Below are 72,089 nucleotides of genomic sequence, written 5' to 3'. Positions count from 1 at the left end.
TCCTCAACTGTACCAGCCCCATATCTTTCAACTTCTTCAATAGGAAAGAGTATGTCACAGGCGGCCTGTCAAAATGCCGATCACTCATTCTCCTCCTGACTGGATATTCTACCCTCTGAGACCTTTGCTGGAATGGCTGACGCTGCTGTTGCTGCTGTGTAGGCTGATTGCCAGCAGGAATAGTTACCGCAGCGGTGTGCTGGTAGTAACGACCCCTACCGTGTCCTCTCTGGGCGTACCCAGCACTCGATCCACCCTCATCCTTGCACTGGTCATTACCAAAGAATTTCTTCGGTCCAGACAACGAAGCGTTTCCTTGCATGTTCCCCATCTTCAGCTAGTCTTCAATCCTCCTCACCTTTTCGGCAATTACTTTCTGCTCTAAGGCGAACTCTTGCATGACACTGATCAGTTCTCCCATCCTCTCTTTCAGCTCGAGAATATCTGCACTGGGAAGTTCCATGAGTCTGGGCGTATTGCGTCTGGTGTAATATCTGTGAGGTCGGGTTGAGTGCAAAGGTACAGTTCTACGAGCGCGAGCAATGATTCCTGCAAAACAGCAAACAGGTTAATATGCATGAATGCAACGTCTATCCATATGAGGAAGATTTTGTCTTTTGATTCTGGTTTCATCGAGACAGATAATATTTCACCAATAACGTTTTGACATTCAGATGTCTCTCAACCAGATTCTCAATCCATCATACTCCCCATATGGCTAGACGTAGATTTGGTGCAGATGAATGCAAAATGAGAATGATGCAGATGTATGCAATGCACTGGGCCATCCTCCAAGTCATCTAATCATCTGTTGCTCTGAATCACAGCCCTGATTTCTGAACTGATCATAACCATCTGAGGAGTGTACAATCATCAATCAGACCCACGGGTTCCGAAATAAACGGAAGAAAGATACATCATCATCATCATCATCAGTCTCTGAGCAGACACTCACAACCATCTGAATCGGCCCGGGGAATCCTGAAATAAACGGATCCCCACTGATAAATATCTCGGCCCGGGGAATCCTGAAATAAACGGATTCCCACTGATAAATGCCACGGACAACACTCCGGCGTCTCAAAAATAAACGGCCATAAATCCGACTTATAAATATGACTCGGATCCACGGAACAAAAATTCACCATCTGAGTCACCATCAATCACCAACAGTCACCATCTGTACCTGTTAAAATGATCATTCCCTCCCCACTCACGGGTGTCATCTAGGCCAGGGTAAAGTCGAAAGAAACGCAGCATAAATAACCTTTCGCAGAATACCATCATATACACACCCGAAGTATGTAACGATAATATCCCACCAGGGTCTGAACTGCTCGTGATATCAATGTTCCGCTAAGTGGCGCCATACCACCCGCTTCCCATGAATCACTCTATTCCTAAGTTTCCTAGATTTCACTCATAGCCTGGGTATTGGGCCTTTTACCTCGAGTAACTCCCACCCCAAAACAGAGGAACCACCTGTACAGAGGACGGCAACAATATGATAGTATGATGCATGCAGACATTAATGCAAATATATACATTGTCAGAATAATAAATGCAATAAATAAAACACAATAAGCAACCCAAACCAATCCTAGAACGCTAGGAAGGACTCGCTTAGGGACGATGGACCAGCATAGGTCTACATATGATCCCCAGCAGAGTCGCCAGCTGTCGCATCCTGCGAAAATCAACCGGCGAGCTAAAAATAAAAACACACAGAGCCGCCACTGTGCGTTATTTATCCCAAGATAGGGAAAGGAAACGCTCAGAGAAACCTGGAAAGAACATGGTCTTGCGACCAAGAGAATGGGTTCGGGAGTCGGTTACGCAAGGGGAAGGTATTAGCACCCCTCACGTCCGTCGTACTCGACGGGATCCACGTCCTAGAATAAAGAAAAGGTTGCTAAAACATCACACACACACACACACAGGGAACGCAGGTGGGGTTAAGAGAAGGGAGCTCGATAAGGTATCGCACCTTATGCCTACATATCTTGTCTGGAACAAGAATCAGAGCCACTGTAGTTCGGCTTACGCACGCCAAACAATCCAAAACAACACAAACAAGCAAGGGTGGCAAACATTGAGCCCGACAACCACTGGATGGAATTACGTCGGCATCCGAACCAAAACACACTCAAAAGGGCAAACGTGGAGCCCGACAGCCAATTACTGGGCTTACGTCGGCATCCGAACCAAACACACAGTCAGATAACAAGTAAACGCACGCAAAAAAGAAAAAGGTTGCCCGGAGTGGTCTCGCACGACCACCTGCCTACATACCTCTTCTGGCACGAGGATCAGGGCGATGTAGTTCCCCTGAAAGGGACTAAATTGCTAACCAGAAACCGAGGGGAAAACACGACACTAGGGAGCTGAGACTCGAGCCTAATGTTGTCATGCAAAGTCACCCTAAGTTCAGGTTTCTACTTACTCGCATCAGTGCGATCTAATCCTAACCAGGAACGAAGAAAGCATACAAGCATACATCATATATCAAATGAGAACAGGCATCTTAAACAAGCATGTCAATCAGAGATTCACAGAGCACACGCTATAACCAAACAAGAGGCTCAATCAAAGGGGTTTGACCGCCGAAGCGAGTCGTCTGTACATGGTTTTGATTTGCTCTTAACCTTGCCATTACGAGGCTAAGGTGAAGCAGATGAAGAGGTGAAGTGAGGATCAGACCTCACAGCTCATATCCCTAACCAGGGAGAGCATCTGACAAATGAGCATGGGTCCAGAATAGGGGAACCCTTCTATACTCAGAGACTCTGACTCAATGTGCACTGCACGGGATCTTGGGTTAGGATCTCAATGCTTCAACCATGTAATGGGAGCAAGGAGAAGACTCAACTGAAGAGTGGGGGGTAGACTGCATACCCCTACCTTCCACCAATTGCCTTATTTAAAGGACTTTCACCTGCTTGGGCTTAAAAATAAACAACCACAATCATTGCCTCTTAAGGAGGACTTCAGACATTTATTTGCCCGGCCCGGTAACAGCCGGGTCTCCAGACTACATGAAGTCAAGAGGACTTACCTCAATGCGAGTTGCTTAAGCAACGCAAAGCAAAAGTTCACAAGGAACTGAGCAACTAAAGTACCTGGAAACAATCAAACACAGTTAGTACTCAGACAGACAAAACCAAACAGCAAGTGTTCAATCAATCAAACTATACAAAGCAATGCACAATAAAGCAAGCTCAAAGCTCACTCCCAAACTTCACAACCTACAAAACAATGTTATGTTAGTGTACAAACATCAAACAACATCAATTAAATTTAACTTGATTCATTCTCCATGTGCATTATGCTTTTGATCCTGAAAAATCAAGCAAATATTAGCAACAAGACCACTAGGCTAAGCCTAGGGTCCAAAGGCAAGAAAAATTCCTAAACAGCAAGGTATTTACCAACCAATCTCAAATTAAAGTCAAACAAGAGCAAACATCCTTGGTCTCATGTTTATATCATTCATTATGCTCATGCTATGCACAAAACAAGGCAAACTAGTTCAAGTGAAGCACCAAACATGCAAACAGAACTATTGCATTCAAATCCACACCAAAACACTTCCAAAAATTCTCAAATAAATTACACCTAAACAAGGCCTAATCCAGGTATGGCACACCAAATTTCAGCTTAATTGGGCAAATGGAACCATGTCAATGAAAATCAACAAAAACAGACACAATTATATGCTCCAAATCACATCATCAATACATACATCCACTTCAAAAATTCATAACTCAATGAAAACAGTAAAGAAATGGATGAGACCAAAACAAGGATGTCACATCATGTGTCTATTACAAACATATCAAATTTCATGACAATCCAATACCATATGAGCATTTCTCATTCAATCTACCAACCTATGTCAAACAAGCTTGCACAATTGACCAACAGAAATGAAAAATCACAATCAAATTGAAAATGCAATTTAAAATTCCACAAAAATTCATACAGCATCCTAACATGTTAATCCACCATCATGCAAAATTTCAATCAATTCTAACAAGTTTAGCTCATGCAAATAATTCCAACAAGTTGACATAAAGAGGTGTGACACAAATTGTCACACCTAAGTTCTAAAATTCATAACTCCATGGCCAGGTATCAAAAACTCATGAAATTTACATGGAAATAATCAGCATCCAGTCAACAATCATCACAAAAATTGGCAAGAATTTATTTAACATTATGTGCATTTCATGAATCAAATGGTACAAGGTATCAAAAAATCATACATGTGAAACAAACCTAGGTCAAATGATATTTTTACCATGCACAACTTTGACCAATAGGTCAAAAATATTCTACAGTCAACTAGGAAGTCATAGAAAAAAACTCCATCTTTTTCTGAATTTTCTACTATTTTTTATGCATTTTTTAAGGTCATGGTAATTTTTGAATAATTAAATGAATTAATTAAAATGACAAATGGCATTTTCGTAAATATGTAATGGCGCCAGCGGGAAACACAACTTTCAAATTTTCAAACTGTTTTTCGGATCAAACACGCTTGCTTCACCATCTCCAACTCAGAAATCACCAGCAACATCAAGAACACGAGTTTTTCAAACTATCACCAAAATGGACGAGTAGATAACCAAACGAACCGTATGAATCTCCACAATCCAAATATGAAATCAATTTAACCTAACAGTTTCTAAATCGAACGGATCGAATCACTTAGGGTTTTGCTACAAAACTTCAACTCCAGATTTCACAGGCTATGGTCCATCATTTGCTAAACTAACTATATCACAATGATCTACAATCACCACACTACAAAACGCATACATCCATTTGCAAAACCGTGATGTTCGAAAAACTTACATACCTGGAATGGCAGACTTGAAACCGATGCTTTTAGAGCTCAATTCTTTAAAACAGCAACAGTAGAGGGATAGAGAAGGTGATTAGAGGTGCTAGCTTCAATTGCCATGGCTTCTATTGCTCGAATTCACCATTTCACCATGGATGCTCCTTATGCTACAGTCGCGATTCAAGGATCTTCACAGTCCAATGACCAAAAACAGCTGGTGATATTGATGAGAGAAGATGAATGCAAAAGGAAATTCGTGTTTTGGTTCAAGATTGAGGAAGAATTGTGAAGTTGAAGGTGTTGAGTTCTTGATGAAATTTTGAGAGAATGAGAGGTTTTGAGATCCAACTTTGGTAACTGTGATTTCTGTTATGATTATGAAGATGATTAAGTTTATATATCATCCTTAAACCATGCTTAAGTGTGTGATTAACCAAAATGCATTGCTAAGTGAAAAATGGTAATTTGTAAGAAAGGGCAAAAATGTAATTCCACTATGACAGCTCATGCCACCTGTTTTGACAGCACATACACCTTCCAATTATCATATGTGAGCTGTAGAAACTTGCCTCATGCTCATTGGTTGTGTAAATCTCAAAATCACCATGTGGATGCATTTGTCCATTTTTAACCATTGCATTTTTCAAGCCAAATCTCAATTTACAAGGCCTATGCAAGAAATGATGATTCCAACACACTCTAAATTCCATTTATGAGGTGTAGAAAAAAGTCCCATCTCCAAATTCCAATTATTTTAAGAGTTGGACAATTTTGCCCCTGGTCCAATTCAACTGTCCAGTTGAAAAGTGACTTTTTGCCTTGGCCACTTTTGGGAAAATCCAATTATGCACCCTCAAAGTACATGTTAAATGGAGTTTGTGCATATAAAGAACTTGCAATTTGGACAAAGCATGTGGAAATTATGGCCTCCTGATTACAGGTAATTTCTGAATTTCACTGAGCCCTAATTTTCAAACCATACATTGGATTTTCAAGTTCTTGGACTTTTTGGAAAGGTGAGAACAAGATCTACAACTTTCATGTTGAACAAATTTTCATTTGAAGCTTTCTTGGACACGTGGCTTTGAGGTCAAAAACTTTCCATTTTTGGAAACTTCAATTACAAGTCACTTTCTATTTTTGGCAGTTTGTGTCCTGACTTGATTTTCTTCATTTTTAAGCTTTGAGATGTCATTTAACACTTGTTCCAACATAAATGAAGTGTATCCAACTCATTTCCACCTCTAAATCCATCAGATCATGTACAGTTGACCATAGTTGACTTTTCATCTGATAGATAAATCTGGCAATGCATAGATCAATCTGAGCTCCAATCTCCAACTGAAATAGCTCAAGGGTGAAACCCTAGCCTCAATTAACACAATATAATCATATAATGAACCCCATATCCATCATAAACCTCATCTCCTGATTATGCCCTGACTGGCCCAATGCAACTGATTAGGGTTGACCAGTGGTCAAAACCCTAATCTCAAGGAATCTTCTTCAATCTCCAGATGACATCCAACCATGATGATGATGATGTATCATTGCAATCAAGATGAAGACCAACATCCATTGAGAATCATAAAACCCTAATTTGAACTGCCCCATCCTCAGATGGCCAATGATCAATCAATAAACCCTAGGCTTGCACTTGACTTTCTCATCTTCTGATCAAGACTTGAGAGGATAGCTTGCACAATGTAACCACATGATATGCAATATGCAATGCCTAATGCCCTAAAATGATATGCAAATATGTTAATGCTAGTCCCAAGAAAGGAGGGCAAATTTTGAGGTGTTACAAAGACCACCCAGTTCTGTCTATCTGGTACAAAGACACAGTAGAGATCAAACTTAACACTTACTTCTGCTGGACCAGCACAGTTCTCAGCATGATGTCTCAACACAGATTTGAACATCCCCTGTTACAGTATTACAGTTGTTGTACTGTTACAGATCAACCAGGCTATACTTCAGTATCAGCTGACAGAGATAACTATCATAACTTCCAATTAGACATTTAGACAATGGGCCATATGTCAGGTCTGTTATGCTCCTGAAAAACAGACTGAGATAAATACTGAACTTTTACATTGCAGCACTTGGGCCTTGTACTTGTATTAGCTAAAATTAAGGTTAAGCAAGTTAACCTAATTTCCACATTTTAGGGTGCTAACAAATAGGCTATTGGTTAGGTTCATAAATTGTAGCTCAGTTGTTAGTTTCCTGGATTTTAGCTCAGCCGTTGGACTCCTGAAGAATAGCCTGAGAAAAATACTGAAACAGAAAAACTAACCATCCTACACTTTAGCATATGCTGTCAGGAATGAATGTCACAACATTCAGTTTGACGACCAGAACATATACCATATGCTAAGTCTGTTATTTTTCTTAAAACAGACTGTGCTAAATACTGTACTGTAAAAGACCAACCAATCTATTATTCAGTATATGCTGTCAATGATGAATGTCAAAACATTCTGTTTGACATTCAGACAATATGCCTTATGCCAGGTCTGTTATTCCCTTGATAAACAGACTGAGATACAAGCTGAGTTATAACAGAAGGATTATAATGTGCAGAAGGTAAAAACACAAGTAATTGTTAACCCAGTTCGGTGCAACATCACCTACTCTGGGGGCATACCAAGCCAGGAAGAAGATCCACTATCAGCAGTATTAATTTAGAGTTAAACTTCCCCATTTACAACTCTTCACTTAATCCCTACCCAATGCAATCTATACCTAGGAACTCCTAGATAGAAACCACCAGTTTCCATTCCTATCACTACAATTTCAAAGTAATGCTAAACAACTTGAACTTGCTTCACAGGTTCGTTTAAGACCATAACTACTCTTGCCTACAGGCTTTGAGTTACAAATAATCTCATGCTTTGAGCACTGAGAAACACATGGTAACCTTCCCACAGGTTGGGAGGTTTACCTCATACACACCCCTAATTTCTACATTGTTTGAGGCTTTTTTAAACCTAGGTTACAATATGCTATTTATAACCTAAACACCCAACTGGATTTGGGCCTTCAGAAATCGCAGCAAGCTTCTCCTTTGCTGTTACAAACCCAGCAGAAAACTTCTGCTACAATCAAGGTCTTCAACCTTTTAGTTCCTAAAATATCTCCATATTTAGAAGCTATATATTCACCAAATATTCTGATTGAGTCTTCAAGACCTCCACAAATAACGCCACATAGGATTCTAACTAATCCCAAAATATTGAATCAGTTAACATATAACAGAATTAACTAATTCAGTTTTATACACAGGCGCGATGTCATAGTCACGATGTTATGACATCCTACATGACATGTTGGTCCAGATGTTGAACTTCTTCAACCCAACATATTAAAACAACAAAGGTGATTATATTATTTGTTTTACAAAATTAATGCCAATCGTAAGGTACTAACACTACTTTTTTCACCACATCCATGTAGATCACAACTTTCAACCTCTTCATGTTTGTTATAAAACCACCACAACACCATTCCTCCATATTCTTCTTTCATACGTTGTCGCTACCTCTCCCCCTCACCTACAAAAATCCAACAACCGAACAACTACCACATTCTATTATCACCGCACCACTTGTATCCAACTCCTCTGTCTCACAACTCTGGTAACGACCATAACAATTTCATCTTGTTAACCACCATCTACTTACAACCTTAAACAACCTTGTAAACCACCAAACTCACCTTCTACCATATAAAGCTGCAACTCCACTCATAAAACAAAACCTCCATTAACATGCTCCCTTTTACCCATCACACCAATCCAGCCGACACCTTCAATCTTCTAACCAACCCAGCAACACCATAACCAAACTCTGCTCACCGCCACAAATTCAACAACAACATTGCTTAACCCATTCCCTCTATTTCAAACCGTGGACTCATTCCACCGTCAACTTCCTGTTTCATCTCAAACAAAACTCACTGTCGTGCTCCTCAATATTCCACAGTGAGAGAAACAATAACCGAACACCCTTGTTATCTTCCTCCTTCCGCTGTCTCCTTCTGGTTTTTTTGTCATCTTTTGTATTTAAGTGTTATTTCCTTTTTTATTCATGTGTTTTTACATTGAAAGAGGCATTTGAAATTTTCTAAATATACATAAGCATTAGAGGAACGCGAGAGAGAGTTGTGTTGGTTTTCTTTTTGTTTTTTATTATCACATGGCCACATGTCAAGCAAAAATGGGTTTTCTAATTTTGAAAAAAAAGAAGTTAAAACCATGATTTTGTTTTAAAAATTTCAAGTTAATTTTTATTATATTTACTTTACTCTTATTTATTATATGTTATTATTATTATTATTATTATTATTATTATTATTATTATTATTATTATTATTATTATTATTATTATTATTATTATGATTTTTGAATTGACATTAAGTGTTTCTTTTATGGCATAATTTTAGGTCCATTGACATTTGCACACCTCCATATTATTTGCACCCTCTCTTGTGATTAATATTTCATTTTTTTATATTAATTTATCTATATTAGTAATTAATTGTTTGTTAATTTATTAGTCATTTGTAGTTTAATTACTTAATTGTTTTTTTTCTAAGTAGATTATTAAGTTAATTGTTGCATCGATTTCATTGCGTTGCACTTTCAGAAGTTTTAATTCAATTTAGCTTTTGAATATGCTTAGATGCGTAGATTTTACTAGATTTCTGATAAGAGCAAATTTTGACTATTTTTGTACATAATAACTTAGCATTTATCAGCTCTAAATTGCGATTTCATTGATTAATTCTCCCTATTTTTTATAAAATGTTATATGTTTTGAATTTGACTTTGGTATTCTTGATATGTGTGCTAAGTGTGCAGGAAACTAAATAATAAAGGCGCAAAACCAAAAATCAAGGGGCAAAGCAATTTGTTGAAAATAAAGCATGCTCGCCAGGCGAGCTCGCTCAGCAAGCTCTGGCGAACAAGAAGCGAGGCCTTCCAGACTTTGGGCAAGGTCAAAACTGTGTCATGGCTGCCCGAAGAGAGCTTGTGATTTTGAGTTTGCCGAGTGAGGTCACGTTCGCCGAGCGAGAGAAGGTATTTTTGCCTATGACGGTTTGATGCCTTTGAGTTCTAGATGGGCAATAATGTGAATTTCGCCGGGCGAGACCTAGTTCGCCGGGCGAGACAGGAAAATCTCAATTTTGTATAAATAGGACCAAATCATACTTTTAGGTTATGGTTTTGGGAACTTTTAACCCCAATTCCATCAACACCATTTTTTTGTAGTTAGGAGAGTTAGAGTAGCTTAGAATCAACATTAAGGGTTGCTTCTTGAAGATCCGGAGTTGGGTTCACATCAATCGTTGGGAAATCGCGGTTGATGTTTGTTTGTTTTCTTGTAATCTCTTTCTTGTTGGGATTGTATATAAGTTCACTTTTATAGTATGCATTTTTATTAATCATGGTGTTATGTATAATCTATTCACGAATCTATATCAATATTATCCTTGTTTACTCGTTTATCTATTGATTTGAATTGTTATTGAGAAATATTCTTCGAATCTAGATCTAGGATAATCATCTATTAGATGCTAAACTCCAGACATAGATTTAGGTTTAATATTCGCGTGAGTATCGAGTCTTAATGTTCCGTATTATTTGATATGTTAAGAGATCGTCGATTAAACAATACGGTAGAACTCTTGACGGAAGTTGTAGACATGAACCCTGTTGTGAGCAATACGTTATGATATTGATAAATATTTAGATTATGCATAACTGCTTGGTAAATTATATGTTCATATGGTGTATGAAATTCAATCACATAAAACTCTCATATCTCTCTGAAGCTTTATTTATTTATTCATTCACTTTACATAGTTTAGCTTTAAATTCAAATTTACAAACCCAAACTTAAAATCGTAGAGACTGTTGAACGATATTGATATCACAATAATCCCTATCGAGACGATAAGAATCAAAGTACTTACTTTTGCTTGCTGCTTTACCACTTCAACAAAATGCCACTGTTGTCGGGGATTGATATTTAGATATTGAAAGCATCACAATAGTTTCTATCTTTTTTAAGCTTTGTACATTTGTGTATAGTGTATAGATACTTGTATATAAACTTGTTTATATTGTATAGATACTTGCTTTGTACTTCTTTGCCATACTTGTTTATATTATATATATTCTTGTTTTTTTCATAACATTTGTTCAAGTAGATAGTTTTAAAATTTTCTGTGTTTGTTCTCAAAGTTTGTTTTTGAATGGCTTGAAAAAACATTGAGTGATCATTCTAAGTTTAAATGTTTCAACTTGCATTTGTATGGTAATGATATGAGTTGAAAATTTGATACATTGTCAAGGTACATGTTTAATGTTTTCTATATCATAACATGAATATGAAACTTAGGCTTTGTACAAATGTTATGTCATTCATTCTTTTGCAATACATGTTCATATTTGAATCACTTTAGATCATAACCAAAGGTGAGGAAACTTCTATTGTTTACTAAATTGCACAGGAGACCAACAATCCTTGTTTTAACTCGGTTTTATTATGTTTAATATTTCATATGTGTTGATTTGTATGAAAACATGAAAATAATCAAGGCATTTTATTTGATTTTGAGCACAACCACTTGACCAAAAAGTAACCTACCTTGTGAGTGAGTGATAATTTGCTTACCCCCTTTGAGCCTTGTGTCAGGATCCATTTTAATGTTAGCTTTTGGAACTTGTACATAACTAATTAGTTCATTGTTGATTTTAGATTAGATTCTTATATTTTTTCTTGAACCCTCAATCATAAATTATGGTTTGAATTTTTACCCTTTCCTTAGAAAGTTTGGGAGCATTCACATTGTAATGTTGATTGTATTCAAGTTGGGGAGAAAAAATTGGTTGCTATGAGGTTGAGAAAGAAAAAAAAATGAAAAAAAAGAGAAAGAAAAGATAAAAAGAAAAGAAAATTAAAAATCATTAAAAAAAATAGCAAATAAATTGTGCTAATAAGTTGTGTGCAATAATGTAACAATTGGAAAAAAGGAAAAAAGGTGAATAAAGTTGTGAATGCTTGAGATTGTGAGAAATAATCACTCTCATTTGATTAAACAAGTTTTTGTTTCAATTAACTATAGATATGACATTTCTTTGTTACCCAAGCCACATTACAACCCTTGAAGTCCTTGTGATTTGTGTTTTATGCTTTCAATATGAATTGTTTTGGGATAAATGCATAATTTGATCTAGATCTTAGAAAAATTATTGGGTGTGAGTTAAGCCCCTCATGTTTTTTCTTCATCCATCGATGAAGTTGTGTGTTAGGTGTGATTCATTTTTGAAATTGTGTTGCATTAGAATTTTGACATGTGTTTTGTGCTTAGAATGTGTTTCAGGATCATGGTGTCGTTGTAGTATAGTGGTAAACATCACTTTGTTTTCACTTTTTGAAAATTTAAATCATAAATTTGTTTTCATTTCTAAAATTTTGTTGATCATGATTTCTTGATAGTTGCTCTTATTTATTTAGGTTTTATTGACCATTGTTTGAGGACAAAATAAAGTTTTAAGTTAGGGAGAGTTTGATAAGTGCAAATTTTGACTATTTTTGTACATAACATCTTAGTATTTATCATCTCTAAATTGCGATTTCATTGATTAATTTCCCCGATTTTTTATAGAATGTTATATATTTTGAATTTGGTTTTGATATCATTGATGTGTGTGCTAAGTGTGTAGGAAAACAAATAATAAAGGCACAAAACCAAGAATCAAGGGGCAAATCAATTTGTTGAAAATAAAGCATGCTCGTCGGGCGAGCAACAGCGAGCAAGAAGTGAGCTTGCCCAACAAGCTCTGGCGAACAAGAAGCGAGGCCTTCCAGACCTTTGGCATGGGAAAAAATGCGTCATGGTCGCCCGACGAGGGCTTGTGATTTTGAGTTCGTCGGACGAGGTCAAGTTCACCGGGAGAGAGAGAGAAGATATTTTTGCCTATGACGGTTTGATGCGCTCTGAGTGCCAGATGGGCAATAAAGTGAATTTTGTCGGGCGAGACCTAGTTTGCTGGGCGAAACAGGAAAAATCTCAGTTTTGTATAAATAGGACCAAATCAGATTTTTAGGTTATGTTTTTGGGAACTTTTAAACCCCAATTCCATCAACACCATTTTTTGTAGTTAGGAGAGTTAGAGTATCTTAGAAACAAAATTAAGTTGTTGCTTCTTGAAGATCCGGAATTGGGTTCACATCAATCGTTGGGAAATCGCGGTGGATGGTTGTTCGTCTTCATTATTCTCCTTGTAATCTCTTTCTTATTGGGATTGTATGTAAGTTAACTTTTATAGTATGTATTTTTATTAATCATGACGTTATATATAATCTATTCACGAATCTATATCGATATTATCCTTGCTTACTCGTTTATCTATTGATTTAAATTGTAAGTGAGAAATACTCTCTGAATCTAGATCTAGGATAATTATCTGTTAAATGCTAAACTCTAGACATAAACTTAGGTTTAACATTCACATGAGTATCGAGTCTTAATGATACATATTGTTTGATATGCTGAGAGATCGTCGATTAAACAATACGATAGAACTCTTGACGGAAGTTGTAGACATGAACCTTGTTTTGAGCGATACGTGATGATATTAATGAATGTCTAGATTGTGCATAAATGGTTGGTAAATTATATGTTTGTATGGTGTATGAAATTCAATCCTGTAAAGCTCTCAGATCTCTTCGAATCTTTATTTATTTATTCATTTGTTTTATATAGCTTAACTTTAAATTCAAATTTTACAAACCCAAGCTTAAAATCGTAGAGACTGTTGAACGACATTGATATCACACTAATCCCCGTAGAGGCGATAAAAATCAAAATAATTATTTTTGCTTGCTGCTTTATCGCTTCAACAACTTATTATAGAGTGATTCCTATATAAATATACTATAAGTTAGCTTAGAGCTAAACTCAGTTGTTTTTTATTTTAGTATTTTCAGTCCCGTGACTTACTCTTGGACCTTCTTACAATGAGATATTTTCTTTTCGCGTGTTTGTATTCACTTGTTTGATGGCCTGTATGTTTATCGTTCTATCTTATTCCCCATTCAAAAAAATGTACCCCCATCCCTTGTTTATAATTTCTATTCATTTTCTTGCTTTTATTTCCTTTAGATAGATCGTTAATCAAAAAAAATCTATCTTTCAAAAAATGAAAACACTTGGTTAACGCCAAATTCCATTTTCAAAAACCTTAGTAAACACCAAGTCTTCACCTTTCATTTCAAACAACTTCTCAAACTTTCAACCATAAATCATTTTCACCCTAAATCCAATTTCAAATCATTTTCAAAACCATAAACCATTTTTATAATTTCGTAACCATAAATAAACTTCGATCAACATCGAGTGTATTTTCTCAATAAAAACTTCAAAACATCTAAAAATGTCAAACTCTTTTCACAAAATAAGATGAAAAAGGAACGTGGCGGATATCACGAGCTCCAGAGGGTAGGATTCGAGATGGATATATCGTCTGTCTAAACTCTCGTCATTATTCAAAACATCGAACCAATCAAACTCTTTTCTCGCTGCCGCACGATTGATACTCAAACCCTTTTCATCGACGAAAGATATTTTGTCTTGCGACGATGCAAAAACAATGTTTCGTCCACTTGAACGTGTGAGTAAGCTAGCGACGCTTCCCACGAATGTTGATTTGTAAATCCATTAAGCCGTGATGCAAACGTTCCATTCTCCACTTGTTTTGGGTAGCAAGCAATGTTTTTTCCGCCGATTAACACAAAATAGTTATTGCTAATATCGACCAACAAACAAACATTTTTTTACCTAGAACTACGTAAGCCTTGAGTTCTCCATCGCACCCAGAGATACGTAGGAGCAAGATTCAAAATCTCGCTAGACACCCTAATAAAAAATAAACCTTTTTGTCCTTTTCCTTTTAACAACTCGAGAAACCTAACATTTCTAAGCTAACACTAACGCACACAACTAATCAAATGGTTCCCGTTGAGTACAACGGACATGAGATGTGCTAAAACCTTCCTCTTGCGTAATCGACTCCCGAACCCTGATTTGGTTGCGCCGACCAGTATCATTGTCATTCTTTTAGGGATTTTATCAATATTTTCCCTTTTCCTCTTTAGGAATAAATAAAGTTTGGTGGCGACTCTATTAGTACATCCCGCGAGCATGCAGTTGCGTTTAGCGAGGCCGTGTTCTTATTTTTCAAGGTGCAACAATATCAAACTATTATAACTAATTTAATAATATTATTAAAAGATTGTACTTAATTTCTATCATAACATGATATGTTAAAATTTTGTAGGACTTTTTAATTTTTTCTCTCAATGTCACATTAATTCTTATATTCTATTATTTAATAAACAATGTATCACCATAAAATCAAAACTAACCTTAAACATATTTTTAGCAAACAATAATTCTTATATAAGTTATTTACTTTTCTTTTTTTAAATATTATAGTTTATTTTATTTTTAATTTTTGATAAATGCTTAATATTAATTGGTGTTAAATCTAATCCATTTTAAATAAAAAAATATATTTTATTATTATAATCATACATGAAATATATATTTAAAACTAAAAAATTAGTTGACATTAATATTTTTTAATATTGTTCATATAAAAATAAAAATAAGAGTATCTATAATAAATTAATTATAATTTTGGCACATTATTTTTTTTAAATGAGTCACCAAAAAATCGTTGAAACATTAAAAAATGCACGTGAGTATTGGTCGATAACTAATTATTTAAAATTAATATTTTTGTAATGTTGTTAACAAAAAATAATAATTATTATATTATACTAATTATAATTTTTTAAAGTTATTTTCAAAATCAATTAAGAATTCGATGAAATTTAAATTCAATATTTTTTAATAACTTTTAAATTAAAATAAGAATAGTTATAATATATCAATTATGTTTTAAAGAATACTAACTATTATATGTTTTTTTATGAAGTATACAGAAAAATTACAATTTAATTAAAATTAATATTTTTTATAATATCCTCAAAATAAAATATAATTTACAAACTAATTTTTTCATACTTTTGTTTTATCACATTTTTCGGAAAATAAGTCACTTAATTATTTAGTTAAATTTAATATTTTTTAAAGAAAAATGAGAATAGTTTTAGTATTTGAATTATAATCTCTTGTAAAAATCATACACGAGACATTGATGTAATTTATAACTTTAAAAGGACATTGACATATGTTCCGGCATCGAGTTAGACTATACTCGTGACCTAAAAATACATGTATATCAGAAATCATTATATCATGTGTAGTTCAATAACGCACGATCCAATAACGAACCATTAAAACCAAGAGGTTGTTCAACTTAACACACCATTATGATGTAAGACCATTGAGTTAAGGTAAAAGATGTCATACCTTCCGCTCTAAACTTATATACTCAATGAAGGTTTTAGGACCTCAGGGAATAAGTATATCATATGGAATAAGCATAGATATATCATATGGAACGACCAGATAAAATGATTAAAGGAGGATCTCAAATGAAAGAACTAATTATACTCTAATAACTTTTTATTTATAGAATGATCTTACATTGGAACATTCTATGTCTCAAAAAATCCTAGAAAACTCTTATAGTAGAAATTTACTTATAATACATACATATATCTTATACATATAATATCTCTAACCTCCGATAAAAATTTATTTGGACGTCAAAATATTTGCATGTACCACCCTATCAAAGCGATATACCACGGATATTCGTCAAACTTGCTTGTATCTCACCAATTTGTCATTGATAAGTATAACAATAACACGAGACAAACAATATTTGTAAGATAGATATTTGTAATTGAATAATATTTTTAAAAAATATATGACAACAAATTTATCATCGATAAATATTTAAAAACAAAGGGAAAAATTGCTAATACATTAGAAAAAATGAAGATCCTAGTCCAAATATGAAACTAATACTCCTTTCCTACAAATTTATAAGTCAAAAAACTAATATTTCATATTTATTAAGAAATTTTAAGTTTTTGTGTCTTTTTTAAATCCTTTTTATAGAAAAATGTAAAAATAAATTTGATTGATTGTTATTTATAAAAAAGATGAGATAGAAACCAAATTAAATGCAATTTGTATTTTATCTTAAAAAATATATTTTTGTTTTAGAAAAAAATAGTTAAATAAAATAAAATAGATATTTTTTTTTATAATTTGTGATAAGAAAAATAAATATGTTTGTGTTTATAAATTGATATGGAGGGAGTATTTGAATAGAAAATCAATTTCATTTCAAATTTGTAAAAGTTAATTTTAATTAAATAATCAAATTATAATAGTTATAATTATTTAATTCAATTACGTTTAAAGTGTTTAATCATTTTATAAATAATAAATATTATTTATGTTGTTTATCTTAACTCTGCTAAATAATTTTTATATTAGATATTTTAATCAATCAAAAAATATATAATGATATTATTTATCACACGGATATTTGCTAGTTTTTTTTTAATAATAATGTATGTAGCCATCGTAATATATGTTTGTATATGTCAAAGTGGATACAACAATGACCATATAAACTTTACTTGAAAGTTTTGGGTTTTTTTTTAAGGAAATGGTGGTAAGCAATGATCGTACACTTTTCTATTCTTAAAATGATCAAAATCCCCTTCAACAAACAGTCTAGGCGACAACATGTTGGTTGGATATTACTATGTATATATAGTGGTGCAATATTATTGGTAGTTTAAACAAATGTGCACTTTTTTCTTGTTAAGTTAAGTTTGTATTTGGTTTTGGTATGTTTGGTTGATTGCTATTGTTTATTAGTGGATTCGGTTATGTAAGAATTGTCTTATGCATTCACTTTCTTGTGTCCCACATATCTTCGGTTGGTGACCTTCAATATGGTTATTTTCACCTACCAAATTACTTAACTACTATGGTTGGGAGATTGTGACATATAAGCCAGTTGTCTGCAGCCACATAACTGTTTAAGACTCAGTCTCTCACCTGCATTTAAAGACACTCATCATAAGGTTGATATTGTTATGTTAGTTAAGTTAGTTAGACTTAAGTTCCTATTATTATATTGAAATAAGTCATCAATGATTAACCTTCGAGATCATCACTACTATGAAAAAACAAGTTCAATATTAGCTTCATTTACCATATTTGCATTGCATTATATTTGGTCATTTGGTTAAATACTTGTCGTATGTTATAATCGATCATTCCAACCATTATAATGGGAAATAGATTCTCTTATGCCTTTATCTTCAGCCATCTCTCATACTTTATCTAATGGTTGAGAATTGATAAAAGTTAATTAGATAAAAGGATGTTGTTTTGAAAAGTGAGAAAGAAGATAAATGAATGACTAAGATGATGGTTAAATGGGCAACAACATATAAATTTTATATTGTAAAGGATCCAAATCCATTATAATGATTAGCTATTGTCATTATGTTTAAATTCATTTCGAATCACTTATAAATATCTTTTACGGAACATTAAAATTTATTAATGACCAATTTCTCTGAAGTTTTATAATACAAAAGAAAAAGTGATCTTTGATTTTTTTAGAGATTTAAACTAAATTATTTTTACGAAATTTTTATGTAGAAATATGTCTTAAAATTTTAAGTGATAAAGAGAAGAAAAACATGTTTTGAGATTTTTCAAAAACAAGAATGTCATAAATTCAATTGGAAAGTTGTCTCGTGGAGATCGATCGTGGTGCACAGTGGCTTTGGAACCACGAAGGCAACAATCGTAAATAGAGGGGTTTAAACCACGAAGGCAATGATATGATGATTGACAGCGGACACAACGATGGTCCATAGTGGTGCATCGTCATCGAGTCGAAGTTCGACAATGGAGGTGGTGGTCGCCAGTCCTCAGAATAGTGGATTCAATCCAGGCAGTTCACATGTATTAGACTTGGTCGTTTCTATTTGTATATTCGTTAGTTAATGGATTGTGTTTTTGGCCACTTATTATTATTAGAAGGACTTGAAGAATGATATAGGGAAGAAGTGGTAATTGTAAGATCCTAATTTCCAACTCACAAATAATACAATGATTCAAAGTATATTTTTACGCAAAGGTGTCACACGTTCTCAAAATAAAACTTATGTTATTAAATTAAACAACTCGCAGTGGAAATATAAAACATTAAACAACACCTTCACATGGTATCATAAATAAAATTACTCAATTAAAACATCAGTTGTGAAAAATAACTCAACGACCATCCAAAGAAAAGAAACAACATCTCATCCCCTATGTTACAATACCAAAGTGACACAAAGGGTACTAAACAAAATGAAAAATAGTAAAGAAGACAATGACGACCATTCTCCAACACAATAGAACTACATGTTACATGTATTTGCAACATGGGCATAAAAGTTACACACAAACAAAAGAAAGAGGGTGAGAATAATCCTTACAAATGTTAGCGGTGAAAGTAAACAAAATGACAGTTATACAAATACATAGACCATTCTCACACGGAAATAACAATAATATAATTTATAATGCAAATGCGAAATGCACTAACTTCTCCTCTAATATACGTGTGATACAAGGTTTTTGGGCATCAGAGGTATGTTACTGATTTATCCATGTCTATGGTTCCTCTTTAAACTGTGTACCTCTCTGGTCATGAGACCGTCATGCTTCCTCTCTGAACCTGTCCTTATTGGACCGAAGAACTACCTAACTCCAATATATATGTATGCATGATTATGGTAGAAAACAACAATACAACTCAAACAATCACCAAAATCATTCTCAAAATTTTCATACTCAAATACATTCCACTCTTGAACCATAAGTTCAACAATTATCATACATCAATGTAATTCCTCTAAATTACTCAACTCAAAATATAATTAATTTTACTAATTATATTATAACTTCTAAATTATCAACAATTGAGTAAAGTTGTATTATTACTTATCAGCTCAAAAATTCACAAACATGCTCAAAACATCTCAATAGAGTATTTATAAATTTATTATATACTCATAGCTCATCAAAGTTATAATAATTCATATAACTCAATAGAGTTCACAAAGAACTTTAAATACTTTTACAATAATTCATAACTCTAAAAAATGACTCTAGAGTACTTGAGTACTCTAAAGTGCTAAGAAGTGGTTGATCTAATAAGAAACAAAACAGGAAAAATAAATGGTGGCCAATCCACTTGGTTATATTTTTAAATACACATTTGGCGTTATTTTTGTATAATTAGCTTTCTCTGATGTAGATTAATTTCTGATTATTAATAAAATGTTGAAGGTTTTATAATATTTTATTTATTTGCGACCGTGTAAGGTAACATAGAGTCTCGGGTACGACTGAAGGGATCGAGGCCCCAAAGCAAAGACTCATGGGTCCCGTTACAAGCACCACGACATGAAACCTTAGTAATCAAAACCCCACAACACGAAGCACACACACACACATAATGAAAGTGGAAAACAACTAAAATGACAATAACATTCCACCCCTCTTGAAACTAGCCACTCTAGAGGCCGTAGTGGGTTGGCCATCCTTCGAACTCGAACCGGGTTTTCATCTAGGCGGGGGAAGTGGAACCGAGCTTTGGCTGAAAACGGCCCCAGAGACGTTCAATATACTTCGAGGGAAGACCTTGTAAGTTTGCACAAAATTTGAAACTCCGCATTCGGGATCAAACACACATACCTCAAACAAGTAAAAACAAATCATATTTATTTCTTCATTACAAATATACTATACACGCAAGACGTGACAAAAAAACAGAAGGAAGGCTAGCCCAACAGTGAAACAGCCTTCTCATATTTGAGCATCTGATCTGGTCGAACATGTTCCCTCAAAATATGTAGAGGATGGTGAAAATTCTCCACTTGATGTAAGGCGTTCTTAAAAGAATTCAAAATGGACACAAGGCTAGTAGTATAACACTCAGTTAAAGGATGAGTTAAAGAGGCATTTTTGAGATGTAGAGCCTCTAGATCTCTTTGAATCTCCAAAAGTGACGGCATGGTAAATGTTAAAGTATCCCAGATAGAAGCCAACAATTTGTTCTTCCTTGCTGCACCCCTCACTAAAAGAGTCACATAGTCTGCAAGAGATCTAGGAGGATTGATGGGGAAAAGAACATCACCTATCCCGATAAGAGAAGCAAAAGCTTTATATATTTTTTGCAGGTATGTATCATGTTGAAATGTTAAGCTACAAACTCTTTCCTTCAGCTGTCATTTATCTCTGCGTTACTGGTCAGACCATAGGGCGTCCTAGCGACAAGAACCACCAATGGCCGGAGAAGTAGATGCATGTCGAGTGTAACACACTATAGTTTCCAGTTCTTCTTCCAAATCACACCGGACATGTTGGCTAAGTAGGAGTAGTCGTCCTCTGAAAGAGGAACCTAACATTTTTTAGAAGGGTGTGGTCCTGACCCCGTCAACTGCGTGAAGGTCAGAGGACCCAATGCATGTTTTGGTCGTTGAGGAGCATTCAAAGAAACAACATCCTTGAAAGGCCTTGAAATAGAGGAAAAACCCACCATAGTTCACCTTTTCCAGATTCCCCTCCTTAAAAGATGAAGTGCTTCATCATCTTTCATTGAATCTGCAATCAATCATTATCAAAATAAACACATCATAAGTAAGCAAGTTGAAGGAGAAGAAGCCAAAAGCATTCAAGACTTACCAAAAATAATATTCTTTTCTTCCTTAGTACGTGCATCCATCAGTAGGTGGGGGTCGATGAGTTGTTTCAAGCATTTTCGAGAAGCTTTATCTCAAGGAACGATGCCCCCGGGATAACCCATATATTTAACGAAAATCATCAGTTGTTTCTTCAAATATAAATATTCCTGAGAAAGATCGCCCCCTTGTAGACTTAAAACCTATTTCCATCAAGAAATTACCATTGTTTCAGTATTTGAGGAACAATTGGTACATTTATCCCGCACTCCATATTCGATAGAGCATAGGCCTAACTTTAAAGAGATGAAAGAAAAGCGCCCGGGAAGGACTCTCATTAAGATATTCACACCAATATTTGAAGAATTTTACATATGCCTAACTTATAGGATGAAGTTGCGAAAAAGAAACCATCAGGTGATTAAGAACCTGCATTTCGAAGCCTTTGAAGGACAGTCGAAGATCCAAGATTAAGAAAGTGCATGGAAAGGGGTGACACAATCACCATACTCAATGCAAATTCTTTCATTTTCACCTGGGGTAAAGACACCCTAATCCGACGATGGACCAACATACATAAAAGCCCCCCATCAATATTACCCTCTTGGGTGAATATAGAAACAATCGAAGAATAAACAGAATCTGCCCATAAAGCATAAGGATCTTATTTTGACTTATGACTCATGATGGATACAATTTTCTCTAAGCAAAGGAAATGGAAATATCAAAGGAAAGGAAATAACAATGAAACATGAATGACACCCTAAAAGAAATGAGAAACAAACTCTTTAAAAATCATGTGATAGCATAATAAACCCCATCAATGTTTCAAGTCATTTACATTCAACAATCAAGTATTATAGTTCCCAAGGGTCATAATAAGGGTACCTCCAAAAGAAATTTTAGGAGTGACACATTAAAAGCATTAATTATTAAGAAACAATAGCTTATTCTCTTGACCTTATAGATTATCTAAAAAGCATGATCGAAAGACGAGGCAGATACCATAAAACCTTGCACTGTCGTAATGAAACAAGGCTTTAGGGGAAACTTTTATGAGTCTGCCATAATGGTCAGTGACTGACCACTCAAAAGGAATTACAATTTGTCTATAACATTCGTACCATAAGATAATTATTCTACGGAGGAATACAAAGGATCCAAGTCACGGATACATCCAATGGATCCTCGAATTATACACTTAGCAATTAAGATATTATTCTAACCTTTCTAATAGATAAAGAGAAAGCACTCAAGTTTTAGTTACATCATTTCAAATTAAATTTGCATATTCTCCTTCACATACTAACTAGAGTGCTAGAGTGTTAACCTTGTAGGTCAGCCCCCCCTCCGCTGCACTGGAATCTCCTATCCACCACTGTTCATCACAACCACTGATCCACCAATAAATTCTAGTTCCGCAATGGAATATATATATATATATATATATATATATATATATATATATATATATATATATATATATATATATATATATATATATATATATATATATATATATATATATATATATATATATATATATATATATATATATATATATATATATATATATATATATATATATATATATATATATATATATATATATATATATATATATATATATATATATATATATATATATATATATATATATATATATATATATATATATATATATATATATATCGTGTTTGAGGATGATATTTTGAAGGTCATTGATGTCGCTATATATATATATATATATATATATATATATATATATATATATATATATATATATATATATATATATATATATATATATATATATATATATATATATATATCGTGTTTGAGGATGATATTTTGAATCTCCTATCCACCATTGTTCATCATAACCACTGATCCACCAATAAATTCTAGTTCCGCAATGGAATATATATATATATATATATATATATATATATATATATATATATATATATATATATATATATATATATATATATATATATATATCGTGTTTGAGGATGATATTTTGAAGGTCATTAATGTCGCTCCTTTATAATTATATTCAAAAAGTTGGGCTATCGTGAGGGGAATGAGATCCTACGCTGGGCTCTTGAGATTAAGAAAATTGTGGGCATTTTTTTCATTTTATGGGACGAAACACGTGAATAAGGATATATGGATTTCAATAAGTTCTCTCCCTAGTAGGAAGCTTCACACCCCTACTCATTTAACTACAAGAATTAGGAGGACAACTTTGTCAGAGTACGAGGTGGTACAAACTGCATATGCTTCATCTTTGCGGAGGAAGGGATGCAAACCGCACTACTAGATGGGCGAGCTTCTTTTAATTTTAGGCTATGACTTATATAAACTTAGTGATGAGGAGAAGGATGACGTCACATTTTTAGGATAATTATGCATTATGTATGTTAGGGAATTGATGAAGTATCACAAGGATATATCAATGCTTAAAAAATATTTGCATAAGTGTGTTTTTTTACTCATTTTTCTCTCTATTTACTTGTCTTTTTATAAATATTTGATATTGATTTTGTGCTAAGACAATGACTCGTTTGTTAATGTCAAAGAGGAAGGCGATGTTAGAGAAGACAAAAGTTGGAAGAGGCGAGGTAAGGTTACCAATCTAAAAAGTGATCTTTTTGGTGTGTTGACTAGGGTTTCCAAGAAAAAAAATAGTGGATGATAGAAGGATTATCCAAACCATGCCCATTTCAGTCATAAATCCACCTCTGCTTTTTCCTAGGCAAAAAAACACACAGCTGATTCGAGGAAGGTTCCTATTGATTTGGAGGTGAATGCCTCAATAGACTTGGATGGAGGGGATTTTACAAATATTTCATGAAGATTTTTTCTTATGGGTCTCTTTTACATAACTTTTAAGAGGTTAAGAGGAACTCTCCTTATGGGGTAAGAATTTCAACAACATGACTTTTGTCTATGATAACCTTCACACTCCAATGGATGTAGAAAGAGCGAGGAAGATAGGCCTAAAACGGGTGTTCGAAATGATATATACCTATATAATGAAGGGTATGTACTAGGAAAGGATATGAATATGGGTTCAAAGTTTGTTCTCCATGGATAAGAGTGGAGAACAATTGAAGTCTTGACTTAGTAAAATGAAGGAGAGCTTTGAGTTGGATCAAACCTTACTGAATTCAGCGAATAAGAGTTTATCCTCTCTTGAGAAGAAGTATAAAGATTCTAACATTAATGAGGAAAGTATGGAAAAGGAGAATGAGAATATGCAAGAGTAGCATAAACAATATAAGGGGATTACAAAAAAATAGGGCATCACATTGTCTTGGGTTGAGGCTGAAATGTAAAATCTCAAAGAGGCGGGCAAGACTCATGCCTATATTATGGAAGCACTCCAAATTGACTTGGAGGTGTCTCTTATGGAGTATCTATTTTCTTCTGATTAGTAATTTAAGAAGGCGAAGGATCATTTCCTCTTCTTATACCCAACCTCTACATGTGTTAGCTTTTTAGTGCTGACAAGCTTTATCAGTAGATCGACTCTAGAGTTCTCTTCTTTGGGTACGTAAGTCACTTTGAATAGTTTTAAATACTTCTCTAATTCTTGAACCTACTATGTATTATTTATCATATATGCTTATTTAGTTTGATATTCGTCTAACTAGTAACATGTTAAGAATCACTTATGGCACAAAGGTTAGTTGAACCCATTTATCATGCTAAAGTCATTCTAGAAATCAACTCCTCATACTCCGCTTTATTTTTTATAGCTTTGAACTCGAAGCACAATGATTTTTCTATCAGGATGTCACTCGATCTTTCTAGTATTATCCCCACTCCACTTCCTTTTAAGTTGGAATCCATATGTGGGTGGTTTTTCGTCCATAGTTGAATTGAATTCTACTAAGAAAATGACTAGGACTAGAAATTTGATGCTACTTCTTATGACGAAGGTAATGTTGTATTCATACAACTTTACCAATATGATACCATTCTTTCTACTATATTTAGTTTCTTTAAAACATGGAGAATATGGTAATTATTTTTTACCACGATTCAGTGTCCCTAGAAATAGAGTCTTGGCTTCCAAGTTGTCGTAACTACCACCAATATCAAGTTTTTTATCTTTTGGTACCTCAATTTAGCTCACTAGAAAACTTTTCTTGTGAAATATATCGGCTTCTCATCACCATATAATTTTTGAACTAACACTAAGCTCATGGCATTTTTGGTTACTTATAGGTACAAGAACATAAACACTCCCTCCTTCAGGCGAGTTAGTATTAGGGGACTTGCCAAAAACACTTTCAACTTTATAAAGGCCTCATCGCACTCCTTTGTCCACTCAAATTTCACATTTTTTCTTCAACATTATAAAAAAGTGGAATGATTTATCCTCCCAACATTAAAGGAAATGGGAGAGAGCCACAATTCCCTCATTCAATTGCTGAACTTGCTTAAGTGAGGTTGAACTTCTCATGTCAATTATAGTCTAGCATTTGTCGAGGTTAGTGTCTATCTCCCTTCTCTCAAAGAGGTACCTAACTTTGTGGTTTTGAAACTCTAGGGGTCGATTTGAATGTCTTTCAAATATTCTGTAGGTACCAGTTTATCTTCTACATATTATTGCCTTAGATCTAGGTCTACAAAGTTGACACTTTGCATGTTAGATTTTAACAAGGGGTAGGTCACCTTTGCCACTATTTTTTAGGATATCTTGATATCGTTTTTGGATAATTTTGGTCACTTTTTACAATACATATATGCAAATTATATAAGGGATACTTCATGGTCAGATAGAGTATGGATAAAACTACTTCCAGAGTGTTGAATACTGATATGTCGATGATAATGTTGTAGGAAGAGAGTGTGTTTACCACGAGATTTCTAACTTTTATTGCTTTGATGATCTTGCCTACTCTAAAATTTATTCTGATTGAAATATATCCTCAAACATGCACAAGTTCACCTAAAAATCACACCAAAGAGCCTTTGAAGGGCTATAAATACACTTGATATAATTGTATTCTTCCGAAAGCATTCTAATAAAGGCATATCTGAATGATCGGGATCAATGAGATTTCTATTAACATTGTAGTGGAACATATGCATGCTAATGACCATGTCGTCATCCTCATGAGGTATGATTCTTGCAGCGTCTCAATGCAAAAAATTAACCCCGGGCAAAGGAGTTTCTATGGGTTTTGAGGGCAAATATGCATAACTTGGAGATCATACATTTTTCGAGAAGAGCCCAAATATCCACTTCTTGGAATGACACTGACAATAATGTTAAGTGTATGGAAAAAAATTTCACCACCATTTCTTTCTTCTGGATCCTCTTCCTTTCTTGGTTAAGGACTTTTGGGATGATCTCACCCAGATTGGTGGTTCTGCCCCTCGATTTATATAACGCTCCTTGGACATACCTTATCTAGTGACCTTATTTGATGAGAAATTTTATTTATTTCTTTTGTTGATGGCAATCATATGTGGTATGACCCATGATTTTTTGGTATTTGCACCATTTGATGGGCTTGTTCCCCTCATTTTACATTTTTGAGGTGGAGGATTTAGAATAGCTCTGACGTAGTACACTTATCGCAATATCTTATCTAGTATAGTGTTCAATGGTGTATAAATTTTTATGGGCCTTTTGGTAGGTTTGAAGGCACCTTTACCCGAGATTGGTTGTTTTAAATGGTTGATGGATGGAGGATTTGGATCCCCTACTTCTTTGCTCATTTGCGTCTTTTGCATTTTTCTCGACATTTCTTTCCTCACCTCTCACGTAACATTCATCTTTTGCCATGATTTTTTCCATCAAATGTGCCAGCTTCTGGGAGAGATTTTCATTGAAGTGTCCGATTTTGAGCCCATTTTAGAAAGCGCTTACTAACATTTCTTAATTGGGGTTTATCACCTAAATGGTAGCCTCATTGAATATCTTCAATTTTTTTTCCAAAGACCGGCATGTCCTTGTCATGCGTTGAATAAGATTGGGGTAGACACCTTATGATGTTTGCTTGTAGAAAATTGGCGGATCAACTTTCTCGAGAGGTCTTGATAGCCAATTATGGAGAACTTGGGAAGGTTCATATACTAGCGCAAAACTGCTTCCTTCAATGTTATAGAAAGAAGCTTTAATTTGAGTGAGATTGTTGCACTTATCATCTCCATATAGGTATTGATGACGATAACATGCTAATGTGGGTTACTGCTGAAGGTCACCAGGGAGGTTTGAAGTTATCTATGACGAGTGTATCATAGATCTCGACGTAAAGAGTGCGAGCATCCAGGGACTCTTTACCCTAATATTTGTTGCTTTTTCGTTGCTATTGTTGCTGTTGTTGAAGGTTCAAGACGTGGTTTTGCAGGATTTCAATTTAGCGACATAACTCTTCCATGTCAATCTACATATCCTCTATGGCATCTCTATCATCGTTGTTATTCACTACGCCAAAAATGACTTTTAACAGCGCATCTTAGACAGCGCTTTTAAAAGAAAGCGCTGTCTAAGGTTAAAATTAAAACAAAACACGGAAAATGTTCCAAAAAAATAATGAAAGCGCTGTCTAAGGGGGGGGGGGGGGGGGGGGTCTTAGACAGCGCTTTCTAAAAGCGCTGTCTAAGACCCCCCCTTAGACAGCGCTTTTAGAAAGCGCTTTTAAATATAGACCTTAGTCAGCGCTTTTGATAAAGCGCTGTCTAAAGTCTTTAAATTAAAAAAAAAATTAAAACCAAAAGCACTGTCTAAGGGGGGGATTTATTATTATTATTAGAGTTTAATTGCACATTACAAAAGGTTACTTAAAATCTTTAGTAGAACCAAAAAGGGTGAAAGAAGATTAGAACCGCTGGCCTCATCCGAAGGTGATTTACACTCACTCCACAAACCAGTAACACAAATGAGCCCCTCCTCCCATTCCTAATAATGTTCTAGAATCATCCTTTCCACTTCTTCTGGTTGTTGCCGCCGCTATTTGGCTGCTTCCGCCACCGAGATTCCTCCACCATCAATCCAATCCATGGTAAATTCCTAAAATCATCACTCTTGAAAAAATATTCAAGAATTATGGGTACGGATTCCAATGGATGGAACCGTGCTCGAGGGTTAGCATTCAAAGCTCTCCTTTTCATCGGTGGTGCTCTTCTCGTTAAACGTCTCCGTAAGTCCACCACTCGTTGGGACCATGCTCGCTTGGTCGCTCACTCCCTCACCGGCGAAAAGGTTTCCACTTAATTCTTCTTCTTCTCAATTTTCTTTTCTTTTTATAAATTTTCTGAATTTTCTAACTCTTCATGCAGTATTCCAAGGACCAAGCTTCTAGAGACCCTGACAACTATTTCAATATTAGGTTTCTTTCTCAATTTTCTGATTTTAATTTGTTTAACCTCTTTATCTTTTTTTTTTTGTAATTTGATTTTTTTTTGTTGAGATTTTTGCAGAATGCGTACTTGTCCAGCAGCAGAGTTAGTAGATGGTTCAGAAGTTCTATATTTTGAGCAGGTGTTTCTTCTCTCTGATTAACTGTTTCCAATATTATGCTCTTAAAATTAGCTCAATCTTGATTTCCTTTTTGCTTTTAGGCTTTTTGGAGGAGTCCACAAAAACCCTTTCGCCAGGTAGATTATATGTATTTTGATTATGTTTTTTTTCTTCTATTCTTTATGCTTGAATTATGAATGTGATCGATTGATTGATAGGATCCGCATCGAAATACACTTTTTAGGTTACTGATTTAAAGATATCTATATCTTAGTTGCCATTGTTTGTATCTTTCTGCAGAGGTTGTTAATGGCAAAACCTTGTCTGAAAGAGTTGACATGTGATGTTGAGGTATGTATTCACTCACTAAGATGTTGATGTTCTTTATAAGATTTTGCCAATATTCTAAAGCTGATTTGTGCCGAAAAAAATGGTCTAGTTGTGTTTTTTAGGTTTTTTCCATCAAAAACATTTGTTGTAACTTGTAACAACCCTTGCCCTGAATTTTTTTTGCCTTATCTCCTTTGTTATAAATATTCACAAATTTCATAGGCTCCCTCTTATTTTCTTTTAGGAGTACCAAATAGATAGCTGAAGAGAGGAGGCATAATTTTTACACGAGTGTAAAATTTTAACATCAGAGGATCCATTCTAGAAATTAATATGGTGATCTTCCATAGTGGGAATTTACGATAATATTAGTAGCATCGATAAAATAACATATGCTATGCCTTCTTTGTGAAGGTTTTTTTTTTCTTAACTACTTAAACTTATTCTTATTTATTTGTTTTTATGTATATATAGATAGTGATGCAGGAATTAGGGGGTCAAGTATAACTAAATTCTGTTACTTTGTGTTAGATGAGCACTCACACAGTCACACTTCTGTCATGCGTGTTAATATAATTGATCTAACCATTGCCCTGCATTATATGGATACTTGTCCTTATATTTCTATACTGATTTATGGGATCATGATTCCATTTTAGGTTTGTTTTTTTTCTTTCTATTTACAGAATAGTATATTCTTCTTGTTCTTGTTAAAAGTGAAAGTTATATCTTGTTTTAAATAGAGCATGAATTCTAACTTCTCTTCTCTGGCAGTTAAGTACATATGCCATTAGAGAAATGGAGGAATACAACAATTTCTGTGATCGGCCAAAGGATCTGCGCCCGCAACCAGAAGAAGTCATTGGGGTAAGCATTAAGTCATATTCATTGTTCATATTGTGGTCTTAGCTTATCGTTTTTTGTTAGGGAGAAGTAATAAATCTCACATTTGATAGGTTTAAAATGTTCTGGTGTGAGTTATAAATGTTAAGTTGGTGAGATTAGTGTGTTTCCTGATGCCCGATTCTGATAGTATGTTATGGAAATTAGTTAAGTTACTGTTTGTTATTCAGTTCTAACTGTTTTGTACCAGCTTAGAGACTACATGTTAAGCCTTAGGAAATAGAATTGAGAGAGAAATGTTCATCAGCACATTGACATGGAGAAAATCAGAAAAAGTAAGAAAAATTGTGCATGATTTCTGAAGTGTATAATTTTTTCATTCATAGTGAATCATTCAAGTGGGTTTATGTCCCCTCCAGGTGTAGGAGTTCATCTCTGAACTGGGTAACCAAATTTTGCGTGTGTTCTTACAATTAATTTTTTCACATTCCTTGCTTTTCAAGCACTCGATTGGTTTTCAATCACTCGATTGGTTTTCAATCACTTAATCTGCATTAGTATTGTTCTTCATCAAGATTAAACTCAGTTTCTGCTGAGTCATGATCCTGACAATTATGGACCTTGTTTATCGATTGTGTGTATTCAGGAATTTGGTGAATGGGGATAATTTCTCTGGAAATTGGGTAACTGTTGGAGTGCTAACTGGGAAGGGGATTCAGAAAACAAGTTCAAATGGGAAGAGCTTTTGTATATGGAAAATTGGTTGTTTGGATGAAAACACTGTTCCTATTTTCTTGTTTGGAAATGCTTATCAGAGGAATTCCCAAGAGCAGGCAGGAACGGTCTTTGCATTCTTCAATTGTGGTGTTCGCAAGGATGCCAAGGTATAATTGTTGGGAGTTGGTTAGATTTTTTCAATAATTTTCTATGAGTTCTGCAATCTCTTTTATATTGTTTTTGCAGGGTAATGGCTTTTCTTTGAGTATATACTCCCCTAACCAAATTGTGAAGATGGGCACCTCTGTAGATTACGGAGTTTGCAAAGCGAAAAGAGCGGATGGGATGGCATGTACAATGGCCATAAATAAGATTGACGTTCCTGAATTATTATTCTGTTTCTGTTTCTTCAGACTCCAACTATTACTTTTCCATGTTTGTTTTCCTTACAATATGATACTAGTATATGTAATGACTTGTAAATGTGTACATAAATTTGTATATATTTTGATACATTTAAGGCAAAATTGGTTTGAATTGGTATATATATATATTTATTAGCCAAAAATTGGTAGAAAAAAGGCCAAAATGGCATATATAAAATGTGATAATTGTCTGTCAAAATCTGGTTGAAAACAGGTAGAAATTCTGGTTTATAAACCTGGAAAAAATGTGGTTTAAAACAAAAGCTTCAAAAATTTTCGTATACCTTAGACAGCGCTTTTGTAAAAAGCGCTGTCTAAGGGGGGATTAGAAAGCGCTTTAGGCAAAAGCGCTGTCTAAGGGGGGGGGGCTTAGACAACGTTTTTTGAAAAGCGCTGTCTAAAGTATACCTAAAAAAATTAAAATAAGAGGGTCTTATAAAGCGCTTTTGGCCAAAGCGCTGTCTAAGGAGGGGGGGGGGGGGGGGGGGGGGGGCTTAGACAGCGCTTTTAAGATTTAAAAAAGCGTTGTCTAAACCTTTAGCAGCGGAGGTTTAGACAGCGCTTTAAAGCGCTGTCTAAGGCTAAAAAAAGCGTTGTCTAAGGTCTTGTTTGTTGTAGTGATTGTTGATGACAAACCTTATCATTGTGGAATGATAGTTAGGTTAATACAAGCTTTAAGTGAGAGTGTGATCCAGGTCAATTTTACCAAGGCCCCATGATGGGTGTCAAATGTACTTGCAAGAAATGAAATATCTAAGATCTTTTTGGTTCTCATGTCAATGCATTTATTCTTCTTCTTCTTTCATTTAGACTTTATGCTTTTGACTGTTATGTATGTTACTCTATTATTGCTATTCATTACCTTGTCCCTTTTTGGTATAGGATTTGAATACATGATTCCTATATGAATTGACTACATGACTCGAAGTTAAGTCAACTTCCTAACTCGAGGTTGAGTTGACTTTGTGATACGATGACCTCACTTACCAAGCATGATGTGACGAATTAGACCACATGACTCAAAGACTTTTCACCTTGCATATTCTAATTTATATTCTCTTCGAGGATTTTGCATGTCCTATAATAAATGAGTCGAAGTCTTCTGATACTAAACAGTCTTGACTTATTATAGATATAACGATCCAAATTGTTAGTGTCCAAGGAGTTAAAAGTGTTAAAAAAAAATATAAGAGATAATTTGTATACTTTGAACTTTAAAATTTTAGATGAAATATCCTATCAATTTTATTTTTATGGATAATTGCTCTTTGTTCCAATAAGATAAATTTCTGAACTACCTTCATAACCCCAAAGAATTGTACGAGACATCTTATATGCAACTTACACTATTTCGAGCTGGTCAAATTAATACCAATAAAACACTATTTCCCTAGCATTTTATGCTAAAGATGATTTAATAAAGATTTTCCATGAACTTTGGAAAATGAACTATAAAGAAACAAAAGTGTTGAGTTTTGTTTTGTTAGGTACATGTGAAATTAAAATTAGGAATCGCTTTTCAACACCATGAGTGAACTCTATGTTGGGGGAGATTTTTCACTAGGGAGCATTGAACATAGTGGGACTTCCTTTTCTAGAGCAACACCTTTGTGAGAGACACACCACATATTCACCTAAAACCTTAAGGTGATAGGTGAGTGGGTTCTCTCACTTATAAATGCTCAAGTCTCCACATTATCAACCAATGTGGGACTATTATCCACACTACTCACACTTGACACATTCTCAATACTCCCCCTCAAGTGCGAGTCCACAATGCTCCCCCTCAAGTGAAAGCCGCACGGAACGTTTCTTATTCACCCTCTAGGCGCCGTTGACACTCTTCAACGGAACGTTTCTTATTCACCCTCCTGGCGCCGTTTTTTTTGACTTTCGATACAAGTAACCTGGTCCCTTTCTGAAACCAAAGGCTCGTGATACCATTTGTTGGGGGAGATTTTTTACTAGGGAGCATTGAACATAGTGGGACTTCCTTTTCTAGAGCAACACCTTTGTGAGAGACACACCACATATTCACCTAAAACCTTAAGGTGATAGGTGAGTGGGTTCTCTCACTTATAAATGCTCAAGTCTCCACATTATCAACCAATGTGGGACTATTATCCACACTACTCACACTTGACACATTCTCAATACTCTAGACCTGCCTTTTTGCTGCCTTTTCTTTTCAACGCCCATACTTTATTCTCCCCTGGATTATTCATCCAAAATCCTAATTAAACTCTCATTTTTTATTTATTTTATATAGATATCTCAATAGATACAAATAACATTCATTGTCCAAAAGACCATAATTCTTTTGGATTTTTTCTATCAATCTTTAATCACGGGAGAGGGAAGCTGTCTGTCCCAATTTTATATTATATCAAACTATGCGCACCAAAACTCAACAGTTGGAGATCCTCTTATTAATCACATTTAAATTTACAGGTGCTTTAAAAAAAAGACATCTTCACAAAAGTGAAAAAATATACATAATTAGGGGGTGACAATTTGATCAATTAAGACAAAATTCATCCAATTCATCTATCAAAAAATTCATTCAATTCATCCACTACATAAAAATTAAATTAATAGATTGAATTAAATCCAGTCATTTATAAACATGGATTGATCCAATCCATCCAACACATTTTAATGATCCAATGGATTTTTTTATCTAATTTTAAAAAAATAAATTTTTTCAAATATCAAATTATTTTTTTTGAAAAATAAAAAATATTTTTTTTTCCAAAAAAATTCAATTTTTTTTGAATATACAAAAAATTGATTTTGTCCAAAAATTTAAAAATCATTTTTTTTGAAAAATACCAAAATTTGATTTTTTTTTTCGATTTTTTTTTAAATAAAAAAAAAATATTTTTAAATTATTTTTTTCGAAAATACAAAAATATATTTTTGAAAAAAATATGATTTTTCTCGAAAAAAATATGTTTTTCTTATTAAAAGAAAAACTTTTTTAAAAAAAAAAAATTTCAAAAACAAAATGGATGGATGAATATCCCTCCACTAAAAATATGATAATTGATGGATTGGATGAATTTTATTTTTAATGGTTGAATTGGATTGGATATTTTTAAAAAACTTTTAATAGATTGTTTTGATCCATCTATTAACGATCCAATCCATATCCATCAAACTCATTCATTTTGCCACCCCTATCCGGCCTTCTGGTAGCCATAGTAATATTGTAAATGTTTGTATATGCAAAACAGATATAATATTGATTGTGTAAACTTTGCTTGAAAGGTTTGAGAATTTTTTTAGGAAATACTCTTAAGCAATGATAGTACAATTTTCTATTCTTAAAATGATCAAAATCACCTTCAACAAACAGTGTAGGCAACAACATGTTTGTTGATTACTGGTGCAATATCATTGGTAGTTTAAACAAATGTGCACTTTTTTCTTGTCAAGCTAGGTTTGCATTTGATTTTGGTAAAGTTTGGTCGATTTCTATTGTTTATTAGTGGTTTCGGTTATGTAACAACTGTCTTATGTAATCACTTTCTTTAGTATCCAACATATCTTCGGTTGGTGGCCTTCAATATGGTTATTCTCACCTTTTCCTAGACTGGGTTTGGCTATTTTGACCTATCAAATTTCTTAACTACTATGATTAAATGTGAGATTGTGATATTATATATATATATATATATATATATATATATATATATATATATATATATATATATATATATATATATATATATATATATATATATATATATATATATATATATATATATATATATATATGAAACATTGATACAAGTTATTTTCTAGTTTTTTAAAAATAATTCAAAATATATTCATAAAATATAAATTTAAAAAATAAATAATCATTCAAAATAAAGTGACTGTCATTTTGTTATTTTGTCGAATGAAGAATAATATAATGCTCGTACTTTATCAGAAGAGACGTATCATACAATCTTCTGGACACCACAACGGTTGTGGAGCAAATGCAGATACATCTATATGATAATCTTTGTTAGTAACCATCTTTCGAGCACTTTGTCCCACACTTGCACAAATTGAGATTTGAACGTCACATCCTCGGGTTTGCGCCACTAGAAAAGAAAAAAAATTAATTAAAAAAATTAAATCAAAAATCTTTTATCAAAGAAATTTGGTAGATAAAAAATGGACGTCCTATAATAATTATCTAGTAAGAGATTCAATAGTATTTTTTACTTAACTTTTTTCTAAGTTCTTAGAAGGATATTTTTATAACATATTATCAAAAAATTTACAAGTCAATCTTTCGATGTTAAATAATGTGTACCAGATAATTTTGACTTAAGACTTCCAATGATTTTTTAATTGGAGAAATTGAATATGAATTTCGGTTTGATGAACGTGAATTGAATAACTTGAATTAAAGTGTCCCGATAATACATTTTTTTCACCCTCTCTGCCAAGCTTGGAATACTTCAAAATAGAATGAGGGAAAAAGTTTTTTTTAAAAAGGACAAAGAATTTGATCAATTCAATCTCCAATTTGATTTTTAAATATTGAATAGGGATAAAGGGATAAATATTGGAGTTCGGGATAAATTTTTCCTTTTTAAATGAGTCAACACTTAATTCATTTAATGGACTCAGTAATCTACAATAAATTCATATCCAATTATATAAACTTCTTTGTCTACATCAATACACAAAGATTATAAATTTCTTATGATAAAAAGCCGGTGTTTTTTTGAATCACACTTAATCATCCATAAACAGATTATCAGCATCCACGTAACAGTTTAAGTTTCAGTCTAATAAACGTCACTGGCATAAAAAACATTCATCATAGGTGACAAGTATATTTTATTAGAGTTAGTTGATATTGTTGTCATTTAAGTTAGTTACACTTAAGTTTCTATTGTGTTTTTATATATATCTAGATCATCATTACTATAAAATAAACATGTTTAATATTAATTTTATTCATATTTACATTCTATCATATTTTATCATTCGGTTAAATATTTGTCACCTCTCACATTCGATTATTCCAACTATGATAATGAGTAGCTATTATTTTGTATCACATTATAGCATTTCAATTATTATGTTTAAATTCACTTCGAATCACTTATAAATATTTTTTGTCGGACATATTTCTTTTTATTAATGACCAATTTCTCTGAAGTTTTCTAAAACAAAAGAAAAAATAATCTCTACTTTTTTTAGAGATTAAAATGATTTTTATTTACAAAACTTTTATTTAGAAATATGTCTTAACACCTTGTATCACTATATTTGTAAAAGGGCCTTAAGAGGCGACAATGAGGTCTCTAATCACTTGTTTATCAAATCAGCCGACCCTTTATTGAATGTGTCACCCTTTTGTTAGATGTAATGCACTCTCATGGATTAAATGAGTGATGTGTCATTCCCATGAAATGACACGAAAAAAGTCGTGAGAAAGGTGGGTCACTCTCCCCTGAATGTTAGGAGGAAAACTGCCAACTCCTTGAATGGTTTTTATCTCCAAGAAGGCCTAAGATTCATACCTAATACAGTTATAAATAGCACATCATCATGGTTGAAGAAAGAACCTAACAAACAATATTGATATACAATGATTTCTCATCTCATTTGAGTTAGCTCTCAATACCATAACAACCTTAACGCTTATGACAATCCTTAATCACTTAGGATTGTCACGTATTTGTACTTATAGCAAATAAAATTTGCGCCCACGTAGAGCCCCGATAAAACTGACCGGGCCAATATCATAACATTCAACTAGAGTATTGTCTTTACGCTCATCCTTCATCATGGTGAAAAAAAGACATCGACTTCAACCAATAAGGAATTCGATGGTGAGGAAAATATCATAGTAGAGATGTGTACTTCTATGGACAACCTCTGTCTCCAGAACCTATCCTTGGAGGACAACATTCTCCATATCTAGCTGCGCCAACAAGTAACATATATGGTGGATAAATTGGAAGTATTGGATTCCGAACCTTTCTAGAGAACTTCAAGCTGCCATCGTTGGCTAAGTTCGATGGACACAAGACCCATATGAGCATGTGGCTTCCATAAACACTCAAATGGACATCATTAAGACACCTGACTCTTTGAAGTACAAGCTCTTATCCATCACCTTTAGAGACACAACTGTGAAATGGTTTATGGGAATCCTCATGCTCTCTATCACTAGCTATCAAGACTTGGTGAAGAAGCTAGTCCACCAATTCGCCGAAGGCAGGCACATAAAATTGACCTCCACAAATAAATTCAAGATACATTAGGGTATCTCGCTTGCTTTAATGAATCAATAATTAAAGTAGTCCATCCAAATCAGGAAATGTTCATATGAGCATTTCCGAACGGGCTCAGAGCGGGACACTTTAATGAATCCCTCGCCCATAGGCCAACAATGTCTTTGGCTAAGGTAGTGATGTGAGAAGAATGCTACAACAAGAAATGATAAAAAAAATAAGGTTCTCTATGTAAAAGAATACATTTTGAACATAGACAACTCACAAAGGAACCAGTCAATATCACCCATGAGAGACAGAAATGCATTCAAGCAATGTTGAAAGTCATAATATCCCCCAACCGTCATCTCCCAAGACAGACGTCACGAGACCTAATCCTCATAATTGGTGCAAGTTCCATAAGGTTAAGAGACATCAAAAGAAAGGTTGTTACCAACTCAAAAATAAGATATAACGCCTTATCCAAGAATGTCATATGAAGAAATATATCAAGGGAAACTCCGCTAGAGGACCATGTAAATCTATTCTTAAGGGAGAGACTCCTCATATAGTCTAGGGTCTAAGAAGGGGAGGATCCAACTAAATGCGGCGAGGACAAATTCGTTTGATATACCCTTAACACCATCACAAGAGGATCCACTAGGGGTAGGGAAACTAGTCTCACCCTCAAGGAACATGATCGTCAGATCCTGGCCGTTGATGGATTTCCCATTGACTCCAAGGCAGGCGAGTAAGAAGATCTAAAGGCCAAGATTACCTTTTCCGAGAGGGATATCGCCAACATTCACTCGCACAATAATGACCCAATGGTTTTCGTTGTTTGATGAGACGAATGGGAGATCAAAAGAGTCTTGATTGATCAAGGGGGCTCCGAAAACATCCTTTACTAGGATGCTTTTGAGTGGCTCTTCTTGAGTTTGGAGGACCTGAAACCCTTCCAGGGATCATTGGTGCATTTTTCAGGTGAACCAATACAGGTGAAAGGATACATAACACTAAATACCACATTTGGAGCAGAGGAAACGTAGTATAAATAAATGTAAGATATATAGTCATTGATGGACCTCATCATATAACATGATCGTATGGCGTTATGCCTTTAACCAATTAGGCATCTCCCTATCCACCTTATATCTATGCATGAAGTACCCGCTCCTAGATGGGCAAGTTAGTGGTATCTAGGGGAACCAAAAGATCGCCAGAAAATGCTATGTGGAAAGCTTATAGTTAAAGAAGGAGCAAGCAGTAGGCATGGACACTGTGGGTATAAAGGCAGGGGTAAAGCCACCAGATAAATCCCCCACTAAGGAAGGCCTGACCAGTCCAGATGACAAGAACAAAAAGACTGCAAAAGAAGGCCTCTTATCACGAGATGATTGCCAGGGCGATGAGCGTCATCTAGTTCTGTTTGTTTAATGTTTATTTGGTTTATAAGAGTTATATTCTCGACCATGTTATTAAGGATAATGACATTTTCATGGGGGCACTCTTTTCATGTGTTGTTAAAGTAGCACACGGTTTTTAACTAAGACCTCACTTTATTTCTATAAATTTTTAGTTTATTGATGATTTACATGCATGTGATCAAGAAGCGAGAGGATGTTATTGAGATTGTCTTCTATAGACATTAAAATTCTAGATCCCTATGTGAGAGTCCTTGTTGCCTTCTAAGGCTATTAAACATGTTAGATCCTGATGTGAGGGTCCTGACCACCTTTTAAGGCTATTAAACATATTAGATCCCTATGTGGAAATCCTTTCCGCCTTCTAAGGGTATTGAACATGTTGAATCCCTATGTGGAAGTCCTTGTCGCCTTTTAAGGATATTAAATATGTTGGATCTCTATATGGGAATCCTTGTCGCTTTTTAAGTCTATTAAACATGTTGGACCTCTATATGGGAGTTCTTGTCTCCGTTCAAGGCTATTAAAGATACTAAATCCTTATGTAGGAATCCTTTCCGCATTAAAGGCTATCACATATGTTGGATACCTATGCGGGACCTTCATCACTCTGAATTAGCATGAGAGGTCCTGATCCTCCCCAAAAACAACGAATCTTAAACTTGGGCGAGGAAACTCCCAAATGATTCATGATAGAAAGACATACAAACAATTATAAATATAAGGAGCCCTTGAGGGCGATATTCAACATTTCATAAAAGGCTCATATGGATAACCACCATAGACATGATTAAAAATATAGTTAAGAGAATAAGGATGGTAAGAGTCTGCAGATCATTGACTCTCTTTAGAAAGTAGTTTTTCTTTTGGAGCATCTCTGGGGGAAATCACCACAAGATTGTCATCATCTATTGCATTGTCGCCCCCGGGCTCAACTTGAATACCCTTGGCAGGGGAGGTGATGAGTTCATATGACTAAGAACCATCAGAGACGTCCATAGTTTGGCCATCAACAACAACTTTTAACATGTCCATAGAGCTCAAATCCAACTCAAAATTTAGAAAGGCCGCATGCTCTTAGCCCTCTAAAAGTAGATGTCAATGGTTTCTACCAAATCATCATTCAACGTAGATACCTCATCTTATAGGTTTTTTTAGTACTAAGGGCTTACTCCAGGTATTCCCACAACTCTTTCTCTTTGGTAAATCATTGGAGAATGGACTACGCTTAAAGAAGAAAATACCGGAACCATTATAAATCTGACGTACATTGATCTCTCTCTTTTAATCTCTCTTTCTCTCAATATATCTATCTATCTATCTCTCCCCATCTCTCTCTCCCTCTCTCCATTTTAATTTTGTAAAATTGCATGTTTAGGTTGCTTTTACCGCTTTCCTAGAATCGCATGTTGTTAGGTTTTTGCCTTGGTAGTGATTTATCGATTAAGCATAGGTTTTTGTTAGAATTGGAACTAGAATTATCATTTTGTTAATTAAGTGTGAAAATTGTGTTCTTAGAATTCTCTATTGTATTGACTTGGTATATTTACACGTCTTGTGTAAATTTGACATTAAATTAATACACTGCTTGATAGTTTTTGGTTAGTTGTTTGATCCAATCTATTATCTTTGTATAGAGATTAAGGTGTTTTGCGTATATACCATTCAATAAGAATAATTAATTTCTTACACACTTTACTTCTTCTATACAAATCTTTTTTAAACTCTCATAAGTTTTCAAAACTAAACTGTTTTTAAAAACTAAACTATGCATCCCCTATAAACCTTTCCATTCTCATATTATCATCCAACACATAGGGCCCTATTAAAACTGATTTGTGCCACACCCACTTTCCATTTATCACCTGCCTAAGTCACCCTTTTTGACATGGTGGTGGAGTGAGGTGTCACAACATCTACTAACATTGGCGTACCAGTTTAAACCATATCATGAGGGTTCACTGGAGGTGGAGAATCCAACTTCTCTCACACAAAGTATGCTCGACAGGTTCTGTTGGAAGATAGCATACCGAATGCCTTTAAACTAAACTTTGAAGAGGAAATAGAACTTGAAATTATCTTTTCTAGTAGAGACGTTGTTGACATCCACCATCACAACAATGATCCCATGGTCATAATGTTGCACTCTGACAATTGGGATATAAAGCGAGTGCTGATTGACCTTATAATGTTTTAGGATGCATTAAATAAACTCTAACTAGATCTAGATGACATCCGAAAATTTCAAGGTTCCCTAGTTAGGATCTCATGTGAGTATGTGTAGGCGAAGTTCCATATAACTCTCAAAATGGAATTTGTATTGGATGACAACTTGAACATAATCAAGGTCAAGTATCTCTTAGTAGACACCCATTTTGCATACTACATCATCATGGGGTTGTTGGTGTAAGCCCTAGAGGCCAATATTTTTGGTACTTGTATCAAATTATTGATTAATAATAAAAGGCTTTTTCTTTATTATGTTTGTTTAATAAAGTCCCTAGAATAGCTAGTCCGTTTAATGTATCAAGTGTGACTTAATCATGAGATCCCATTAAACATAAGGACACTATTCTTAAAGTATCCGTAGTCGAGCTTTGTTGTGAAGTAGGATAACATTAAAGCATTAAGACTATTATGTATATAGTCTGATGATCACATCTCATGGATCATGGATAAGGAGTTATCAAGTCTTAAACATAAGTATGAATATTGAGAGTAATATTTATACTGGATTGACCCGCTATGAGAATACTATATAGAATGTTATGCTAAGTGTCATAAGTTATTCTCATGGTGATAATGGTGTATACCACCCTTTGACCTGAAACCACTATGTACCCTAGATGTAGAGTTGAGTGCCTTATTGCTGATCAAACATTGTCTGTAATTGGATGACCATAAAGACAGTTGATGGGTACTCCATGAAGCATGCTGAGGGACATGAGTGACCTAGATGGAATTTGCCTATCCTGTGTAACAGGATAAATGTCTATGAGCCAAATATTGAATTGGACAAGGATGACACAGTCTATGCCTTGGGCTTAATATAGACATAAGGGGAAAAGGGTAATTATACACATAAGTATCATCACAAAAGGATTTGTCAGATCACATGATATTTTCGTGTCTTGGGTAGCAATGATGTGTTTCTAGATACCGCTCACTGTTTATTATGTTAAATACGTGATTTAATATAATTGCTAATGTCGCGAAAACCTACAGGGTCACACACAAAAGGACGGATTGATGAAAGATAGAGTAACTAAGGAACGCCGTAAGGTACGGTGCACTTAAGTGAATTGTAGAACATCGCAAGGTATGGTGTACTTAAGTAGAATACGAAATATGATAAGGTACCACACGCTTAACTGATTTTGGCATATCATAAGATATGGGTCACATACACTTAAGTGGGCTTTTTAGCTTGCAATCCACACAAGTGGTTCTATAAATAGAACCCTTGTGAAGAAGCATTTGAGCAGTTGTAATTTCATTTCTCTCTCTCTCTCTCTCTCTCTCTCTCTCTCTCTCTCTCTCACTCACTCAAAACCTTCATTCGTAGCAGCTAGCACTGAGATTGAAGGAATTCGTTCGTGTGGACTGAGTAGAGGTGTTGTCACCATTCAACGTCCGTGATCGTTCCGTAGATCTGCATCAAAGGTTTCAATCGCCACAAGAGGTAACGATTCTATCACTGATCATGCCCATTCGTAAGGATCACTAAAGGAGAAATTTTTTAAATTTCGCTGTGTTTTGGATCGCTCTTCTCCTTCAGGGGCGACCCACCCTCAACCTTATATGATTTTTTTTTTGCAACCTTGCATTTGAGCATGAAATATTTTCTACCTAATGGATGGGTTGTTATAATATAGGGGGATCAAGCAATTGCCCAAGAATGATACTAGAATAGTCTCAAGATAAGAAGGGTAAAGGTGGTCGTAACCACCATTCAACAAATAGGAGCGCAAGGGGATGAATGTTGCGAATTTAGATCCCAAGATAGAGCCAGAGAAGGAAAAGATAACTTCCAAAGAGGATATACATTAGGTCTAGATTAGGCTATGAGATTTTCAAGTCACCAAACTAGGAACCTCTTTGTCTGAAGAAGAAGATGAGGATTTGGTTGCCCCAGTAAGGAGGAGTGTTGGCTTATTTTATTAAACACATGTCACATGTTAGGTATAAATGCTAGAGTAGTTTCTCACTGCCTCACCATAAAATCCATGGTGAAACCCGTGTCCTAGATAAAACATAAAATGGGCACGGAGAAGTAGGAAACGATTGATGAAGAGGTCGTTAAGTTAAGGAGTACAGGTTTCATAACTTAAATCAAATATCTAACCTAGTTGTCTAACATGGTTTTATTTTGGAAGTCATTAAACAAATGGTGAATGTGAATCGATTTCACCGACATGAATGAAATGCGTCCCAAGGATCCATATCGTTTGCACAACATTGATGATCCGATTGAAGTGTCCTTAGGAATAAGACTTTGAGCTTCATGAACGCTTACTATGGCTATAATCATATAAATATGGATCCTCTAGAAGCTCCCAAGATGGCGTTCATGTCCAACCATGGTAATTACTACTACAATTTCAGGCCTTTCAGACTGTAGAACACAAGTGCCAATTATCTAAGGATAATGGATGATGTATTCTCATAATAGATAAGGCGGAACCTCGAGGTCTACATCGATGATATGATTGTAAAACTTTGGAGGATAAAAATCACTATGCCGACTTGGAGGACATCTTGAAGTTAGTAGGAAGGTATAACATGCGTCTGAATCTCGCCAAGTGTTCTTTTAGTGTTAAAGTCAGTAAATTCCTAGGATTCATCATAACAAGAAAGGGAGAATTGAGGCGAACCCTGGTAAGTGCCAGGATATCATCAGCATGAGGAACCCATCTATTGTCAAGGAAGTTCAATAACTAATAAGTCGTCTATCCGCCATAACTCATTTTCTTCCCTATGCAGGTGTCTAAAATGTTCCACTTCTTCACCACTTTAAGACAAAGGGAGAAGTTTGACTAGACAAGCAAATGCAAGGAGGTGTTCACTAAGAAGAAGATATTTCTGATGACACCACCCATACTGGTGTGCTTAGAAGAAGGTGCACCTCTCTATTTGTACCTGTTAGTCACTAATAAAGTGATGAGCTTCGTACTTGTCTAGGAGAAGGAAAAAATTGAATAGTTTCTCTATTTAGTGAGCAAGGTATTCAAAGGTGCTGAGAAGACATACAAGAAAATTGATAGACTACCCTTGGTGGTCTTGATAAATGCAAGGAAACTCATACAGTATTTCCAAGGGCATCACGTAATGGTCAAAACCGAATATCCCATTCTCCATGTTTGGGGCGTCATTGCAAATAATGATTTTAATTAGTTGGCTCATATGAACTGACTATGCTTTTCAAGAACTAGTCACAAAATATCTTCATCACTTTCTTAAGCTTTGCATCGTCAATTCTCTGATTGCAAGTGATTAGATTGAGGTATTTGGTTCTCGAATATTCGTGAAGAGATATACAGCTTGTGGAAGTAGTTAAAGGACTCCAAAGCAGACGACGAGACATCCAAGAGATGGAAGCTGAAGGTTATCGATGATCTGACCAAGGCTCTTGAGAGAGAAGGGGAGATGAAAAGATGAAGGAAGATCTCAAAACTGCTCATGAGGCTCTTGCTAAGTCTAACGAGAAGGTCAAGAAGTTTGTTCAACCTTCAAAGTTGAAGTAGAATATGAACTCCTTTGAGAAAATTTCCACTAATCATTGTAAAAATGGTGATCGAATAGGGTATCTACCTTCAAAAGAGGTTAGTATTTCAAGTCAAAAGAAGATTCAAGTGGAAGTACTTGGACGTGACTCAAAGTCACAATTATATATTAGACAATGTTGTAACTAGAGATGTTCAAATTCGAATTGATCCAAATGAAAACAACAACCAAATTTTAAAAAAGCGAAAACTGCACAATATCAGATATTATTGAATCCGCTTGAATGTCATTCAGTGAAATCCGCTCTGATCAGATCAAATTTTGGATTGAATTTTCAAAACCAAACAAAACCACTTACATATATTTTAATAATTTTTATATTTCATATTAATATGATTTATTAAATTAATTTATTATTAGTTTATTTATAAACTTTTAAATACAACTTATAATTTTTTTAATTTACTTATTTTTTAGACTGGACCTAAACTCTGTCTTTTTTTGACTGGGCCAAGGCCTAATTCATTCAAGAAATTCTGCATAATGCACAACAGATTTATATGAAAACTTTACTTCATACCCCTACAGTTATACCAATATCCCTATATTTTTTAAAAATTCCAATTTTACCCTTATTTGTTTTTAACCAATTTACCATTTCAATTTTAACCATTCAATTGAGACTTCCGAAAATTGTACTATTCATCCTCGTACCGAAACACATTAGAAAAGACTTTCAATATGTTTTTTTCCAAACCGAAACACTTTTTGGAAGACATATGGTTTAATGCATAACGTGTTTTGAAAGACTTACTTGAAGAGTTCCGTTTCTGTTTTAAAAAAAGAACGTTCTAGAACACTTATCATATGTGTTCCGGTTAACAGATTAACATATACCAGAAGTCTTTCCGAAAGACTTTCGGTGTGTTATTTCTATGATCCATAACTCTTCTTTGTAGTCTTCCGGTTTGCATTGTTACAAAATTTTTTTGACATTTTTTTATTGTGCAGGTATGGAAATTCTTCCCCAAATATGTGTAGATACTTTTGGTGCTTTTTTAACTACTCAAAAATTTTATACACGAGAAGAGGTGATCAGGTGGATTAAAGAGGTTGGAATCCATAATTAAGTAACAATTATTATCACTCGTTCATATAATAAAATATGCAAGAGAGGGAGAAATAAAAAATTAATATTTGGTTGTGATAAAGGTAGGAAATACAAGGATACTGATAGTGGATCCAAAGTGCATCCAAAAAATGTGGATGCCCATTTAAAATCAGGTCGACTCCAGCGAAAGATGGGTCTGGTTGGAAGATTGATGTAAAATATGGGGTCCATAACCATGGTTTACCTGATAGATTAGAAGGTCATTCCTTTGTTGGTAGGTTAACCACAGATAAGAAGCAACATATCATTGATTTGACAAAGAGACATGTACCACCTAGACACATATTGCTTTACTTGCAAGACCGAGATCTAGAGAATGTTACTCGGATCACCAAATATACAAGCATAAGAGTATGGTAGAAAAAGATATAAGAGGTCTTATAAGTGAGATACAACATTTGTTTAAGCTTATTGAGGATACATGTTATGTGTATTGGAGTAGAAAAAGGGATGACTCAGAAGTTGTGAGAGAGATATTTTGGGCTCATCCTGATTCGGCTAAGTTGTTGAATATTTTTCCTATTGTGTTAGTTATGGAAAACACCTACAAGACAAACAAATATAGACAACCTTAGTTTGAAATTGTTGGCATAACATCAACCGAGTTGACTTTTGTTGTCGCATTTGCTTATATGGAGTCTGAGCAGACATAGAGTTTTTATTGGGTATTGGAGAAACTTAAAGAATTGTTTGTGAAGAAAGATTTGTGTCCAAAAGTGATTTTGATAGATAGAGATCTTGCTTTGATGAAAGCAATTGAAATTGTGTTTTCTAGATTGATTAATTTTCTATGTAGATCTCATATTAACAAAAATGTTGGTGCAAAATTCAAGAAATATGTGGTGAATGACATGCAAAAGATGATATACACATTATGGCTAAAAGTTGTTTGGGCTAGTAATGAAGTTGAGCATGACCAACAGTTGCATCAACTTGAGCAGCCATGTGTTGCTTTTCGTGGATTTATTAATTATGTGAAAGACACATGGTTGACTCCATATAGACAAATATTTGTTGGAGCATGGATTAATCGAGTCCTACATTTGGGTAACACGATGACTAATCGGTATGTGTTATATTTTTTACTATGTGATATTTTTAATATTTTCAATAGGTATTATTTTTAGGGTTGAATCTGCTCATTGGAAGTTAAAGCAGATGTTGGGAAACAGTATAGGTGACATGGTCAAATGTTGGGAAGCTATGAATAACAACTTAAGGTTACAACTGGGCAACATTAGAGCTTCTTTTCAAAAAAGCTTTTACGAAGTTGAGCATACGCACATAAGTCAATTCTATGGTAATCTGCGTGGTTCAATGTCTCGAGCTACTTTGAGACGTATTATTGAAGAGTTATTGAAAGTTGATTATGTTGGAACTAACAGGAAAATATGTGGTTGTACTCGTAGAACATCTTATGGGTTACCTTGTGCTTGTGAGTTAGGAAGATACATACTTGGTGGTATACCGATACCAATAGATGTTTTTCATGTTCATTGGATGGAACTAACTATGGAAGTTGAGTTAGAGGTAGATGCAAATGATAGATCAGAGGTGGATATGAGTTGTGCAATAGATGAATTATGGTAACGATTTAGGTCATTAGATGTTGTCGGGAAAAAGGCATTAAAAAGTAAGGTTTTTGAACTTACCGACCCCATAATGACTTCATTGAGTCCACCACCTGAGAAATTAAAAACCAAATGAGGAGTGAAGAAGAAAGAAAAAAACAGTAGGATATGATGTTTATAGGGACCCTTCGTGTCATGAGTATGTTGATCAGGCATCTCAATCTTCATAGAGGCAATCTCTACCATCACAGACTTCGAAGAAGTTGAAATTATCAAAGAAGCAACCACAACCAAAGAAAGATTTCACTCTTCAATTTCCTAATCATATTAGGTCATACATTGAAGATGTAGTTAATGTTGTATCAGATATTAATTGTGGATTTAGAGTCATTGCATCATTGCATGAACATGGTGAGGATGGTTAGTCAATGGTTCGCCGAGACTTGGAATTGGAAGTAATAGACAAGGAAAGATCAAGTTTGTATGACATGTTATTATGTAATCGGTTAGCAAAAGTGAGAGAATATTTGATGATAGAATCCTTTGGTCCACAACCACCACAAAAATGGTTGACTCTACCAGATATGGGTTACTTGATAGTGAATCGCTATAATGTTGTACTTGTCTATTTAGACAATCCGTGCATGACTTTCTTTCCTGTGACAAGATCACATTCACCAAATGTCTTCATTTATTGCATTGGTTTTGTTAACCAAAATCATTTGGTTCAGGTACGTATTTTATTTTATATGTCTTACTGTTTTAATTATTTTACTTAGTTCACTTTATTAAATATATGTTTTAATTATTGTTATCAGGTAAACATGAAAGAGGGGTTTCCATTACCACTAGTCACATTAGATTGGAAAAAGTTTTATTGTCCAGCAACAACATCTTGGATGTTAAGATTTGTAGGATGTCTACAACATTGGCAATTACTTACGCCTATATTAGCATGAATATGTAATCAAAACATGAATATTAGATTATGTCATTAAGTTTTAATACATTCAATTCTAAAAGTTAATACATAAATCAATGTGAATGTGAAATATGCAAAGCTTCAAATAAATCAGCAAACTGCGGGTCATCCTCTTTAGCATTAACTTGTTTGAGATAACGATGAATCAATGTAGAAACACGAGCCCAATTAGGATCAGATGGTCCTTCTTCGTAAACAGGAACTGTCACCTCTCTTGGCTCATCACGATGGGGTGGGACCAAACGAGGATGTGAAACACAATAATACCACTCCAAGTATCCATCATCTATATCAGATGGAGTGGTGGCCAACATTGTCGGACGTATCACAACAACAATGCTTTGATGGTAACTAATCCAATTAACATCAATATCGTTAGCCATCATACAATCAGGAGGTGGAGGTGGAACATACTATCTGTATCTGAACTGACGTATACACCTGTCAGGCAAGTATGAAACAACTATGTCACCCCACTTCAAACACCCCCCATGTACAGACATAACTCATCAAATTGGCGCCATACTCTATGATCCTCGAATGGACGCCATATGACGTTAGCAGGTGTTAGCTCGTCCAAAATAAGTCGCAAGTCATCCACCTTCAGGACTCCTTGCTTATAGGACCATCTCATCGCTCGAGGAAGACCAAAATTATCAGCTGGTTTCCAATTCTCTCCTCTTTTTCTAACTGTTGGAAGGTACTCGTGAATCCATCACTATTACAATATAAAAACATAATAAAAAAAAAGTTAAATTAATATACTTTATAAAATTAATTAACATATAATAAATTGAATTTAATTAAATACTTGTAGGAGAGTAGGATATCCATCAAACTGCTTACAACTGAAGATGAACGCATCTTCGAGGTATCTGTAAAGGGTAACCAATACAACTGCTCCCCAATTGTATCCGGAACATCTCTCTAAGTTTATAAATAGTAAGATGTATCGTGCCTCGACAAGCGTAAAGGTCTTGTCGACAAAAATAGTGGAACCCACCAACGTCAACAAATATGCTCTAGTCACATATGCATAGTTATAAGCAACTCCATGTTGTACGAATAAATTGTATAACCACTCCAATTTATAGTAAGAACCTTTGCATGTACGAACATGTGTATGTGCCTCACTCTGTGACACTCCTAAGTAGTCAACAACAACCTCTTCAGTGACATCTTGAGGGCTCCAAAACACACCCATGATGAGCAAGTGAAGCAGATAAGAGACGTCATCCAAAGTAATGCTCATTTCACCAAATGGCATGTGAAATGAAGATGTCTCTAGATGATATCTCTCCACAAATGCGGATACCAGGTTTGTGTCTATCTTCGTCAAACTAGTCCTCTGAAGTGAAGATAACCTAGACATAGAAACCCAACTCTCCGTCTGTTGTGGAAAAGCTTGTAGAACCCTCCGTGTCCAGCAACCTTCAACTCTTTCTTCGGATCTCTCTCCTACACAATATAAAATATTCAAATATTATTCAATATAAAATATACGTCCTTTATTTACCTCACCAAACCATAAATGTCGAGCAACATGATGCTCATACTTTACCAAAAGAGACTATCGTACGACCCTCTTGGATAGTCAATCGGCTCTGTTGCAGATGTAGATGCGCTCTATCCTAAACTACGATCTGGAATCCTATAATTTTTTTTTTAATTTTTAAATTTTTTTTTTTTTATAAAAACGCACTGAAACACTTCTAAAAAGAGTTCCGATGTGAAAAAAAATGAAGTTTGAACACCAGAACACTTTCAATAAGACTTCCAACGAATTAAATGAAACTCGAAAGTCTTTTAAGAAGAGTTTCGGTAAATAGTTTGAAAAATGAAAGTCTTTTAAAAAGATTTTCGGTAAATAGTTTGAAAATCGAAAGTCATTTAGCAAGAGTTCTGGTTCAATGTCTCAAATCTAGAGCGAACCAGAAGTCTTATACAAAGAGTTTCGGTATGTTTATTGTGAACTGGAAGACTTACTCTATGAGTTTCGGTTTACAATGACAAAAGTGATGTTCCGAAAGTGAAGTAAAAAACGAAAATTTCATAAATATAAACTATTTATATGGAAGCATTTTGGTCCAAAAAATTATAACGTAGAGATATATATATATAATTGATGTCTGATTATTTATATGAGATAAAATTTTCGATTTATGTTTGATTATTTATAGTTCACCGTCTTCAACAATATAGAGGATAAACATTCTATAATCGGATCATGACTCTCTTAAAACATAGAGGATCATTTATAAATATATTTTGTTAGGCATAGAAAATTAGTCTCTGCATGAACATTTTCGTTTATGTTTGAACACATGTATCCTTTCGAGTGTGGAAAAGTATTTATTAGGTAATGACAAATAAGTAACTAATAAATAAAATGTGCTGTCTTCTGAAAGAGATCAAGATTTCATCTTTTATTTTTTTTAATAATTTAGAGAATTATTTAACGGAGGTTTTAAAAAAAGCTACGGTTCAAAAACAAGTTTTGAAAGAGCGGGGATATTGACCCCGCAATATATTGCATTGGATAAAATAAGACTACATATTGTAGTAGTTTAAAATTTCTGCAAAATTATTGAAAAAAAAGATGAAATCTTAATCTCCTACGTAAAAAATCTATTTAGTTTGCGCACATAAGACCGCGGCAAAAGAAAATGTTGATGCAAAAAAATCCTAAATTAGTGGATATTGCTGTTGTTTACAATCATGATATAGAAATTTTGAGTTGAATTAAAATATAAAATGATTCGAAGACAATAGTGGAAATAAACTCTTAGCAAAATGAATGAATAGCCACTGATATTGTTTTTGTAGGAATTGAGCCTAGGAATCATTTTGCTTAATACAAACGTTGTTTGTGTTATCTTTTTCCTCACTCTAGCATTATATGTTAAGGTAATTTCCACCAACAATTAGTTTTGATATAGACGTTATATCTTATGTGAAAGCTTACAACATGAATACATAAATAGTAGTGTGCACCTAACATTTTGATGATTATCGAAGTTGTTTGATGGAAAAAACAAGATAGCAAAACACTGTTTTATCACGTGAAAGTGAGGCATTAAAACAAGTAATGTAATGCGATCCTTGTTTATGGGTAATGCTAACTTGTGTCCCAAGGACACAAGTTAAGAGATGAATATAGAAACAAATTTTTGGAAAATGTGTATTGAATTTATTAGAATTTTATCATTAATAATTTTATTTATTTTTCCAAAACAAATTTTTTATTTGTGGATTTCTTAACATGTGTCTTTGGGGCACAAGTTAGCATTACCCTTTGTTTATTATAGTTTGTAATACATTGTTTTATGTGTGGGAGCTGCTGAGCCAAAATTGTACTAAATGATTATTCGGCAAAAACAAAAAAGTATTATTACCCATAAAATAAACTGCAGATATATTCAAATAAAATATTAAATATTAGGATTTAATTGAAATACACTGACAGTATAAAATGATTTTACACTGACAGTTCATCATAACCGTTAGATGTTGAAACAAGTTTGACTTTTATTTTAAAAATCTATAAAGTAATGCAAACGGGTAATGGTGATTAATCGATTGTGTAAATTTTTTTATACTGACAGTGTATAATAATTAATCTCATATTATTAATAAAAACCTCAATTGTTGCGAAAAAATTCAAGCCAATGAACATTTTCGATTTTTTTTATATAATTTAGAAGAAATATAAAGTGTTTTGATTTGAGCAACCCCAAATATATAAACTATGGACCTTTCTAACTCAGTTATATGGGCCTTAGAGTAGGTTGGATAAGAAACAAGAGATAAAATTTGATTTCATACCCATCTAAGAGATCTTATACCCTCCAAATAACCTTAACTTATGAAAATATTCTTCATTTAGAAAAGAAAAGAAGTAAATCATTAATTTCTCCGAAGTTTGAAAACCACCCATACCATTACACTTCAGAGAGTCCATCACACTTCAAGAGTTAATGACATCAAAACCACAATTTATATCTAATTTTATATTGACTACGACATCAACCGAGGAACTGCTCAAAATAAATTTTTGGAACTGCTCAAAATACTTATAAGCACTATTATAAATATTATATTTCCTAACAAAAAATTACTTTGCTTTATTTATCCGTTGTTATACGTTTTAATTTAATTTTAATTTTTAATTAAAAATATGTTACATATTTCTTCGTTTGTAAGGAAAATTAAGGGAAAAGGCCTTCAAAAACAAGTTTCAAATTCTAACTATTATAATTTCGTATTTTATTTATAATTAAAATGGTGTATTATTTTTATTTTTAATTTTAATATTAAAAATAAATAATATTTTCTCTCGCTTACTTGATAAAAGTGAGAGAAAATATTGCATCAATTTTATATATAAAATACCACGTACTCACTTTTGCCCTAAATCTAACTCATTTTTCCGTCTCAAAATTTCATTTTTCATTTACGAAATTATATCTCTACCCTAAATCAAATTATATTTTGTATTGTTCTTCCTATTGTTGATTTTGTTATTGTTTATGTTGTGTTTACTATTATTTTGTTGTTGTTGTTGTGTTATTGTAATTGTGTTTTTAAGAATAATTTCTCAATGTTGTCATCAAGGAAAATATTCAATGATTTATTGCTTGCCTTAGTTGACAATATTGAAAAACGTATTCCTAATCATATTAAGAAGATATTGCAACTCAAAAACAAAATGATCAATGGTAAGAAGTTGTAACTAATATTTCTTATCGCTCATTATTGTTTTGTTTTGCAATAGAAGTTATCTATTCTCTCGGTTGGATTGATAACTGAGAGAAAAAGTTCCTAAGAGACACGCTTCAATATCCACCAACTTAGGTTTATGATTTTATTTCTCTTAAAATGACACCCTTATTTTATTCTATTTATTAATTAATATAGCTATTCCCTCGGTTCTAAAAGTCAATTGAGAGGAAAAATAAAGGTGCCCTTAATTTTATTCTATTTTTAAATTAAAATATAAAATACACACTCTCTCCATTTTTATTGCCAATTGAGAGGAAAACTCTCAGCAACATGTTTTCCAAAATCATAATGTTAGCTCTCATTCAATTTTGTTTTTCTCCTAAATATTTCATCTTCTCCACTAAACCAAATCAAACTCTAAACTTCTAAGTCGAATTAAGTAAACAAATAAGGAAAGAAATTTGAATAAGGAAACTCGAACAAAACTTGAATAAGGAAACTCGAAACTTATACCAACTCATTTCTTTGAATCTTTCATCACGTTTCTAATATGTAAATACTTTTTCCATGGTTGTACTAGTAATGTTGTTGTTGTTGGTTATATATTTAAGATTTAATTTTATTGTTGTTTTATAAACTAAGGGTTTAATGTTGTTTTTGTTGTAGTTATAATTGCTTTGTTGATATTGAAAGTTTAATGTTACTGTTGATTTGTTGAGAGCGAATGTTCATTGTTATTGTGTTAATTTGTGTAGGATTTTGATTTTATATTTAGAAAGCACATAATTATATATCATAGTTAGATGAAAGTCAATAGATTAAGTGATGAGTATGAGAATGAAGTGGTTCAATTTCTTGAATTCATTGAAAGAAACATTCTCGACAATAAAGGAATTTTTTATTGTCCTTGTAAAATATACGGGAATACGAAAAAAACATGGAAATGACGAAACATTCAATCATCTATGTTATGATGGAATTTGTCAAAATTATACGACATGAGCGTGGCATGGTGATGTGACATAAAAACAAATTGCATCACATAGAGTTGAAGTTGATGCAGATATGAGTGATTAACTAGAATATATGATCTATGATATTTGAGAAGGTTCTTTTATGAGAGCTCGTGTGTATGATACTTTATATAGTGACAAGGAAAAGTCGTTATTTATGGAGTGCAAAACTTTTATACGATTGTCAATTATATTAAGATTGTTTAATTTAAAGGCAAAAAGTGAGGGGATAGATAAAAGTTTCACTGAATTGCTTGAATTTTGAAAGTTATGCTCCCAGAAGGTAATACGTTGTTGAATCGTAGTTATGAGGTCAAGAAGTTATTGTATCCAATGGGTTTGGAATATGTCATAATAAATCCATGTGGTAATCATTGTATATTATACAAGAAAGAGTATGAAAAACTGAATGAGTTCCTGAGGCATAGGGACTCGCGCTACAAGCTGAAGGACAATGGTCTTGATGATGATGATGGTCTAAGTAGAAATGATCCTCCTACCAAGGTGGTGTGGTACCTACCAATAATTTCAAGGTTCAAGAAATTATTTTCTAATTTAAATAACTCAAATAATATTAGATGACACGCATATGAAATTAATTGTGATGGAAAAATTCGTTATGTAATTGATTCTTTGCAATGGAAGAAAATTGATTAGTTATTTCTTAATTTTGGTCATGATCCAAGAAAACTTTAGGTGGATATATCTGGTAGAGAAATACATGATGATATTTAAAGGATTTAAGAAGAATCATTACCGTTCAGAAGCTTCGATCATTGAAAGGTACATCACAGAAGAAGCTATTGAGTTGTGTTCAAACTATTTATTAGAAGCAGACTCTAGTTTTGAAAATACAAAAATGTTGTTACTAGGAATCAAACCCATGACCAATTCCACTTTTCCCCTAAATTTGTAGTTCATCCGATGGGGAATTGGTGCACATTCCATGATACGCTTCTTTAACCTACCCTCAAAACTGAGGTAAAATAACATATTCCTAGTAGTGGATCAACTTGGTTGGATAATAGTTTAAATACTTTTTTGCGTGATTCGTGATGGCTTGCTTGAAATTTCCTTGATAGGCTTGCTTGGATAGACCTTGAGAGGGTTGTTTTCATGATGCATGCAAACCTATATTCTTTGAATAAAAAACATCAATGTTCTCCCAATATGAAGGCTTACGATAAACATCATTTAACTTTGGCTTCTTACCCTTCTTATCCGCTCCTCCTTTGGTTTTGACTTTATTAGGTGGTCGACACATAAAAATTGTATTTGGATGTGGAAGTTCATATATCTTGCTATTCAATATTGTTTTACCTATAATATCATATATCTCTGATCGTTTCCACAATGCATCCATGTCTGATTTGATATCCAAATCTAATCCTTTTTCTACCACTACATCCTTTAGTTAACTCTTTAACTTCAATGTCCTCCAATACACATGAACTAGAGCCAATATGATCAAATTCCCTCTTTGACCATGCCAATTAAAAAGCCTAAGATAAGTCGAATTTTGTTCTAATTGAGTAGAAGCATATTTTCTTGACACTACGTATCAAACCGACTTTCTTTAATTCTTTAACAATAAGTCGTAGACAATTCCTTGATAAAATTCCATGCAAGCTCTTAGAAAATGAATTATCGTTACTATGAAATGTTCAATTTTCTCAAACTATGTTTGAACCTTCTTGATTTTAACTATTACATGTTGTGCATACTATCCCAATATTTCAACAAATCTCCCCTACCCGCTTCCCACATCATCTTCAATGACCAATGTACAAACTCAACCCTAATATAAGATCACATATAAAAATAATGATTTAATAATGTAAATTCAACAAAAAATTATAAATTTCATATTTAAATTTTAATATAATATCACATATTTGTTAGTTGTCATATTTCCAAGATGCATCATTCGATTAACTTGTATTACAACACATTTTTCTTTGTGATGAGTTAACCAAATATATTTGACATAACAGAAAAATGTTGTATAGTAAAGGATTATTTTTCACAAACCTAACAATGCTTCACGACTGCTCTTCAATCCATGTTATTTGCATCTTGTACCAATATTTTTTTCCGATATGAAACAACAAAGCAATTTAACTGAATTTGGAAACGTAACACAAATAACATTCATTAAATCAAGATCTCTGTCCGTCACAAGCAACTTTAAACTTCTTGTAATAGACAATTCTAATAACTTATATAATTTTCAACAAAATTTATCTCGGTGTTCTACTTCCAAGCATGCAATTGCCCACTACTTATGTCAACTATATTGAGGTGACACCGAAAGCTTAAAACAATTAGAATTTGTGTTTGTTTGTTTTGTATTTTTTATCAAGTATCAACATAATATAAAACATTTTCAATAAATTGATTGAATTTGAATACATCCAAAATAAATTACTCACGGATTTTATGTCTTCATGCTTTCTACTCCAATGCATATACTTCTCAACTTCTATTAAATTCATTAGGTGTTAAATTTCAGTTTTAGGTCCTCTCAAAGATAATTGGCCTGTACTTTAATTCTTATAAATATAGCTGATAGCAATTTGATTTTCCTTTTTTCTATTTTGTAAATAATTCAATATGTGTTTCGACGCACCTTGTTACTTTCTCAATTAATAGATGTGTCTTTACTCTTCTTTATTTAAACGTCTTACGAATGAATGATCAACCAATGTATGAGCTAGGGGTGTTTAAAACCGAACCGACCCAATAGAAAACCACTAATAGAACCAAATCAAACCGAAAACCACAAAAAAATCAATTTGATTCAGATCGTTTTGGGCTATTTTTTAACAGAACCGTGCGGTTCAGTTCGGTTTGCGGTTTGTATTTTGCAAGCTAAATCAAACCAAACCAAACCGCATTATGTTACAATTCAAATTTCACGTATATCACATCCAACTCAAACTCAAACATATTATGCCTTAACCTTACAATTACAAATGATTTTTCTTCTCTCATCTCTTTAGATATTTCATTTTCATCTTCTCATTTTTATGCTATTGTTCTCTCTTTCAATTTCGTTTTTATCATGCATCTTATACTCTAATCTATCATCTCTTCTATTTTTTCTTTTTCATCTTCTCTAATCTCCCTTCTCCTCTGTTTTTTTTGTTTCATTATAATGTTTTTGATAGTTTTTATGCTACTTTTTATGTTTTTTATTACACATTGTATAATCCAATTTTTTGTATATTAAATTGGAAGTTGTTGTTCAAATATGATGAGTTTTATTATAAGTTGGTAATATATGATTGACTAAACACAAATTTAATAAAAGTGAATAGTATTTTTAAAATCTAATAGGAGGTGTATGGAAATTTTAGGGAATACTTCTTCCACCCTTAGTGGTGGAGAAGTATTTTATGGAAACTCAAAATTATCTTTCCTAATCTAAAAGTATATTTTTGGACGCACTCATATACACCAAATCAATGCGTAAATGAGCCACACTTTTTTTCTTCAGAAATGAGTCCGAAGATGCATCTCCATAATAAATCCATATGCACCTCACCCATTCGTAAATGAGCTACACCCTCATATTCCAATAATCTAGTCTAGAGATGCATCTTCATATCTAAATATAGATATACACTTTTGTATTCATCCTATAGCTTGTAAATGTTGATATTTTGTTTTGAAATACACAGATGTAATAGACCATGTATTATAACTATACTATCATAATAAACTTTTTATCAATTAAATTATATATTAATGTAATAAAATGAAACTGATATATATTATAATCAATTTAGAATCCATAATACTGTCAAAATAACAAATTACAAACGATAAAACTATCCATAATCCCTAATACAAATACTATCCTACTTTGTATATCGCACCCCCTATTCCTTTGTTGCCTCATGTGTTGCAATGTCATTCGTGCCTCAGATAGAATAACATCTACAATGTCCCTCATAGAAGTTCCTTTAATAAAGTTACCTTTATCCACGCCCTTTCACGCAAGATCCATAATACGACGAAATACAGGTAAGACATCAACGATATGATATGTCCTAGCTTGCTCCCTCTCTAATATCTTCTGATGAGTTGGCCTATGAGGATCTCCTTGAGTATATGGTGTAATGTAAGTATATGACACTTTGAAATATGACTGGACGTAGCCGAATGTAGTGCTCCATTCACTAGGAGTTGCGATACCTCGTACTTCATCCGGTACCAGATGATTAAGGAAATCATCATACATGGCATCTACATTTCTGCGAGCCATAGCTGGAGGAGAATACACAAAGGATTTTCTTGGAACAACCTGTATATACCTAAATTGGCACATGACTCACTCAGGAAGATATTGTTAGACGGTGTGGCTAGTGATCGAGAGGGGGGGTGAATAGATCACCTCCTTAAAAAGTTAACGGATTTAACGTTTAATCAGAGTTTTCAAAAATGGCGGAAAAATCGGTCCCGAATAGATTTCCGTCTATTCTGAACCGCTACTAGAAAGCCGGACACGCAAGTGCAGTTGCTGGATTTTAATGAGAATGACAGAAATAATACACACAGAATATTAACAGATTGAATGCGCTTATCCTCAAATACTATTTCCAATGGACACAATTGTCGCATCACGCGAAAAACCGGCGGGAAACAAGACACAACAGAGCCGCCACCGTGCGTTATTTATCCCAAAAGAGGGAAAGGAAACGCTCAGAGTAAACCTGGAAAGAACATGGTCTCGCGACCAAAGAGAATGGGTTCGGGAGTCGGTTATGCGAAGGGAAGGTATTAGCACCCCTACGCATCCGTAGTACTCTACGGGATCCACGCACAAAAGGAAGGAAAAATGGTTGCTAAACACTGCTCAAACTCACACACACTGGCTGAAAAGAGACAAAAGAGAACTGACTGAAACTGACTCGGCAGGATGTCGCGTCCTGGGCCTACTTAGTCTATCAGGCATAGACATCAGAGTCGAAGTAGTTCGGACTGGGAAACGACACATGCTCGCTAGGATATCGCATCCTATGCATACGTATCTTCTCGGACGAGAGAAGAATCAGAGCATTCGTAGCTCGGCTGACACGCACACAAACAAACACAGGCAAAGGCAAACGTGGAGCCTGACTGCCAATCACTGGACTTATGTCAGCATCCGAACCAAACACACGCACACTGGAACCCAAATGCCACTCGATGGACTTACATCAGCTTCCAAGCACACAACTACACAACAAGTTGATAGGGAGTCGGGGACTCGAGCCTATAACTGTCAAGCACACACTCAAAAAGAAAAAGGGCGCCCGGAGAGATCAGCTCAATCTCCTGCCTACATACTTCATCTGGTGTGAAGATCAGGGCGATGTAGTTCCCCTACGGAGGGATAAAGGACCTAGCCTAACCAGATAACAGAGGGAGACACAACTAGGGAGACTACGACTCGAGCCTAGATGTTATCATGCAAAAGTCAACCCTAAGTTAAGGTTTCTAGCTAAATGGCACAAGGGCCAACCTATCCTAAGCATGGCTCACACAGAAAGCAAGCCACACACACTTAACTTGCACAGGAAGCAAGCCAAGCAAAACCTACTTGCACAGGAAGCAAGTCTAAACTAATCCTAACTTGCACAGGAAGCAAGTCAAACAATCCTAACTTGCACGGGAAGCAAGTCAAACAATCCTAACTTGCACAGGAAGCAAGTCAAACAATCCTAACTTGCACAGGAAGCAAGTCAAACAATCCTAACTTGCACAGGAAGCAAGTCAAACAATCCTACAAGCACAGATAGCACACACTATACACAAACAAGTGGCTCACACAAGGGTTAGGCACTGAGGCCAACTGTACAGGTGAATGGTGCTCTTAACCTTGCCATTGAGGGGCTAAGGTGAAGCAGATGAAAGGATGAAGTGAGGATGAGACCTCACAGCTCTTATCCCTGGCCTGGGAGAGCTCAAGACAAGAATGTGTGGGTTCAGAAAGTGGGAACCCTTCTACACATTTAAAACTGACTCGACTGTGCGATTGCACAAGATCTTGGGTTTTTATCTGTAATGCATCAACACAGTGGTGTGAGCAAAGCAGATGACACACTGAATAGTGGGGGATAGATTGCATATCCCTACCTTCCACCAATTGCCTCTTCACTTAGGAGGACTTTGACTCTATGCAAGGACAAAATTAAACAATCACAAACATTGCCTCTTAAGGAGGACTTCAGACAGTTGCCTGGCCAAGTAACAGGCCAGGTCTTCCAGACTACATGAAGTAAAAGAGACATACCTCAATGCAAATTGCTTATACAAGCAAAGCAAAGCAAAAGTTCACAAGGAACTAAAAGCAACTAAAGTACCTGAAATCAGTCAAGCACAGTTAGTATACAAGTCAGAGTTAAATCAAAATGAAACAGACATCAACCAGTCAACACAAGCAAGTGAATGTGCAAGGCACAAGGCTTAAGGCATGTGAGCCAAGCCACCTACAAAACAAACAAGTTAGACAATGATATTCAAGCAAGCTCAATCAAATTGTAATGATCTCTTTGAAGCATTTGTAGCTTAACCTGAAAACATAAGCTCAAAAGTGAGTACCAGGACCACTAGGGCAAGCCTAGGGTCAAAAATGAATGAGAAAGTCCAAACAGCAAGGGGTAAGTATCCAAAATCATGTTCAAACAATTAGGAAACACAACCAATTGGGTTCACATCCATATCAATCACTATCATCATTTCATGAACCATTTAGGTCAAAACATGGCAAACAGAAGCTCATAGAAGTCAACAGCAAGACTTGCATCAAAAGCAAACTTAGACATTTCCAAAAATCACCAAATAAATCATGATCAAACCTAACACATAGCACGGTAAGCATGTCAAATTTCATCCCATTTGGACAAGTGGAAGGCAGTCAATGAAAATCAGAAAGTCAAAGCAATTTTGAACATGCTCAAAGAAGTCAACCAAACATGCATCAACTTAGAAAAATCATAAGTCAAGAATGGTGTATGATAAATGAATGTGATCAAAACCATGGCAAAGATGAGGGTGTCTAGTTATCTCATGTAAAATTTCATGTCCATCCAATAAAGTATGAGAATTTCACAAATGAAATGGGAACATGTGTCACACAAAGTCAACATTTGACTAGGCAGGGGAGAAAATCTCAAACAATTAGGAAATGACACAAATAATTCCAAGAAAATTCACATGTAAACTAGACATACAAGAGTAGGTTCATGCAAAATTTGGGATCAATTGGAGGTCAAGAAGCATGGCTATGAAAATCATGAAATTGCACATCAATGGTGTGACACAAATTGTCACACCCTAGTTCAAAAAATCATAACTCACAAACCACAAATGATAAATTCACAAACTCTACACCAAAATCACCATGAATGTGTCTAGTTCGAGCACAAAAAGTTTGGGAGCCATTGGATACATTCTCATCATTTCACAAATGATTTGGCAAAGTGTACAAAATTTGGTCACATGTCACAAACCCTAAGGCCATTTAAAAACCATTCATCCAAAAATTCTGGAAAAATAATGATAAAAAAGTAGAGATTATGATGAACACAACACAAAAAATCCCATTCAAATTGGATGAAAATTGAAGCATTTACGATTTTTGGAAGTTTGAGTGTTTAAATAAAATAAAATGTGAAATTAATATTGAAAGAATGGCATTTTGGTAATTCCTTGGGCCACTTAATTAAACACGGTCGTTTTGGCCTTAAAAATGAAATGTTCCTATTGGTTAGAGGGAGAAAAGGCCATGCACGTGAAAATGAAGGAAATCTGGGAATGTAATTTCTAGGGTTTCAATGAACAGTGCAATCCCAAATTGTGATTTCACAAACTTGCCCAGAAATTGCAATTGGCTATATCATTGTGATCACCAAGCAACATACAACAACATCCTAACATTAGTTTTCATTAATTTGAACCACACAACAAGAAATCAATGGAAACATTTTCGAGCATCAAACTTTATCTCATCATATCTTCATGAATAAGCAAACATTTTCAAAAATAAAGGCATCACTAAACTCAGCATTGAAAGACCTTTTAAGATCATGTATCAATTTGACAAAAGGGGAGGGTCGAATCCATACCTATTTTTGAAGGGCAGTTGTGTACAGATGCTTTTTGATGGTTTTGAAGTGAAACAACTGTCCTAGAGCCTTCTTGATGATGAATGGTGAAGGTTGTTTGACTTGTGGATGCTTCAATCTTGGATGGCCATGGATGAATGTTCTTTCAAAGCAGTGGTGGAAAAGGAATTTTCAGGTGGAAAATGATGATTGCCACAGGTCCAAAATGCTGTTTTAATGATGTTTCAAGCCAAGCAAATTTGGTCCTTTGGAGGTTTTGGACAGGAAGTTGAAAAATGCAAAAGTGTAGTTTGAGAGGAATGAGTGAAGTTCAATGGTTTGTGGCCTCTTGATGGCTACTAGCTGCTATTGGTTTTCTTTATGACAGGAAAATGATGGAAGGCATGGTATTTTTAAAGTGCTTTGTGGCCCTAGGCATGGTTGGTTCTGTGGTCTTTTGGACAGGAAAAAGGAAATGCATCCAAGGGGTTTTCAATATGAGTTCTATTCTTGGTTTGATGATGGTTGATATTGATTTAAGATGCTGTTTGACTAGTGGTAAGGCAGGGCTTCAAAAATGATGAAAAATGGTAAAGTGAAATGGCAGTGCCTGGTTTTGTTCCTTGGAGCTTTGGACAGGCTCTTTTGGAAGTGCAAAGCAGGATGATGTTTGAGAGAGTGTGGAGATCTTTGGTTTGTTCTTTGTGAGCTTTTACAGTTTCTTGGCAAAATGCAAGTGAGGTCAGTTTTTTATCAATGAGGCTTGTTGGTCTGCTATTGAATGTTGCAATGTGTTTTTTTGGATGGCTCTAGAAGGCAACAGCAAGGTGCATGAGTGAAGTCTGTCTGCAGTTGGTTATGCTGGCTAGCTGCTCCATGACAGAAAGTGAGGGAAGATATGGTGTTAAGCAAAAGCCAGGTTTGGTTCCTTAGGGGTTCTTGACAGAAAAATTGGAAATGCCAAGCAATGTGAGTTTTTTAGAATGAGGGTGCATAATGAATTTGCCTTGGCCAAAATAGTTTGTGAGGCTGCCCTTGGTTTTTCATGACAGGTGTGTTTTTGACAGAAAAATGAGAAATCCAATAGCAGGGTCAATACAGTTTCTTGATGAGTGATTCTTTTTTCTGTGTTGCCATGTTTTTGTGGCTGCTAAGTGTCACTCATGACAGCAACAGGATAGAGGGTATGGTTTTGAGCAATTGCCAAGGGTTTTTTCTTGCTGCAGGATGTTGTGACAGGTTTTAGAAGAATGGCCAAGGGTGTGTGGTAATGCATCAGTGAAGTTCTCTTGATTTTTTCATCCAATATGGCTTGTGTGCCTGCTATTGGAGTTCAAAAATGACAGAAAATCTGCTGCATAAGGTCTGCTGTCATGGTACAAAGCAAGGTGTGGAGGTATGGTGGATATGGTTGCATTTGTCCTTTTGTTCCAAAATTCAAGCAAGTAGTGAATGGCCCTTGTTTTGCTGTTGGTTAGGCTGTAAATTGGGGCTCCAAACTGACAGAAAAATGATCAAGAATGCTGCTAGAAGTACCAAGCATGGCAAGGTTCATGGGAGTATGGAGTAGCATAGTGAAACTTGTACCTTTTCCAAATTTCTTGGCAAACAAGTAATGGCCTCATGTACTGCATAAAATGAGCTTGCAAACACATTCTAAATGATATTTCTGAGCTATTCCAATTGGCCAAATGTTAGAAAAATGTTTATATCAAAAAGTCAACTCTTGGTCAAACTTGCATTTAAATGAGATAGGTCAAAAAATGCCATTTTGATTGGTGAAGTTTTGGCTCATGAAATTTATATTTTTGGAAAGAGGGGATCAAATGTGACTTGTAGGAAAAAACCCCACCAAAATTGGCCAAATGGTTTGAGAGATATGGCCTCTTGAAGTTCAAGATTTTCTGAAATCGATTCGATCATAACTTGCCATCCACACATGGGAATTGAGAGTTATTGGACTTTTTGGAAATGGGAGAACAAGATCTTCAACTTTCATGTTGGGCAAAAATTCATTTGAAGCTCGTATCATGATGTAAGTTTGAGGATCAAGACTTTCCATTTATGGCAGGTTTCAGTTACAGGCCCAGTTTCCATTTTGGGAAATTTTTGATCTGGCTTCAAATTCTTCCATGATGGTGTTTGGCATGATGTATGATGACTATTTGGACATGAATGAACTCTCACAAACCAATTCCAATCATCCAATCACTGATTAAATGGACAGTTGACCAACAGTTGACTTTTAGGGTTTCTGACTGTCTGTGTATGAACTGATGATCTCTGAGCCTTCAACCCTTGACCAAAATACTTCAAATGGACCTCCAAGTTATGTGAACTTGTTGGACAAACCCTAGGGCCTTGGTTCCTTGAGAAACACCTTTGCTTGATTGACTAACTGATCTCCTGATCAGTTTGACCTAATTCCTTGATTGGCTTGCACTTGAGGCAAAAGAGGCAATGCAATGCTATGCAATGGACCATGATATGCTATGACCTAATGTGAAAATGTATGTATGATGATAGGTGCAAATTTGAGGTGCTACAACAATCAAGTTAACCGTTTTGTCAAACAGTTGGTGTGTGAGTGTTTGATGATAAACAGCAATGGTGTATGACTAAAGGTTTTGTTATCACTGCTGTCCAGAAATATGATCAATCACCACACACTAACAGAAATTGCAAAACAGTTTTGAAACGTAAAGAAGATTAAGGTAAGAGTACGATACGCAGAGATTTGTTAAGGAAGTTCCCCACGTCGTCCTCGCGTGTGGGTACGTCTCCCTCTCAATTTCAAATGAAATTGAGAACTTTGATTATCAATTATTGCCGAATCCGTTGATACAAGGTTTTGATACAAAGACAAAATTTCTAAACTCCAAGAACCTCTTCTTGTATAAACCTTCACTTGATCTGAGCTCGATCAAGATTTTCCTGCACAAAGTTGCAAACAATTCACCGGTTCCACGACCTGCTTGCGAAATCCCCCGATCTCCAAACGCAACGCTGCGGCTGAATGTGTTCTGCAAATGTGACTCCCAAACCCTCAAGAACACACCAGTTCTTGAAGGACAAACCAGTAGGTTTTTCCTAGAAACCCCCTTCAATCTTCGACTCAGCTAGATCCTCGATCGTTCCACTGCAACCCACAGCTAGATCCTTGATCACACCACTGAACGTTATCTCGATACTTCTTTAATCCAAAGAATAAGAATTGTTATGTGTAATTGTTCTTGAAGAGAAGTGATTGAGAAGATGAAGAAGATGAAGTCTCTTTCAGGTTTTTATGTGCTCACTGACAATTGCTCCAACACTTCTTTGATCTTGTGTTCAATTGTCTTTTTGCTCAATGAATTCGTCCCTCTCACCTGCTGTTGAAACCTGTATTTATCCTTCAAAAACAGTTGCTGTTATGACTTAAAACAACTCTGTGTATTGATACATAGAAGTGTGTATCGATGCATACTGTAAGTTGTATAGATTTTTGGTGAAATTAATTAATCATGTATCGATGCAGGAATCGTGTGTATCGATGCATGTGAATTTTACACTAATATGTATCGATGCCGAATGCGTATGTATCGATGCACAGGCTGACTCAAGTAGTCATGTATCGATGCAGGTGTCGTGTGTATCGATGCACAGAGTTTTTGGCCTTCCATGTATTGATGCATGGTTCGTATGTATCGATGCATACTGAACAAGAATTGTTTTGTGATTAATCACAGGCTACATGTATCGATGCAAAGGGTCATGTATTGATACATACTGACATAAAATGCATTTTAATTGTTATTTTAAAGGAAATTTTCAATGTAGGCTTATATGTGTGGTTATGCAACAATAGAATGGGATGAATTTCAAAGTAAGAACACAAATATATCATGTAATGCAATGCACAACCAATTTGGATGATGATCACACAATTTGCTATCATTAAAAGTTAATTCAAGTTAAAGAATTCTTTCACAAACTCCCCCTTTTTGATGATGGCAAATTCTTGGCAAGATGTGTGATACTCCCCCTGAGTTTGTGCATATCTGCGTTTTCTCCCCCTTTGTCAACATCAAAAAGAGGAAGACACATAGTTATCAAGCAGAAAGTGTAGCAGGGCATGGCAAAAATGGATAATAGGCTATCAATCACAAAGAAAGAAGCTGCAAGTTAAAGAATCATTCACAAAGAATCATTCAAACAGTAAGGGCAATAACAAATAGAGGTAAACAGAAATTGAAAAGCATTTTAAGTGTGCGAGCAAGTTTAAGGGTTACATAAGCGAAACCATATAATGTGCAACAAACTAAAACATGAGCAATATGAAATGAAATGCAGTGAGATGAAAGGGTGGTTGGTTAATTTGGATTGTTGCCACCACAGGACTCCTCATCATGTCTATCAGGATCTCGGTAGCTTGGCGGAGGCGGAGGAGGAGGCATTGTGTCTGGATTTTGGCCCATGAAGGAGTATCGCCTAAATCGATTCTGAACTTCAGTGCTTCTAAAGCTGTCCATAATCCCAGGGTTTTCACGGCAATCATCCATAAAGCCGGACATTTCGTTGTAGAAAACCTGATGCCATTTAACCAAGTCTTGGTGCCAAGCGTGTTGATTGTGATACATCCGTGTATGCTCATCATGCCAGTCCCGATGCTCGTTGTGCCATTCAGTTTGTTGGACATGCCAGTACCGTGCTTCTTCATGGCGTTCTTTGTTGACGATTTCCATCTGTTGAAGCATGTGAGTGATGTCCGCATTTTGTGTTGAGGCTGAAGTACCACCGGCGAATGGAGGGGCTGTAGGTTCAGGTACGTAGTTGGTGGGAGACCACCTTCGTGGCACCCACTCACCCCAACCAGTATTGGCCTCAGCTTGAGGCACATCTGTTTCAGGCGCATCCTGCATTTCTTCATCAGGCTGTTCTTCAGCAACATGGATGCGTTCAGAAGGCACGTCAAAGTTATAAATTCTGGTTTTGGATTTTCTTTCAAAAAAGTAGAAGCACTTGCGGTCTTTGTCCCATCGATATCCCATATGCGATAGAGTGGCAGAATCAAATTCTTGAGCTGCAGATGGAGATAGGAGAGGCACAATAGGCATTGTAACTTTCCAAAACTTGAGAATTTTCATTACTTGAGAGGCATACCCTAGCGCCACAGTTTTGGAGCTGTCTCGCACATAAAATAGACGTTTTACAAAGTAGTTCGCCCAATTTAAGTGAATCTTATTTTGCAGAATGTAGAGAAGATGTATGCTAGGCCTATCCAACCGAGAGTGGCCACTGTTGGTTGGACGCAGAATGTGAGTAATGATCCAGTGCAGAATACGCGGAGTTTGTTTGATCATACCTGACGTGACGTGTTCGTCCTCACTCAACGGTCTATCAATCTTTAGGATAGAAGTTGTAAAGTCCTTCAGGTCAAATTCAGGATCAAAATGCAGGTCATGCCAGGACTTGAAAGCCATCGACGGAAGCGGCATTTGAAACACTGTTTCCCAATTACAGGCTTCAAAGGTATATGTTCTGACTCCGATAGAACACCGGAACATATAGCCTGTACTAGTTTGTAAACCAGCATAAAAGGCCCGGATGAAATCCTCATGATAGTCATCTTTTGTAGATAGAAAGGACCCAAGTCTTTGTGCATGTAACAGTTCAACTACTTCATTTAAGTGCAGATGAACAGCATCTGTTTTATCAAAGATATGAGGTTTCATTACCAACCTGGCCTTGAAGGATTCCTCAAATTCAGCAGCAATGGCAGGATGAAGAATGTCTAAGGCATTTGAAGGAACATCTGGTGGTTGCTGAGACGTACCGGCTGCTTCCTTTCCCTTTCCTTTTCCTTTGGCTCTGGCTGGAATGGTGCGTGGAGGCATGGTGATATGAGATTTAGGGTTTTACCAAGTTTGTGAGAGAGTGAAGATGAGAAGGATTAGGGTTAGCCACTGGTTTTGGGGTTTTTGAGGGCAGATGAGATGAAGTAATGAGATAGGAGATGATATGATTGGTTGATGTGTCGATGCATGAGAGAGAAAAAGAATGCATTTAATTCAGATGACAGCAGTAAGTATCGATGCAGAGAGTTATGCGTCGATGCCAAGTATTTCAAAATTGTCATGTGTATCGATACATGCGATGGATGCGTCGATGCCTAGTGTTTTCAATTGCCTTGTGTATCGATACATGCGATAGATGCATCGATACATACTGATGCTGAACTGGTTTTTAATGAGTTTTTATGCAGTATGATTATGCAGTTGCACTATGTCATGATAATTTTGCTCAGAAATCAGATTGTTAATGAGCACACATTATAGACAGGAAGTATATTCAAGCAAACTTTACATCAACTAGAGTAAGCATATTTGTTCTAACAAACACAATCACTAATCAATAAGAAAATTGTAGAAAGGATTGATATTACCTCTGTTGGAGAGATCTTGTGAAGGATAATTGACATCTAAAACAGTGCTTGTCACACACGGTGAGGCATAATATAATTAAGATGTAACATGCTTATGACATCAAATGAGATAGATCTAAGATTCCTAATTCACGACGTATGTTGAAGAAAGGTTCCGTTGCCAATGGTTTAGTGAAAATATCAGCAAGCTGATTTTTGGAGTCAACGTGCTCAAAGACAACGTCTTCTTTTTCAACATGATCGCGAAGGAAATGATGTCTAATCTCTATGTGTTTAGTGCGTGAGTGTAAAACAGGGTTTTTAGTAAGGTTTATGGCACTAGTGTTGTCACATTTGATAGGAATACGTTTTAGTTGAATGTTGAAGTCTTGTAGTTGCTGCTTAAGCCATAAAATCTGAGCGCAACAACTACCGGCTGCAACGTATTCAGCCTCTGCAGTTGACAAAGCCACAGAAACTTGCTTTTTGCTGTGCCAACTGACCAAGGAGTTTGAAAATAGGTGACACGTACCACTTGTACTTTTCCTATCTGATTTGCAGCCAGCAAAATCAGAATCGGAGTACCCTACTAGGCTACAATCACTTCCTTTAGAATACCAAAGCCCATATTTAGATGTTCCATGAAGATATCTAAATATGCGCTTCACCGCTTTTAGGTGCGATTCTTTAGGATTTGATTGATAGCGTGCACACATGCAAACACTAAACATGATGTCAGGTCTAGAAGCAGAAAGATACAAGAGAGATCCGATCATACCTCTGAATCTTTTGACATCTACACACTTACCGTGCTCATCCTTTTCTAGATTTCCGTTGGTAGGCATTGGAGTGTCGATTGATTTTGAGTCATTCATTCCAAAGCGCTTGAGTAGTTCTCTGCAGTATTTTGTTTGACATACTGCAGTACCTTCATCAAGTTGCTTTATTTGTAGTCCTAGGAAGTAGTTTAGCTCCCCCATTAGACTCATCTCAAATTCACCCTGCATAACCTTAGAAAATTCTTCGACCAAGTGTATGTTAGTTGAACCAAATATGATGTCGTCGACATAAACTTGAACTAAAAGAATGTGCTTCCCTTTGTGTTTAATAAAGAGAGTATTGTCCACTTTACCTCTTGAATATCCATGATCAATTAGGAATTTGCTAAGCCTTTCATACCAAACCCGAGGGGCTTGTTTAAGACCATACAAAGCTCTTTTTAACTTGAAAACATGATCTGGATTTTCAGCATTTTCAAAACCGGGAGGTTGTGAAACATACACTTCTTCATTTATGACACCATTAAGAAAGGCACTTTTTACGTCCATTTGGTAAAGCTTAAAATCCTTAGAACACGCATAGGCGAGCAAAAGACGTATAGCTTCGAGGCGAGCAACTGGAGCATAAGTTTCCTCATAGTCTATGCCCTCCTCTTGGTTATATCCTTGTGCTACTAAGCGTGCCTTGTTCCTAGTAATCACTCCGTTTTCATCAAGCTTGTTTCTAAAAACCCACTTAGTGCCTATGATATGATGATCTCGCGGACGAGGGACAAGTTCCCAAACGTCATTTCTTTTAAATTGATTAAGCTCTTCTTGCATGGCCATTAGCCAAAATTCATCAATCAAGGCCTCTTTGGCATTTTTAGGTTCTACTTGTGAAACAAACGCGAAGTGAGAACAAAAGTTACTTATCTTAGACCGGGTCATTACTCCCTTTGAAATGTCTCCCAAAATGTTGTCGATGGGATGGTCTTTTGAGGATCTCCAAGCTGTTGGAAGATCATTCACTTCAGCTGTCTTTTCTTCCTCAATTTCTTCATGACTTGTATCTTCCTCCTTCTCATGGGCAGCTGTTTTGGACTGATCAATTTCCTCAACAGCTTCCTTGAGTATGTCTTCTGTAGATACACCTGCGTCATCAAAAGAAATACCTTTTCCGACATTTTTCGGATAAGACTCATCAAACGAAACATGAACCGACTCTTCAACAGTAAGTAAACACTTATTATACACTCTATATGCTTTGCTTGACATTGAGTAACCAAGAAAAATACCTTCATCCGCTTTTGCATCAAACTTCCCAATGTTTTCCTTACCGTTATTCAAAACAAAACATTTACAACCGAATGCGTGAAGATGTGACAAGTTTGGTTTTCTTCCTTTCAAAAGTTCATAAGGAGTTTTGTTCAAAATAGGGCGAATTAAGATTCTGTTTAGGACATAACAGGCTGTGCTAACAGCATCAGCCCAAAAGTATTTTGGTAATCCACCCTCATTAAGCATTGTTCTTGCCAACTCCTCTAGAACACGATTTTTACGCTCCACAACGCCATTTTGTTGTGGAGTGCGAGGGGCTGAAAAGTTATGCTCAATGCCATACTTGTCACAAAACTTCTCAAAGTGATAATTTTGAAACTCACCACCATGATCGCTACGAATTGTAACTATTTTGGAATTCATTTTGTTTTGGGACAGATTTGCAAAATTTTTAAAAGCAGAAAAAGTTTCATCTTTGCTATGAAGGAATATAGTCCAAGTGAATCTAGAGTAGTCATCAACTATTACAAAGCCATAGTAGTTTCCACCTAGGCTCTTTGTCCTAGAAGGTCCAAAGAGGTCCATATGGAGAAGCTCAAGGGGTCGTGAAGTTGAAATTACATTTTTAGATTTAAAAGACACCCTTGTTTGCTTTCCCATTTGGCACGCGTCACATAGGTGGTCCTTTGAAAATTTTATTTTTGGTAGACCAACTACTAGATCCTTAGATACAACCTTGTTTAGCAGATCGAAGTTAACATGAGCTAAACGTCTATGCCAAAGCCAAGAATCATCATTCAAGGTGACTAGACATTTAGTATTTGTTAACGGTACATCAAACAAGTCAAGCATATAGATGTTGTTTACCCTTACACCCTTAAACACAATGTTTTGTTCAGCATGTTCAATTATGCAGCAAGTTTTTGTAAACGAAACTTTATAGCCCATGTCGCATAGTTGACTTATGCTTAACAAATTGTGTTTAAGTCCCTCAACTAAATGGACATTTGAAATAGTAGTGGTGGAGGGATTACCTACACTACCTTTGCCGAGTATGGCTCCTTTGTTGTTGTCTCCATAAGTAACATATCCCTTTTTCTTTGCCTTGAAATCTATAAAAAGCGATATGTCACCGGTCATGTGCCTTGAGCAGCCGCTGTCAAGAAACCACCTTCTATCTACGGAGGCAAGGCACTCATCCTACAACATCAAAAGAGAGAAGTTGGTCCCCAATTTTCATTGGGTCCAAGAGGGTAAGTGTTAACATGGTTGCCTTTTGGCTTCCATTGATAAATACCTTTAGGGACTAGAAA

General features: G+C 35.0%; 2 protein-coding genes across 2 annotated transcripts; both read left to right on the top strand.

The window, feature by feature from the left end:
- The first annotated feature begins 28,418 nt into the window (after positions 1-28,418).
- Positions 28,419-30,331, top strand: LOC127131055 (chromophore lyase CRL, chloroplastic). The gene is made up of 6 exons (XM_051059996.1): positions 28,419-28,834; positions 28,912-28,961; positions 29,053-29,113; positions 29,194-29,229; positions 29,393-29,443; positions 30,197-30,331. Exons 1-6 carry the CDS (start codon positions 28,679-28,681, stop codon positions 30,329-30,331), a joined length of 489 nt encoding a protein of 162 aa, XP_050915953.1. The 5' UTR covers positions 28,419-28,678.
- Positions 30,332-30,688: 357 nt separating this feature from the next.
- On the top strand, positions 30,689-48,346 carry LOC127131054 (uncharacterized). The gene is made up of 5 exons (XM_051059995.1): positions 30,689-31,149; positions 31,229-31,379; positions 45,794-45,881; positions 46,750-47,019; positions 48,343-48,346. Exons 1-5 carry the CDS (start codon positions 30,865-30,867, stop codon positions 48,344-48,346), a joined length of 798 nt encoding a protein of 265 aa, XP_050915952.1. The 5' UTR covers positions 30,689-30,864.
- Positions 48,347-72,089: the final 23,743 nt, after the last annotated feature.

This window comes from Lathyrus oleraceus, chromosome 3 (assembly GCF_024323335.1).
Source record: "Lathyrus oleraceus cultivar Zhongwan6 chromosome 3, CAAS_Psat_ZW6_1.0, whole genome shotgun sequence".
In the NCBI taxonomy this organism is placed as follows: Eukaryota; Viridiplantae; Streptophyta; class Magnoliopsida; order Fabales; family Fabaceae; genus Lathyrus; species Lathyrus oleraceus.
This window is presented reverse-complemented; position numbering and strand designations above follow the sequence as displayed.

Coding starts and splice junctions, on each gene's coding strand:
- LOC127131054 (XM_051059995.1), top strand. CDS start 30,865: ATGATCCTGACAATTATGGACCTTGTTTATCGATTGTGTGTATTCAGG. Junction 31,150..31,228: donor GTGTTCGCAAGGATGCCAAG/GTATAATTGTTG, acceptor TTGTTTTTGCAG/GGTAATGGCTTTTCTTTGAG. Junction 31,380..45,793: donor CGTTCCTGAATTATTATTCT/GTTTCTGTTTCT, acceptor TTTATTGTGCAG/GTATGGAAATTCTTCCCCAA.
- LOC127131055 (XM_051059996.1), top strand. CDS start 28,679: ATGGGTACGGATTCCAATGGATGGAACCGTGCTCGAGGGTTAGCATTC. Junction 28,962..29,052: donor GACAACTATTTCAATATTAG/GTTTCTTTCTCA, acceptor AGATTTTTGCAG/AATGCGTACTTGTCCAGCAG. Junction 29,444..30,196: donor AGTTGACATGTGATGTTGAG/GTATGTATTCAC, acceptor CTTCTCTGGCAG/TTAAGTACATATGCCATTAG.